Below are 61,413 nucleotides of genomic sequence, written 5' to 3'. Positions count from 1 at the left end.
CGCAAACTTTAAGTGTTGTTTTCACTTTTTCTGATGACGATTTTATAGTTATAAACATTAAAAAAAGAAGAAAACAATTTCAAGATTGTGATAGGACTATAATCGGAGAAACAGAAGAAGCTTCTAAACTAAAAAAGTTGCAAAACTATTGATAAAATTGAAAGCAAATTAAAATTAAACGTTGTATGTAAGAGTGAAGAACTATTGGGTCCGGCCAAACCTACAAGGTACGAAAAACATCAAATTGTTAAAAAATTGGTTCTTTAAATGCTTACGGCAGTTGTGGCCAGTTTAATATTTTTTTAAACTAACTTTTTCAAAATTGCTACGGTTCAATTGTTGTTATGCTTTAATTAGACTATATAAAATAGTAATTTTTAATTTCGTTTATGAAAAATAAATTTTTGAAGAGCCGAAGCCATAATCGGATCTTATGTATATGACTATTTTAAAGCAGATCGAGGTTTTTTACACAATTCTTGGTTAACAAAATTGCAGTTAACAACGGTTTCGGTATTAAATGTTTTAAGTAATAACGCTGCCAAAAACAACTATGCGGCTTAAGGAATACTTAAAGTATTGTAAATTAAGTTTTAAAAAAAGTAACATGTTTCTTCGCAGATAATTAAATGCTGTTTGCAATGATATGCAAACATTACCACTCTACAATTTAATTGTTGCATATTTTTTCAAATACCCATTATTTGTTCCATAGTATAAAAAAAACTTACCAAAAAAAATGCGTTTGATAAAAATTGTTTTATGCGCCACATTGCACATTAACTTCAGTTCAGAATAGGCTATTTGGCAATCATTAGGCTATTTCATGACATATTTTTTTATTTACGTTTTTGTTTAAACAAGCTTAAAAAATTTACTTGACACACACAGTGCAATAAGAAAAAAAAATGTTGATGCTAAATAGAAAAAACTATGAAGCTTAAAACATAAGTTCTTGGTTGGATAAGCCATCCGCTACCTTACTTATCATTTATAGATTTGTTTTTTTTATGTAATATTTATATATTCCATTTAATATATCATATATTTCTTGATATTAATAAAAAAATAATTAAAAGAATATGAAGAAGTTTTTTTTTTAGCAATTTCTTAAATGTAAATTAAAAGTGTTTTTATCATGCATTGTTTATGAGTGACATTATGGATAAATCTAACAGAGTCACTTTGCTATGGATTTAAATTATAAATTGAAAATATTTGCATAAAGTAAGTCATGCGGTTTGTTTTCAAGATTCCTGGGGTGAAGCTAGGAAAACAATAATGCAAAAATAAATATATAAAAAACAAACACAATAATATCAAATGAAATTATATTTTGGTACCAACTAGTGATACCTTTGATCAGTGATTGAAGCCCTAACTTTAATAATTAAGCTGATTATTCGTTTTCTATTGATATATTTTGAAATTTTTAAAGAGACTTAATAAATACTTTTATTTATTGTACAGTTTAAGCTTTATTTACATTTGTGGGTTTTAATAAAACATCTGTTTTTCTCTTCTACACATTATAGCATCTTTGGATATTTACAGAGATTGAGGGAAAATTTGAATCCAAGTTCTCAATAGTCTAAAAAAAAACTCGTCTTAATGACATGAGCTCATTAAAAATCTGTGGGCGATGATTGGAGAGCTTTTCTGCACCTCTTCTTACATTGTGACTGCAATGATATCAAAGCACCAAACAGAAATAAGGGAAAACTCCGTTGAACCTTTGTTTAAGATTTCAGAGATTTTGCTCATTAATATAAACATAAATCATCGTTTTCCTTTTATAAACATTTTTTCAATTAATGGTTTAAGTGAAGATAAATTCTTGTCTGGACAGCCATTAGTTTTAGATATACAGTTGATAGTTGTATTAAGACAACGACTAAAAAAATTGTTTTTATTTCTATATTTGCTTTAAAATAACAAGTTTTATTGTTAAAAATATAAGTACAAAAACTTACCAAGTTCTACATTCACTATTGATGAATGTTGCATTGTGCTTAATTGTAGTATTTTTATATTCGCAGTCTAAAATAAAATAAAATTTTTATATGCCTTGCAATCCTAAAGGTATTACATCATCTGTTAAACTAGTTCAAATTATGAATTTAAAAAAATATATTGAAAATTAATATTAAGTTAAAACCTTGCGAATTGTCGTACGTGTACACAGATGGTTTGTAAGCATTTGCTACTAAAGAGAGGTAAAAAATTTATTTTAATAACTATAAAAAAAAAACAATTTATTTTTTATTCTTTAATTTAATAGTTATTTATTGTCACTTCTTCTGACCATTCTTATTAGAGGCAAGCAAAGAGAAGGATGGGTGTAGGAAAGTAGCTTCTAGCCGCCGAATAAAAATACGCCATAATTTAATTATGGTTTTAAAGATCATTTATTCAAGTTTTTAGATCTTTAATGTCTTAGAATGGAATAAATCCTTGAAAAAAACCATTTATTATAAAAATTTACAGATAGAATAAAAATAGAGTAACACAAAAATTAGTATAGCTGAACGCAATTCTAATAAACGGTTTAGTCAGATTTGGAGTCTTTAACTTGTTAGATTTCCTCCGTGACTGCAAAATTGATAGTGCAAAAAAGCTTTACATTACTTACATATAAAACACTTTGCACTGTTAACAAACAGTCTAAGATTGGTTATAATTTTAAGTGGGTAGTTTAACCCTTTCATTCAATGCCACCAATTTTTCCTTCAAATTTAAAAGAAATTTTGTGATTTGCTTAAATTCTAATTTGGTGATGTGTTAAGCTAAAGTTCATTTTCAACAACTTTAACACATAAATTTCAAAAATATTTTTACACCATCAAGTAGGTTTTTGTATAATTAAACACATCGATACAAATCATATGCAGTAATTTGTATATCTTGTGTAATAGTAATAATAACCTTATGTTAGCATATTTTAGTATCTTGTATAACAATTCGTATCTTATGTAACCATTGCTACAAGTTTATTACCACATGAAATAATTGATATTTTATCTTGATTCATACGTGTAGTAGTGATTCGTATTATGTGTATATGATATGTATAAGCAATTATATGTGCTTTTTAGAAATGTTAAAAAAATAATATCATGTGAAAATATTACTGTTTTTATTCATATCACGTGTTGAGTTGGAACTATGATTGTTTGTATCTTGTTTTATCGTTGGTATCTTATGTATCTTGATTTGTAATATGTGATCTTTTGTAACGATTAGTATCATGTCATAGGTGGTCATTCGTCAATAGTTTTTCTACAATGATATAAAAATAGTTTTTAGTAAAAAAAGTTTTTTAATCTTTTTAAATTCCTTTTAGTATTCAAGATATTAATGAACTCTAAACAATAGTTTCGGTTGTATCTATTTTTTCCAATTATGTTTTAGATAGTGTTCTTTTTTTTTATTTCGTATTTTTTACTTATGTTAAAAATGCCGTTTGATCTTCCAATAAATAATAAAATGTCTTGTAGTTGTAAACAAATACCTTGAACATTTTTTACTTATTGAAAACATTGGATTTTAATTTAAAGATTTTATATTTTTTTAACCTGACTTCATGGCAAATATAGATAAGAATTATGTAAGCTCTTATTTCGCAACTTTTTGAATTTTTTTTTAGTTATACAAGAAAGTTCTATTTGAAACTTATAAAATATTAATTTAATTTTAATTTTAGTTCTTTAATATTATATTAATTTTACTTGAGCGGATGATGGAGAAAAAAGTATAAAATTAGTCAAAGGATATTAATTTATGCAAATACATTTGAAATACTCAACAAAATAATGATACTTTAAACAGATTAAGAGTGAACAAATAGTTAGTTAAAAAAGCACTAATATTATATATAGATCAATCAATTCTTACATATTTCATTTTCCGTTATTACAGGAGTGCATTTTTTAACACATCCGTCTGAACAACATTTTAAACCAATCAAACAATCCAGATCGTTTTTACAATTTGATATAGACGAGAAACACGGAACTTGCGAGTGAGTAGAATGAACTTCATTATCAATGTAGCTTGGACAAAGGCCACGGAGCTCTTTAAATATGTTCTAAAAAGAATGAAACTGAAGATTTTGATGTATGCACATATTTTTGAAGCAAATATTTACTCAAATATAATACGTAAAAATTGTAAACTACGATTTAGTGGATTTACGTTAACAGTTTTACATTTTATATTGTTTGTTTAGTCAATAAATACAATGGCTTTGAGTTGTTTTTGTTCACTGCTACTTTGATCTGTTCAATATCTGATATTAACAAACTGCATAATAATAAAATAAATTTTTATCTTTAAACCTTATGCTCTCTCATTTATTTAAAACATCTGAAATATCTATACTAATCTGTGCAGTGAAACTTAGGAGCCAGTATACAATTATTGCATAAGAGCTATTGTTCTTTTTGCAACTATCTCTCTCCACTAAAAATAAATAATCTGCCTTTTTTAAAAATCTCTTACGATGTTTTTTAAGTGATCTGTCTAAATAAAAATGGAATATTCAAAATGTTTAAAACTCGACAGGTTATAAAAACTAATTTCAAATATAAATAAAGTTCAAAGATAAAGAAAGTTGATAAATAATATCCATAAAATTTTTCCCATATAAAATTTTAAGAATATTTGTCAACGTGTCCTTCGTATTGGAATTTCTAATTTGATGTTATTTTGGCAAACAAGAAAACGTACCATGCATTGAGCGTATACGCAAATGAACAAAGAAATTTGCTGCCCGCTGTCATTTTTCCATTCAATTGACTTCAAAAATGAGGTTGAAGTATAAAATACTCTATCACAGTAAAAAAATAAAATAAATTGTTTTATTTTCACAAATTACTCATTATATACACTTGAGTTTAAAATCCTAATGAACAGTTTAATTTCCTCGAGGTGGTCGGAAAATAAAAACTTTTCTAATATTACTTTACTTTTTAAGCTATATTATAATTTAAAAATGATAAAAATTTAGATAATATGAATAAAAAATCTTTTAAAACGTTATTTATTTTATTTATTTGGCGGTGACTTGGTTCAAAAGCTTGATCAGTAATATAACTATTATTACTATTTTTTTTGATTTGCTGACAGGGTAGCTAAATTTTGTTCACATTTGTTTACTCAATTATTACATTTACTAATATATTTTTACCAAATACTTGAATAACAGGTTTTGCAATAATTTTAATTATTTTAAATAATATCATGCAATTATACCTTACTGGAACTTGGTATCCCCCGAGCGTCATTATTGCAAATTTCCAAAACAAGGACAATTACACATAAGCGGCAAAAATACATCATATCCATTTTAGTTAAGTCTTTAAAAAATAAAATTCTTTTCTTCAAATCCAAAAGTTTAGTTTTTATCGGTTTCATACGAAACAGTTGCTTTGCAGACTTTGGTTCTTTTTTTATGGAAGCTCTAACAAATCGCGTTTTAATTCACTGATAGATATTATTATTTGTTTTGCGTTGCTTTTTGGCATAAAGGCAACTCTCCTTCGATCAACTTTGTTAAAATTAGTGCCAAAGGAGGGTGGACGTTAAAAATATCCTAGCAAGTCAAGTAAAACAGCATGAAAACATAATTCAATTCAAAATGCGTATTTATTATACTTTCAGAAATGATGTTTTTTGTGGCAAAAGAGTTTCCAATGAGTTATATTGTTACTACAATACGAAGATATGACAGAGATTCGGTGAGTATCAATTTACATTTATGGTTGTTTTTAGGGTCGCATAAGGAACGCTATATTTATTTAAGTTTGATTTTGTTTGTTTAAATAATAGTCTTTTGTTTTATTAAAAAACTTTTATCTTGTTTTATTTAAAAGCTTTTATTTTCGCAAAATAAGTTGAGGTGTTATTTTAATAAGAAAATTCTTTTCCTCGATTTAAAAATAAAATTTATCAAATGAACGGGAAAAAATTTATTAACTAAAATTATTTTTTATACCTAATTGGTTTTAGTGTTTTACATCAAGCAGAATTACAATACAACATTTTTTGGCTTAGTAAACTGATAACCGTTGTTATGCCAATAAAAATTATGAACATCGACGTCATTCATCGAATTTTTGTTTTTTATTTTTCTTATTTTTCTTATGCGGAAAAGCTCCTCTTTTTAAAACAAACTCTTAAAATAACCGTTTTGAACAAAACTTTACATACAAACAAAATATTTTTAATGATGATAGTGATTTTAAAATTAAGTCCATTTAGCTCAGTGGTTGAGTTGGTCCTGCCAATTAAAATAGTAGGTATATTGGTGACAATAATAATAGTAAAACAATCTTTGACAGTAGACAACGTTGTTTTTGTAATAGCGGCACGCTTCAAGCGCATTTAGGTATTTAACAAACAACTAAAGCATTTAAATATGATAAACTTATTTTTTTCTGAATTAAACTATAGTGGTGTGTGTACACTTTTGATTGAGTTTTAAAATTAGATATCTTGAATTTATAAAAGAAGTTTTGAAAGTAGACCCTCCCACGCCTCATTAATATACTTTTAGTAAATATGCATTTATAAAACAAACTAAGTATATCGTATATCTATAATCAACAAGTTATAATTTATTTTATAACTATAAAGAAAAGTAATACTGATAATATAGTTCTCTATTAAGATAATGAAAGTTATTGTCCTATTAGTTTTAAAAAGCAATTACTTTTAAAAAGCAAGTACCGTTTATAAATTGATGTAGGATGAATTCGAGCTGAATATATCTAAAGGCGAAAGTAAGTTTACACAGCCCCTCTACCAACTCACTAAAAAAAAAAAAGAAAAAAAAAGAATCTAAATATCAACAAACATCAGATTCTAACGTAGTTTTATACGAACTAAATTTTTAGTTATTTTTATTTTTTATATGATAAAACATTTACGTTTTTTTAAAAATCGTTTTCACTTTTTGAAAAATTTGAGCCATTGATTAAAGTTGTTTTTTAAAATAGTTATTTCTTAAAACTCACAAAAGGTGAAGATAGACTAAGATAACGCTAAAATTGCGTTTTCGTCAGCATTTTTAATAAGAGAAACTTGTAAAAAATTTATGCCTTTTTATTTGGCCCAAGCCTAATTGTAGTCATGTTACCATTAAAAGTTAGTTATAAAAAAAATATTAGTATTAAAAAAATATAATAATAACTAATAATAACAAAAGAAGCAACAATAAATACCAGCCATTAGTGTTATTAGAAACCGCTTAAACTAAGAAGTAGTTGACTTGTTAGCAACACTTGCCGTGGTTAGGTATGGTTGTGCATTTTTTCTGCATATCAAGTCAAATAATGCAATAACAAAACAAGTTTTATAACAAGAATACAACTAAATTTTCATAAATACATCCAGTATTAGGTTTTCGTCAAATATTGTAAAAAAAAGCAAACAATTAGTTTATTAGCTTAAATTTTGCAGGAAAAACAAAAGTTTTATATGTCAACACTATGTTGCTAAGATTGTTGTTAGAGAAAAAAAAATAAAGCAACCTGCACTTCCTGAAATTGCATAGAAGTTAGACACATAACAAGTTTTTTTAAAATATTTTAAATAATCGACTTTTGAAATAAAAGTATTCCTTTTTTTTTAATTTAAAAGTCAAGGGATTTAAATATAAAAGTATCGGTCTTAAGCTTTTAAAAAATTAAAAAATAATTTATTTATTTTTTATTCGAATTTTATACTAGTTTTAGTTAATAATTCATTCAATTTTTTGTGTTTCTTGTATATAAATTCAAGCTAAATTTTTACTCATTATTCTTTTAAAGAATAGATAAAGCAATTATGATTTCAAAATTACCAGTAACTAAGTAGTTAATTTTTAAAATTTTTTCCTGATTTAAAAGGCTTACTTTCTACTAATTTATGTTAAGTTTAAAAAAAAAAAAAACAGTTCATATACAAATTACGTCATCATAAACTGTTACAATCTTTTATTATTGAAGCAATTTAAAAACAATAAAAATTTTTATCCTAAGGCTTTAAGTAACTAATCTAACTGGCTCTAAATAACCACTGATAAGATTGAAATTACTGAAAAAGTTGATGAATTTAGAGATGGCAAGTATAGAGGTTTTGTACATCTAAACTTTCCAGTGGCGGCTGGGAAGCCCCAGTAGCCACTGCGAGACAGTGTGGGGCTACTACCCAGAAGCACCCACCCTGCATACCAAAAAATTGACCTATATATAATATAATAATCTGCAATAAGAAAAAATTAAATTTCTCATGAAGTCTATTTAGCAGACTTTAGCAGATGCCTGTTCGGCGACAATGAACTTGTCATATTGATTTTTGAACTCGTTTTTTTTTTTTGACGCTTCTTGAATCGATAACTTGATTAGGCAACTTATTCCATAAGAATCCTGTTTGTAAAGAAGTAATATGTAGCTTGGTTTTTTGTAAATTGTCTTGTCAGTCTTAAGTTAGAGCCTCTAACATTACTTGCAGCCCTTGTGCTAAAAGGGAATGTGGTATGACATTGATATGAAACCAATTTACTTCGTTAAACCTCTTGAGTGCTTTAAAATATTGTATCATTTCCCCTCGTTGCCTTCTTTGTTCTAGAGTTTGTAGATTGAGATAAGTTAGATGGGCTTTGTAATCTAAATTTCTTATTGCTGGAACAAGTTTAGTTGCTCTTTTCTGGAGGGCTTCTAGAGCCCTTATGTCTTTTTTTTGAAAAGGATTCCAAACAGATGCACAGTATTCCAAATGAGGTCGAACAAAGGTTGTAAACAATCTAACAAAAATAGTCCCGTCCAAGATTTGAATGTTCGCTTAAGCATACCAAGGATTATATTTGCTTTATTTATTGCATGTCTGATGTGGTAATTTCATTTTAATTTATTGTTAAAATTACACCAAGATTTCGCTCAATTTTTGTTGTTTCAAGGTTAAAAACAGCTCCAATATCATCTTTCATAGTGAAGTAACAGTTATCTAGATTTTTGCTTGGTTTTTCACCAAATTTTATAACTTTACATTTCTCAATATTGAAGGTTATCTCCCATAGTTTAGATCAGTCTATGAAGGCGTCAAGGTCATTCTGATATGATATCCATATTGTTTTTGATCGTAGCAACGAACTGACGAAGCTCTTGACTATTTCTGGCATGTCATTTATATATATCAAAAACAGTAGTGGACCAATAACCAATCCTTGTGGTACGCCACTTGTTACCTTTGCTCAGTCGGAATACACCCCCCCCTAAGACTACTCGCTGTCGTCTACTTTTTAAAAAATCAGAAATCCAAGCAATTAATTTTACATCAAACCCATACCCATTAAGTCTTATTTTCAGTAGTTCGTGGCTTACTCTGTCAAAAGCTTTGGAAAAGTCTAGTAAGATTAGGACAGCCATAAAATTATGGTATAGTGCCTCTGTAATTATATCTAACACCTCTAAGCAGTTTGTGGCACAAAATTTACCACTAACAAACCCATGCTGGTGAATAGATAGTAGTTTGAGTTTAGCAAGGCAAAACAAAAAATTTTCATGACAATAACGGCTTTGACCAATCTTTTTGCACTACCACGTATCTTACATGCACTACTACGAAAAGCATTAACAACAAAAAAGTATGTGAAAAATGTAGAAAAATAAAGAAAAGTAAGTAAAGAATGAAAAAGAACTAAATGAAGCTTTAATTTTTTAAGTTACTTTTTTTCAATAATGTGCTGAAGCTAACAATTGAGGAGAGCAACTCAGTTAGAGATTTCAGCTAATACCTTTGGAGCTGAACTATTAAATGGCAAATGTGCAGTTACGTTGACGCAATAATTGCATCCTTGAATAAATGGCAAAAGTTCCAGTTGTTACTGAAACCAATATTGAGTTATAGAACTTATTTTTGCAGATAAAAGATATCAGTCAGAAAGTCAAAAAAAAAACTTTTATGTAATATTCTAAGTAATAAAAGTTCCAGCGATATCTGTTCTGTTCATGTTTATTGTCAGTACTATTTTGCTTCTCTAAGTAAAAACGCAGTAAGCAACAAAACTATTGTTATCAGAAAAAGTTTTTTTACATTTAATGTAAGTCCTGTCTGTATGTTACACTTCTTAAAAAAATTTTTTTTTTGATGTGCATTTTTTTTGAAATGATTTTTTCTTCGGATGTTTTTATCTGATAGGATACACTAAACAAAAAAAAATACAATATTAGTTATATCAAAATATTTCCTGCACTAAACAAAAAAAAAACAACAACAAAATACAATATTAAGACGTTTGATGCAATAATCTTAAGTTTTGAATTTTGCTTTTACTAAGAGGCGCAGTATTTATATTTATTTTTTATATCATTTATTACTTTCTGTTTCTAAAAATGTTATTTCTGTTATGTATGAACTTAAGAGTATAACAAGTATCGTACTGTTAATACAATACTTGTTGTCAGGGGCGCTGATAGGTGGGCAAACGGTGCATTTAGTTTTGGATGCTGCAGGCCCAGGAGTTTCTTATCAAAAAATACAGAAAAAAATACAATACAGCAAAATTTATGAAGACACCAGTAAAGTACTGGGAGGCGTAAAGCTTTCGGCTTCTCTGCTTGTTATACTATTGACTATCTAAACGGTGAATAAATGCACCACTGCCTTGAGTCTGTTTAAAATCTTTATCTAAATAGAATTGACATATAAAAGACGTCTTACAGACGTCACAAGTCTGTTGGACGTCCTACGAACGTCTGTGCCCACTGGGTATGTTGTGACGAAGAAAAAAAAGGTTTACAAAATATTAGATTATTTTTGTTTTTTCTGTATTCACATTGTTTTAAAGTATGTATATTCAAAATTTATGAGTTTATCTAGTATTTTGACAAAGAAACAGTTCGGAAATATCTTAAAATTAGTATCAACGATATTTTGTAAAATTTCTTTTAAGAGTTCTTTCTATTAGTATCTCGCACTTACACCCAATAATTTAAAAAATTTTCAGAGTATTTCTTAAACTAAGTAGTTAATTTGAAACAATGCATGTGTAATTTGTGTATTAATGGAGTTATTAATTAAAATTCTAATTGTTAATTGAACAATTTCCCCTTGATTAATAGATTAAATTTGCCATTTTTAAAATTGAAAATAATTGGCGTTTTATAACAACAGAGTTATACTTTTATCTAGTACTGCTAAAAATATAAACGAATATTACGTTTTTTAGTGGGTACTTATCAATATTCAAGTGCAAAAATTGTCGAATCTAAAGTGATACTTCTATCTTAGCACTAGCGAATAGTGTTTTTTTTAAACGAATAGTTATTCGCTTAACTTCGGTACCGAAGTTTAACGAAATTACTGTTCGTTAAACAAACAGTACTATTCGCTTATCGAATAGTACTATTCGCTTATCGAATAGTACTATTCGCTTATCGAATAGTACTATTCGCTTATCGAATAGTACTATTCGCTTATCGAATAGTACTATTCGCTTATCGAATAGTACTATTCGCTTATCGAATAGTACTATTCGCTTATCGAATAGTACTATTCGCTTATCGAATAGTACTATTCGCTTATCGAATAGTACTATTCGCTTATCGAATAGTACTATTCGCTTATCGAATAGTACTATTCGCTTATCGAATAGTACTATTCGCTTATCGAATAGTACTATTCGCTTATCGAATAGTACTATTCGCTTATCGAATAGTACTATTCGCTTATCGAATAGTACTATTCGCTTATCGAATAGTACTATTCGCTTATCGAATAGTACTATTCGCTTATCGAATAGTACTATTCGCTTATCGAATAGTACTATTCGCTTATCGAATAGTACTATTCGCTTATCGAATAGTACTATTCGCTTATCGAATAGTACTATTCGCTTATCGAATAGTACTATTCGCTTATCGAATAGTACTATTCGCTTATCGAATAGTACTATTCGCTTATCGAATAGTACTATTCGCTTATCGAATAGTACTATTCGCTTATCGAATAGTACTATTCGCTTATCGAATAGTACTATTCGCTTATCGAATAGTACTATTCGCTTATCGAATAGTACTATTCGCTTATCGAATAGTACTATTCGCTTATCGAATAGCACTATTCGCTTATTTACTCGTTAAGTGAGTATTACTATTGGTTAAACGAATAGTACTATACGCTTACAATTCGTTTATAAATGATACTACTTGTTAAGTGAATAGTACTATTCGTTAAACTTTGTAACTGAAGTTTAACAAATATTTGCTATTCGACTTCGTTTAACTTCTCCTACCGAAGTTAAACGAACTTCGCCGGTGCCTACACCTATCAACAACTAAATTTAAACAATTTTATTTAAACTTTTATTACATTGGTCTAGAATTAAAAAACAAAAACAAAAATTTGATTTTTGTAAGATTAAAAAAACAAAACTATTGCACATAAATAGTCCTTTTTTTAATCAGAAAAGTATTTTTTGAGGACTATTTTTCTGTCAAAAACAACGGTAGAATAAAAAGTATTTTGCGACATTTGAAACGATAACGACAGCAGTTTACAACATTTATAACAATAACGACAGAAATTTGATCACGAGGGTTGCATGCTAAATAGGCTACTAAAAATTTGCAAGAACAGCAAGACAGCAATTGGGTTCAGAAATTGCTAGCTACATTTTGTTAGCTTCAATGTAAAAAATGTAGATAAAAAGGGATATAAATTGAATAACGGTTACGCATTTTTAAACGTTGATGCTTTTACTGTTAAATTAAAATACAAAAGCAGTTGATATCATGACCCGTGAGAATATTTTAGGGAATGATAAGATTATTTTTGATGGTTACTAGTGTATAGGTCTGAAAACACTGATAAACAAATAAAATTTTATTGTGAAAATCTTGTTAACTAGGTGGTTTTTTAAAACAAATTAAATATGCTGATTTCAAATATGCAAACCATTTTTCACCATCACGTCAAGTTGTAAAGATATTTGGGTTCAAATCTTTAGTATTTAAGGTAAAGTCCCTAATATTGTCGAAAAAAAAGTTATTCAACAGTATGTCAACCTGGGTCTCAAAAGAAGCGTATTTTCATAGAGATTTGAGAAAAGATAAATATTTTTACTTAAAATTTATTTACAAAAAAAATTATGTGAAAAAATGATAAAGACTTTAAAAAAAATTTTAACAAAATGTTTCTCAGCAATAATACAAAAAGTACTTATTTTTATTACAAACAAATACCATTTTTAAAATCTCTATGAAAATACGCTTCTTTTGAGAACCAGGTTGACATACTTTTGAATAACTTTTTTTTCGACAATATTAGGGACTTTACCTTAAATACCAAAGATTTGAACCCAAATATCTTTACAACTTGACGTGATGGTGAAAAATGGTTTGCATATTTGAAATCAGCATATTTAATTTGTTTTAAAAAACCACCTAGTTAACAAGATTTGCACAATAAAATTTTATTTGTTTATCAGTGAAATCGGACTACAGAGTTCGCAGCAAAAAACCAGATTTTGCATTAAAATGCATTGAAAAAACTGATGTTTGCTTACACTTTTGGGTGTTTTATAATCTTTTTCTTTGATGATTGAAGTTTGATTTCTTGTGTAGTTCGTATGATATCTTAGTTTTTTCACGTATTTAGTTAAAGGTTATGTCATATTAAGTGACATAATTATGTAAACTGCATTATGTGCTCCACATGTGTCTTAATAATGTAAACTGTATTATGTGCTCCACTGATCATCAGATTATATATCAATCATAAACTACATTAGAATTTTACACTTTTATTTGACTTATAAACACTATGACCACATGTGGGCCACATATAACTTTCTTGTTGGGTAGTGCTGAAAAAACATTAATTTTTATCACTTTTACTTTTAAATAATGCATAATTAATGAGGCTTTTCAATAAAGGAAAAAAAATCTTTAGCTTAAAGTGAAAATCATAGCTTCATATTACCAGATCAGACCAGATAATAGGTGAAAAGTTGTTTTAAAGGCAGAAATTTTGAAATTAAATTTTGTTCAGCGATTCCAATCCAATATTTAGGAAGCTATAACCAATATTGACTCCAGTTACAATGTACTCATCTTTCTGATGACTAGATTGTAAAACATTGACCAAGTTCACATTGGAAGTACACTGGAAACAGATGTGCTTTGCCAACTGAAAAAAGTTAACAGTCAAAACTGAGTCTTTGTAAAAAAAAGTGGCTTTTAATAGTTAAGAAATTGAAAAGCATTGGCTGAATTATAAATTTTTTCTTTTGAGCTTCTTAAGAGTGGAACGGCAACAACTGCAAATGTCATTTGGGACTCTGTAATCACGACAAAAAGCAATAAATCTTTCTAATTTACTCATGGGATTTTAGTGTGATTTGGCATTATTTTAAATTTTTTCATCAAAAACCAAAATCATATTACAAAATAAGCAAATTTTATTTTTCTTAAAAAAGAAAAAAATAATCATACTTTTTTTTTAAATCAAAAAATTCAAAACAAATGAAAAACTCGTTTGATAATACTTCTATAAACAAATAACACCTTTTATAAATAAATATTTGATAGCGAAGGTAATTAAGGTTAATTCCAGATATTTGATGTGATTTTTAAAATCGGATTTTCTTATGCAGATGGTGTAACCAGGTTTTGAAACATATGATGATACTAGAATATTGAGATTCTTTAATTGTTAAAAAACAAAAAACAAATCCTAGAGCTTAACTAATTGTTAAAAACATTGATTTATAAAATTAAAATAATCTCATTACAAAAAAATTTAAACGAAAAGTTTTTGTTTTAAAATGCGCCGGCAAACAGCAAGTCTTCAATCAGTTTGGGTCAAAATTCTCATCTGATTGGAGTTTGTAGATGTAATACAGATCTATATTTTATACAAAAGTGAGGCTATTAATTAAGTTGTATATATAAGCGAGGCTATCAAAAAAGCTATAAAGTCTTCTTGGTTAAATAGCTCATTAGTTTAAAGTTAGGAAGAATGAAACTGGATGACAACTGTTCTTTTGCTTTTTCTGCCGAGAACAAGGTACTAGTAAAAGTTTTTTTGTCGATAACTTTAGATCTGCAATACTAGGGGCGAATGCAGCACTTTTTGGTGTTTGAGATAGCTAACTTCCAGGCATGAAGCAAACTCCAAACATTTATATATTTTTACTTATTTGCAAAAAACTGCAATGATTGGGAACAAAATAACCCGAAAATTTTCGCCTTCCTAGCCCCGAACGTGAGAGTAACAAGTTTATTAAACAATTTATTTTCAATTTACTACTAAATTTATGTTAATTGAATAATTTAAACTTCATAGAATAATATTTGAGGGTTCAAAAATTATGGCTATATATAGCTTAAAACCCCCTCAATTTGAGGGGGTTGATAGTTGTTCTACAAAATTAAAATTTACCGATGAATAAAAATTTAGTTAAGAATAGTAAAAAAATATTTTATCAACTTTAAATTTTGATACACTGATTTTAAAAGTTTGACTTCTTTAACCAGTGTGTCACAATTCCGCGGCGCTCTGTGACTAGACCAATAGGTCTTCCTGAAGTACCGCAAAAACCAGAAAATAAAAATGATTCTTCGAGTTAAAAAATATTACTGGAAAATCTTTTGTAGATATATCCAGAAATTTAATAATAAAAGAAGAAAGAAAATGCATCTCTTTTGTTTCGGCACTTGACTTTGCAGTATCATAGCATTGAGGAATAAAAGACTTTGAACTGATAAAACCTTATAAAAGTATTTTGTTTTTACAATAAAATCAAGTCAACGAGGTCAAGTTTACTGTTTTCTTAAGCGAATTAACAAAAGAAGAGACTAATAGTTAACTGTCTTATTTTAATAATTTAAATGAGTATAAATCAAATCCAAAATTATTAGATAATGCTTTAAAATACTTAAATAAAAATTAGGCTGCAAGATATATATGTAAAACAAAAATTAGATTGATGAAATAGCAGAAATGATCTCATAAACAAATTAGGCAATAGTCCAATTGGCAAAGACGTCCGCAAAATTCTATAGGACGTCGTTTAGACGTCACAAGTCTGTAGGATGTCAAGCGGACGTTCTGTGCTTGCTGGAAGAAAGACCTAAGAGACTAACGTGTAATTTGTCTCTTTAAAATATTTTGACTTTTATTAAACATTATTGGATAAACATATAACATTTTGTATCATGTATAAACATTTTATTTTATATATGCATAACATTTGTTGTTATATATGTATAACATAATGTATAAACATTTTACTTTATATATATGTGTAACATTTGTATCATGTATTTTATTAAACATATTAAACATTATTTTGATTTTTATTAAACATAGGTTTATTAAACAGGTTTAATAAACCTATGTTTAATAGGTTTATTAAAATAAATTAAATAGGTTTATTAAAATTGTTTAATAGGTTTAATAGGTTTAATAGGTTTGTTTAATAGGTTTATTAAAATTTATTAAATAGGTTTATTAAAATTTTTATTAAACATAGATTTTTATTAAACAGTTAAACTCTTTTAAAAAGGTTAAAAGATATATAATGCTAAGTTTTTACCATCTGCTGTAAAAGCAGAAAAAAATTTTAGTTGCCCTGATTTGTTTATTACAAAGTAAAGAACTAGTTTAAAAGACGATATTAAAAATAAGTTATGCTTTTGAAGATTGTATCTCATAAAAAAAACAACAACCTTAAAACATAGCAGTATACTTTCTGTAAATACCCAGCCATAAAAAGTTACGCAAGATTTCTGTTGCGACTTTAAAACCCCTAAAACAAAGAGAATAACACGTGTCAAAAATAGAGTTTCAATTCCGTGAAATTAACAAATAATAATAATTATACCCTAACTGGTGTTTCGTTAAATACTATTTACCGAAACACCAGTTAAGGTATTAAACTTTTTAATTAATGATTTCAACGTAACAGAAAGGTAGTATGATATTACACTATTAACTTGCGTAATGTAAAACCAATAATAAAAGCACGCGACGTTTAGTTTTGACTTTAAAACCTCATAAAACACGTGTTAAATTTCTCTTAGAAAACACTAATTCTCTGCTTATTGCATTTGCAATTTTGAATATTGTATCTCCGATTCTGACGTTAATTTACGATATTGTATGCTACAAACATCAACTGATTTATTTAGCTTTAGGCGCATCTGATTGAGGATTTGGTTTTAGACAGGTTTTCTAAAATGAAAAAATTTTTTCGCAGTCGGAATCGGAGTTTGATAAAAGAGCTTATCGTTAGTGAAGTATTTTTTTTTTGTTGCATTATCTTTAACAACAAAAATAAATTTAAATTCTTATAATTTTTTAACTTTCATCAAGGAAATTTTGTTAAAATCTAAAAGATATAAACTTCAATTTAATTCAATCTTTTTTCATGTTTTTATAAAATGGTATTATGTTAAAAAAACATATCATTAGTGCCCCAAATTTCATAAAAAATTTTCCGCTATGTATTTCTAAAAAAAAAAAGCTCCTTAAATTTGTGACAGTGCCCCTAAATTTGAAAATGGGCTCCCTAAACTAGATAGGCTTCCCCAAACCCACCAATTAGGGTGTGAGGGGTAGCTAAGCCACGGCTCTGTGTTTTTTTGTATTACAGTTATTCAAAAGATTACTTGTTATAACATTTGCACAAAAAAAAAAAAAAAATTTGGAATAAAAGTCGTTAAAAAATTGGTATTAAAACCGTTTTGTCTCTAAAATGAGACAAATATGCAAATAAAAAATGTATACAAAATTACAAAAATTATAAAAAAAAGGGGCGATGTTAAATAATTGCCAAAGATGGATTTTTAAAAAAAGTACGGAAAAGTACAAACGATAATAAAGATTTTCAGATGAGAAATAAGGAAAAAGTTAGTAATGGATAAAAGAAATTGCTATAAGGATGTCTTTCTAACCTCCTTGTTAGTACTTAAATGAATAAAAAAAAATCTTGTTATTACGTTATATATATATATATATATATATATATATATATATATATATATATATATATATATATATATATATATATATATATATATATATATATATATATATAAAATATATATATAAAATATGTATATAATATATATATATATAATTTAGCACACGTTGTTTAAAAACCAAAATGATTGGTTAATATTCAATGAAATTTGTAATATCTATAGAAAATGTACAAAACTAAGATCAGTATTTGATTGGGAATAAATTCCAGCTTTGTATGTAGTAAACAAACAGCATTCTTCAAACTTTTCATTGTAACATTTCTTCAGCAACAGATTTATAAAAGTAGTATAAACCACTAAGATTCTAAATGGATTAAAAAACTTTTTTGCAGTGGCAATAAAAATATTCAATACATACCAAGATATTGCATTTTAAAACCTTTTAGTGTGTAATCAGCTGTCATCATACAAAAATAAAGATTACAAACTCAATTCTTGACTCTCCACAACTAAACGCACTTTTCATTTATATGACCAAAATAATTTGAGCAAGTCTTTTATAAACAACAGCTCGCGCTTTTTTTAAATGCAAACTCATCAAAATATAAATTATGCCAATCAAATACAAACAAAATTTACGATTGGATAGCTTTAATATAAATAACAATTACTCACATTAGTTGTTTTGGTAACTCGCACAATTGCTATACTTTAAATGTCAATCATTTCAACTGGTAATTCCATTGGGATGTTTTTTGTTTATATGAAACCAAAATTTATTACGTATTTAATGAATAAGAAAATAAAAATAAATATCGAAATATTTTACAGAACGCTCTTTAAAAAAATCTTACTCTTAACGTTACCAGAACAGAATTTAAACTATTATTGCTTATACGCATTTGTATCTTATGTTTAAAACATTATAACTAAGCATTTTCCTATTAAATTGGAAACTACTATTTAAGACATAAATTCATTATAAGGTACTTACACTTAACTTCTGCAAAAACATCTTTTTATTAACTTAATGCGACTTGGTTAAACTAATAAGTGAAACGATATAAAATAATTTTAAACAACTTTAAAATAAAATAATTTTAAAAAAATCAACATTGAAATAAAATTTAGTTGTTTTTGTTAAATTAAAACAAAGTTTTGGAAAAATGTAAATAATAGTATTTCTATAATGATTTGACAAAAGTTCTTAATCTTAGTTATAAGAGTAACTTTAATGATTACAAGAGCTTAATTCTAACAAAAACAAAATGTTTGAAAAAATCAAAATGCACGATAATTCTGCCTAGACATGCCTAAAGCGTTTTATAAAAACATGTTTGTATTTTTTAGCATTTTAATTATCAATTGTAATTACTCTTTTGCTGCAATAAGTGGATTTTGGTCAGCACGCCCAAAAAATCTATTTATGCACTTTTTATTATTTTGCGTTTGGTCATTGAGATGAAAGTTTAAAAAAACTCCGAAAACCTTCGGAGTTTTTTTAAACTGATGTTGGAACATAAATTGTGTGATTTTGAATACATTTATTTCATAAATATCAAGTGCCCTCATACTTCTTAAAAGAAGTTTAGCGTTTGTGAAGCGATTTTGAAAGTAAATAATGCGTGCTGCATGATTTTGTTGTTTGAGGAGACATTTGAGTTTAGATTTGTTTGTACTACCCCAAACAATGTTACCATAAGATAAATAACTATGTACGAATGCAAAATATAGCTGAGTTAGGGTAGATTTGTCTAAGATTTGACGGGTTTTATATAAAATACTAATATTTCTTAAGATTTTATTGCTAATATATTTAATATGATCTCTCCAGGATAAGTTTTCATCTATTAAGACACCAAGTAATTTATTTGTGAAAGAGCGCTCAATTTCCATGTTATTTATATATAGCATTGGTAAGAATTTAGGAATATATTGAAACTTTCGTTTAGAATGGAATAAGGAAAACTTAGTTTTAACAGTGTTTAAAGATAGGCTGTTCGCGTTAAGCCAGATTGATACTTATTCTAGTTCATTGTTTGCAACTTGAAATAGAGAAATAATGTTATTGTGAGAATGAAATAAAGTAGTGTCATCTGCAAACATGATGGTAGACATAGTATTTGATGCTTTATATAAATCGTTGACGTATACTAGAAATAATAGAGGACCTAAGATGGAGCCCTATGGAACCCCACATAATATTTTAAGTTTGTTTGTCTGAAAACCGTCATTTAGAGATATAAACTGTTTTCTATCAGTTAAGTAACTGGTAAACCATTTATGGTATGTATGGCATATTCCATAATATTTTATTTTATCTAGTAAAGTTTGATGGCTAACGGTATCGAACGCTTTTGACAAATCTAGAAATATACCTAAAGTGAAATTGTTATGAGAAGATGCTCCACTGATAACTTCAACTAGTTGCATAAGTGCATGCTCCGTAGAGTAATTTGATCGAAAACCATATTGGTTACAATAAAGAAGATTGTTTTCGTCCAAAAAGGAAAATAGCCTATTATACATATAACGCTCGAGGATTTTAGAAAAAACTGGTAACACTGAAATAGGTCGATAATTTGAAACCAGACTTTCATCTCCTGTTTTAAAAATGGGTGTAATAATTTCAATTTTAAGTTTATCTGGAAAAACACCTGTATTGAGCGATTTGTCAAAAACATCTAATAAAACATCTTTAATAAATCCATGGCAATCTTTGATTATGCTTGCTGAAATAAAATCATAACCTGTTGGTTTATTAGTATTGAGTTTTATTTCATCGAATCCTCAAGTTCTTTACTAGTGAGTTTTTTAAATTCAAAGTTTTTATCAGACTTCGATAGATAATTCGAGAAATGAACAGGAGTGTGTTTAATTTTACTGGCTAAGTTTGGACCTATGTTTACAAAAAACTCATTAAATTTTGTTGCTACCGATTTACCATCAGAGATCTGAGTGTCCTCAACGGTAATCACGCTTGGTAAGACTTTATTGTGAATTTTTTGTTTACCGAGAATCTCTTTAATTGCATCCCATGTTTTTTTTCCGTTACCTTTTAGGCTCAATAGCTTGTTTTTGAAATATGTAGTTTGGGCTAATTTTTTGGTTCTTTCATATAAACGTTTGTGGTTTAAGTAATTATGCTTGTCGTGATCTTTCTTTGATTTAATAAAACGTATATATAGCTTTTGTTTTTGCTTCGAACACTTTAAAAGATTTTTTGAGAACCAAGGGTTGAGAAGTCTTTTAGTTTTAATTCGGTTAGTTTTGTTAGGAAAATGCTTGTCGTACAAATTAAGAAATTTATTTAAAAATAGGTTGTAGCTTTTGTTTGCGCATGTCTCGAGATATACAAAGTTCCAATTTATAGAAGACAACTCTAGTTTAAACATTTTTTTTGCTTGGGTGGTAAAGATTCTTTTTTTTAAGAATGAATTTTTCTTTTGTATATTTTTTGGTTTTTTGAAAATTGCAAAGACTGGAAAATGGTCACTTATGTCACTTCGACTAATGCCTGATTTAAATGTGGAATGGAAAAGAGTGTTTGTGAAAATATTGTCGATTGCAGAATAACAGTTTTGCATGATTCTTGTTGGTTTCTTTATAATAGGCACCATTCCAAACTCATTAAAGCGATTGATCACGACCTATGTACACATTTACATATTCTTCGATTTTTCTTAACTTAATTGATGCTTGTTTGTGTAAGAGGTGAATGTTTGCAATAGAGGTGGGTGTGGTGGTTGTGTAAAAGTTTGTGTAAGAGGTGTATGTTAGCAATAGAGGTGGGTGTGGTGGTGATGATTTGATACATCCTAGTATTAAAAACGACTTGATTTTGTAAATATTTATATCTTTACTAAAATGATTAAAATAGTATACAATATAAAATAATGTTATACAAGATTTTACGAATACAATTGTTGTTTATATTACGGGAGGGCTTATTTTTTAGGTTGGGCTTTACCTAATCTAAAAAAACAACAACGATAAAACAATGCAATTACTGTTTTCAAAATTTAAATAATGAATTTTAAAAATTTTATAAAATTGAAAAAAAAATTCATACCAGAAATCTACCAAACACTATAATATCAAAAAATGCTTCAATTTTGAAATATCTAATTGTTTATTTAAAGTACAACAACAAAGAAGCATAACATGTTTTACTAGATTAAAAGATACATTGTGGTGCATCCATGGCGTTTGCCCCTCTCCCCACACTACCCCAAACTAAATAAGTGTAACGAATTTTCATTTGAAAGAAACATTTTTGATTAATTGGAGAATAAGTTATTAAAACATTCTCCTACTACTGAGAAACTTCTATTATTAGTCAATAGTGGTAAAAAAAAAAAAAGGTAATCAAAACAAGGTATTTACATACCTTTATAAATCTTTCAATCTTTCATATAGTGCTTGATAGAAGTTTGGTTTCAAAAGCTGTTCCAAACTAAAAAACGAATAAAATGTTTTTAACAAAATAGTTTGATCATTTTAATGTTTTACTTTATATAGTTTTTTCTTGTCTTTTAGTAAATGATTGCAATGATAAATTCCATTAATGAAATCATTTAGTAAACATTTTTAACAATAGACACCACGTGAAGGTAAGCCAAAGCCGTCTATCAAAAATTTTAAGTCACAGCGCTTGCTATGAGTTTTTGCAAGTCACAGCACTTACTATGAGTTTTTGCAATTTTTAAATAATTATATTAGATTACAACTATCAATAAACTATGTGATTGGACAACAACCTCCTCATCAATAATAAATAACTACAATAAATACCAAGTGCAAGCAACTATGTAATAAAATAATTAATCATATAACAAGAATTTAACTGAGTTATATTTATCCTTTCTCTATCAACTCTATCAAAATATATATATATATATATATATATATATATATATATATATATATATATATATATCCGTAAGATACTAACAATATTTGTTGAAAGCAGAGGCAAGTTACAACAAACATTGAACAAACATTGAAATATTCTTCATTTAGGATTGAGAAAACATAAATTGACTTATTAAAGCAAATTTCAAGCTATAAAAAACAAAGCAAAAAAACAAAACAACAAGAAAAATAAAAAAACAAAGACAAATATTTATATACTTCATAAATAATCAAAAAGCCACACAATCTTACTATCTCAAAAAGGCTTTGCAGTATATCGTTCATTAATAACACAGGTCTGCAAAAAAATGTTTTTAAAAAGTTGTTTGAAATTTGATAACTGTTTTTTATGTATTTCTCAGCGCTGATTTCGAAAATGCAATCCATTTTTTTCAGGTCAGGTTTTCTCACAAAAAGGGATTATTTTTGGGTAAAATAATAAAGTTTAACCGATTCTTCACATTTTTCAAACGTTATAGAATTTTATTTTATGTATAAATCATCTTCTAAACTATATTTCAAGAACACTTACATTTCTCCTTCAGCTTATAAGTCCTTTTAAGAACGTTTTTGCTTTCTGTCGAAGCTTCTTTTATTGCTTTTCCGGCTGTAAACTCTTTCAGGATCATCTCTCTTCAACATCCAACAATTTCCCGCTATCATGTTGACGTTCCATCTTCCCTAATATCTTCTTTCCATTTCCTTGATGTCTTGGTTAAATCTTTTGCCTTACTCTTCACTTACACAACCAAGGTTTGCAGGGAAGTAATCAAAATGTGAATGGAGAAAATGAACTTTAATGCTCATGCTACAGCCCAACTTCTTAAAGTTGTCGAGCATGTCTGTGACAATTGGATCTTTGTTGTAGTACTGCTTTCTGTCTCGACTGTCCCATTCACAGAGAAAACAAGGGAACTTTGTATAGCCACTTTGTTGACCAAACAGCATTGAAATACCAGGTCACCTTTTTGAGAGAAGATAGATACAAGTTTATTTTCCCTTGATTGATACCAAGAAAAGGATGTACCCGGAGCTAACATATTTTTATCTTTCAATCTAGATCTTAAAACTTCTGCCTAGTCTTTAGGAAGACCTAGGTCTCTAACTAAATTGTTCAGTTTTGATTGTGAGAATGGAATGGGATTGGTTGTGCCAGGATTGTGGCAATCACTGTCTTCTTCACTATCACCTTGCTAAGCCAATGTTTTGTAATCATCTAAAATATCATCCAAAGAACCTGAAATAGAGGTTATTGGTACTCCAGGTTCATGAGGAATAGGGAAAATGGCTGGTTGAATGTTAGGGTAAGAAATATCCTTTTTGTTTTTCAAATTGAAGCCTTGTACGTTGTAAGAACAAAAATAACTGTCATCACTATGATTTTTGGGCTCCCTTTAAATCATTGGTATTCCATAACGTAAGGTCTGCTTTTTACCTTGAAACCATTGCCTCAGTTCTTCAACACATATTGAACAAACTGTGAGTGAAGCCCAAGACTTATCTTGATTGATTAACTTTATACCAAAATAGGCAAAATATACCTTTTCAATAAAATCTGAGATGTTTCTTTGTCGCTTTTTAATGGTATAGTTACCACAAATGTAGCAGAAGCAATCTGGTGAGTTTATACATCCTCTAGTAACCATTGTCCATAAAACAACTTGTACTTTAGGCTAAATAACAGTTTGTGGAGATCTTAAAAACCAAAATTCAAACTTACTAGAGTACTGAAGTACTTATAAAAAATATCGAAAAAGCTAAAACTAGACAAGCAGTTTGTGAAATAACTGTCTGTGATGGAATTTTTTCACTATTTTTCCCAAAATCAGCGTTGAAAATACTATAAAAATCACTTATTAAATCTGAAACAATTATTATATTGCAGACCTGTGTAATTGCAATTGTTTTTTTCCATACACTTGGTGCTCTCATTGAGGTTAAAAATTTAATTGCCAAAAATTAACTTTTGGGCTGCATATAGGTGTTATTTGAATATCTGGTTAAATATTTATTCTAATTTCTTTTGAATAATTGAATTTTAAAAAATAAAAATGATGAATATTTATTTGGTAAATGTTTAGTATATTACGTTAAACAAATTTACTGAATAACGGTTGGGAACGTGTAAAACGGTTTACATTAGATATAATACTGATTGGGTATTTTTTCATATTAAAGAATTTGTTTGTATTAGTAACCATGAGCGAGACTAGGTTTTTTCAAACCGAGACGAGACCGAGACAAGAAGTTAGTACTTCTCGTGAGACCGAGAACGAGACGAGACGAGAAATTTAACAATTTTTGAAAACAAATTTATTAAAATCATAGTAAAAAAAAAAATGTAAAATTGGTTTTGACAAATAGACGCAAATGACATTTATCAAATGTAAACAACTTTTTCAAATATTAATTCAAAATTTTTTTGCCAAACTTTTCCAACAAGACAATGTTTTCTCTGATTAAGATGATTTGTTCTACTTTTTCTGGGTGTAAGTTATGTCTGGATGATCAGACGACATTTCCACCTGAGCTAAAAACTCTCTCTGATTTAGTTGAACTTTCTGGAATAGCTAAAATTTGTCTAGCTAATGAAGAGAGTTCTGGCAATGTATTTGAATGCAATTTCCACCAATAAAGAATTGGAAAGTCTTTTTTGGCATCAGGGAGATATTCATACTGGCACATTTCGCTCAAAATAGGATTCAGTTCAGATGTTGGCTCTTGTGTTTCAAGTCTGACGTTTAACTTGCGCTTCAGTTTTGAATTAGGGGACAAATCTGCTGAAAGGACTCTGGCAACAGGTTGGCACTCAACATTATCCTTAACCTGTGAGGCTAACCATTCTTTTGTTGTTTGAAATTTTTTGAAGAGCTTCAAGTGAAGTCCCTTTAAAGCAGGATTTAAGTAGTTTGCTGCAGCACTCAATAAGTTTCCAGTGTGACAAAGAGGAAATCTTTTCTCAATGCAGCTTTTCAAGTTTTTTGCATACAAGACACCGTAGCTTTTTTTTCCATCCGTCTCAATAAATTGATCAATTTTGTCATGGATTAAATAAAGAGAATCGGCGACAGTGTTAATTGTTTGAATAGACTCAGCCGACCACGTTTCTGTAGCTTCTTTAAGTGGTGCCAAAATTTCTACTGCTCCCTCGAATGATTTCCACTGTGATACACTGATGGTCTTTGAAGAAAAAATTTCTTCATCTGCACATTTGCTAATAATTGCACTCTTTAGATGTAGGACAGAAGCCATACAATTCAGTTCAATATTCCATCTTGTGTCAACAGATTGGCGTAACTGTCAAAAATTGATTCCTTGACCGTCTGATTCTGATTCAAGCAACTCAGCTGCAACTGTTGACTGGTGAGTTAAAGAAGCCAAATCTTTGCATGTTTGCAACGCATCATCCATTTCAGCAGTCATTCCAAATGAGTCTCGAACTGCACATTGCAAAATATGATTGTTGCACAAGTATTGGTCAAGGCGCTTTGACAATTTGACTGCAAGTTTCATGTTTCTTGCCTGGTCGTTCACGCAGTACATTGGCAAATCAGCAGGCAAATTTAGTTCTTCTAAGAAAAAATCCAGCTTTCCTTCAATTAAGATACCTGTGTGTCGGTCTGAGAACTGTTGGACATGGGGTGTCCAGTGATGTAGTCTCGAATTTTCGTCAATAGCATGAAAATTCCAAGAGATGTAGCTGTCCTGAGCTCTAGAAGTCCAAAGGTCAAAAGTAAATGCAGCACTTTTTAGATTTGGCGTAATCACCATTATTATGCTCTTCATTCCAGCTTGAACCTTTTTCTTCGACTGCTGAAAAGGATGCCAGATCAGTGCAAAAGTAATCCAGCATTGCAGAGTCAAACTATTTTTAAATGGAATTGTCTTTGTCATATTTGGACTTTGTTTCAAGCATTTCGACCATGGTTCGTTGTTTCTTCTTAGCAGGAGGAAGAATAGAGTCATCAGTTTTTTCAGAATACTCAACGTAATCTTGGCTGTGTTTTTTTTCGAGGTGACGATGAAGTCCGCTTGTGTTTCCATCTTTTGTTTTCAAAGACTTTTTGCACGCCTTGCATTCAGCACCGTCACTTGTTTTTTGAAAATATCTCCAGATTTTGTTTTTTCTTGGTGACATTTTTGATCGTTGAAATGAGGCAAGAATATTTCTTTTCAATATGAACAATATGTGTAAGTTGAATTCCACTGGTAAACTAATGAAATTAAGTTAGAAGTGCACCATTTTATACAAAAAGTTTTTGTATTTAAAATCTAATTAAAATTATTTAAAATCTAATTAAAATTTTTTAATTAGATTTTTTTTAAAAATCAAATTAAAAAATCTAATTAAAAAAACAAGTTAAATTTTTAATTAGATTTATTAAAATCACTGAGTCAAAATATTAATTAATTAAAAAACAAATTATTAAGCATTTTCTAAATTATAATAATTTTTAATTTGGAAAATAATATAATATTTAAGTCTCGTTCTACTTCTCGCGAGAATTTTCTATTTCTCGTTTCTCACGAGAAGTCCCATTTCTCACGAGAAACGAGAACGAGACGAGATCTCGCTAATGGTTATGTATTAGTATTGCACCAAGTAATGTTAGTTTAATTACGATCACAATGGGAAAAGAAAAAATATAAGAGTTTTAAAAAAAGTTTTACCCAATAAATCAGACCAAAACTATTTAAGATTTTACCTTTGTAATATAGAGAGATCATACTTTGTATGATCTCGCCATATTACATATTTGTCAGAGTACGCTGAATTTGGTTAGGCTTTTTTATATCAAAGTCCTCATTAGTTTTGGAACTTTTAAAGGAAAAAATTAAATTTTGTTTCGTTCATGATAGTATACTAACAATTGTTACTAGTATAGTTGCAAAAATTTTGTCAGTAACTTTAATTAAAACATAATATAATTTTTTTAATCATAATTAAAAAAAGTATATTATATTTTAGTTGAAGTTACTGACAACTTGTTTTCTCTAGACCATTCAGCAAGACGTAGGATTTCTTTGTTTTTGATTTAAATAACATTTTTATATCAGTATGAGAATAAAATAATAGATTTTTATCATCAGCAAACATAATTGTGACTAATATATTTTTATATAGTATGGAGATTTGTAATTTGAAACACAGGTATCATTATCAGATTTGTTCAAATCATTAGTATATAATATAAGTAAAAGTGATTGTAGTTAGACCCTTGCAGATCTTCACAAGGTATTCATATTGTTAGCTTTCCTACATTTATAAATATTATATTCTGTCTATTTGACAAGTAGCTCTTGAACCATTTAAAACATGTATACTTAATACCGTAGTTTTCTGGTTTGGTTAACTAAATATAATGATTGACCGAGTAAAAAGCCTTGCTAAAATCAATAAAAACACCAAAAGTATAAAAATTTTCATTAAATGATTTAATAATATAGTAACCAAGATAAACTATGACCTGATCAATAGACTACCATATTTTAAATCCAGAGAGTTTATTATAAAGGATGAGGTTTTTATCTAAAAGTGATAAAATAAAGATTGTATTATCTTTATATATACATTATATGTTCTACTAATTTTGAAAAGTAGAGTAATATGGAGATAGGTCTGCCATTACAGGTCGCGTTTCCTGATTTTAGGACTGGTATCACCCTGCAAGTTTATTAGTAAAGATTCCTTGTTCTCAAGAAAGACTAAATATATGAAATAGCAGAGTTTTAAATAGGGCTGTACCGGATTTCGGCCCCGGTTTTGGCCGAAATCCGTCCGTTTTTACAAATCCGGCCCAAATCCGGCTCCGGCAAAAAGTTAGCCAATCTGGCAAAATTTTAGTCGGATTTTTGAATTTTGGTCAGACATTTATTACATTTTTTTGCCCGTGATTACATGTCTATTTAATATTTTATTTATACAAACCAATGTTCTTTGTGATTCTATATTCTATTAACTCTCTGTTTGTAATGGTACATGTATTTACATTTCTTTACAATTTAATTAGCTGAGCCTAATTTCAAATAATAACTCAACAATAAATTTTGAAGGGAATCACACGATATTCTTAAGTGAAAAAACACGATAGAGTCTGAAGTGAAGACACAAATGTGGTTAAATATACATTCAATAAAGTTACAGTACAGAGGGTATCAATGCAAGATGGAAGTCAATCTGAGCATGCTGAGCAGTAGATTGACAAAATTTAAGAAAACCCAGCAAAACATGCCCGGCTGGGTAATTCTTCTACATCATCATTATTACTCTGACAATGTATTGTTGATAAAATTGTTCAAACAACGTCCTCTGGAGGCACAGCACATAAAGAACAATTACCAACATGCATCAACACTCAGCTAAGTCAGCATCTGGTAGAACCAGAAATATAGAGACACACTGAGCTCTAACGATAGTGGCTTGCATTTATTTGGGTGGTGCCCCACCGACAAGTATACCATCAGAACGTTTGTTCAGTGTTGCTGGGGAGATCCTCAATGATCATCATAGTTCACTCCCGACATATAATGCAGCTCGCTTAATTCTCTAAAGTGCAATTCAAAACTGATCAAAGATATTTTAGAAAAGTAACTGAAACTGAAGTTACTTTACTTCACTTTCAAATTGAAAGTTTCAATAGTTTATCAATTATTTTGTTATTTTATGATAAGTTATGTAAAATTGTGCCCTTCTATTTTAATAATGACAATGAAGTTTAACAGAAAATAGTTGTCACTTGGTATTGAGAATGGTAAACATAGTTGACCATTGTTAATATCAAGTAGGGATGTACAGGATTTTGGCTACTGTAATTTTGTTTTGATATTCAGCTTCGGCCGAATTTGTCAATAGAAATCCGGCAAACCCGGCTCCGGCCGGATTTGAAAAAATTAAATCCAGTACAGCTTTAGTTTTAAAACAAAATATTGATTTAATTACTATATTACAGTTTAGATCATCAACTTTATGACTTTTATTTGGTTTTGTTAAATTTACTACAATTAAATAGCTCTTTTTTAGCTAGCTTACTATTGTCTATTATATTAATGTTGTAGTATGTTAGACATGATAGGAAGTTAGTTTTACTGATTTTTAATTTCGATCCCAAAGTTGGGCTTGCATTAACAAATGCATCAACAAATAAATGGAAAATTAAAGACTCATTAGAAGTTTTACAGTTATCTATAAAAGAGTTTACTTATACTTTTTTCCTATAACCTCCTTCATTTTGTGATTTTTGATCATTATTTTTATATTTAAGTAATTGGTTCGAATAATATAATTCTTTAGTAGACTAAAAATACAATATTTAACAATAATAAACAAAGTACAAAATTTATAAACGTCTTCTTGAGACAGTCTCAAGAAGATGTTTTAAAATTTTGTATTTTGTTTTGAGTCCAGTCACAAATGGCTATTATCATTCGTGTCTAAATTACGAAATATAACTATCATTCGTGAATCAGTCACAATTTAATTCGTGACTCAATCGCTGTTTCAATAAACTTGCACGAGTAATATCAGCCCTAAATTAACTAGTTGATGTTCTTATTTTATTTCTTTTAATCAAGTTCTCATTTTGAATTAAAAAAGGAAACTAATTTGTTATTTAAACTATCTGCAATTGTAGAAATATTAAATTTACCTCGTTCTCGTTTATTCTACAGTTGCTCTCAAAGCTTCTTACAAGTGTAGCTTCTTGTCAATGTAGATATTTCCTTTTTTAAACATTTGCATGTTTAAAATATCTACTTTATCGTTATAATTTAATTTTTTAACGACGATGATTTTAACGACGACTGTTCGGATTTATTTTAACCCATCGATTCTCAAGTTTTTCCTTCTTGATCAGTTTCCAATTTCCTAACCTTAATTATTGTCTTGCATTTTTCTGCTTGTTTCTTCCTTTTATTTAACTACTTTAAATTTATGAATTCCTCATTAGCTTGAATAGTTTTAAGAAAATTGCTGCAATTGGCTGCAAAGGACATAACTTTTTTACTCGTGGTATCTAGTGCAATAGAATAGAAAACCTTTTCACGATCCTTTAAAAGCTTTTTATGTTTCTTAGTATCATTTTTTTGTAGCATTTTGAAAATCATCTTTAAATCCATTTCAAATTTTTAACACAAATAATTAATACAATTTTATAAAGCAAATATAGAAAAGAATATATTATCTACAAAGGCACATATTTTGAATAAGCTCTTTTAGTGAAAATCTAATATTTTGGATAATTGTAAATAAGCAAAATATTGAAATTTTAAAAATGATATTCAGAAAAGTTTTACAAATGGAAATAAGCAGAAGCAAATCTTTGGATCTCATAATTTTAAAACTTGGCTTTAAAAATTTTATACCTGAAGTTCAATTTTTGCTCTGGTTATGTACTTAACTTTGTTAAAAAGTGTCGTAAACCACCTAAAATGCTTTTTCGTCATACTCTGCTAAAAGGCACCTTGAAGACGTCCTAAGTCCGTAGGATGTCTTTAAGACGCTCAACGAACGTTCTGTGCTCCATGGTTTACACCAAATTAATTGCATATTCTCAATAGCTCACCTGCAAATGATCTTTGATTACTTATACAGGGCAACTTAGTCCGTTTAACCGAGTAACATATGGTTTCTCCTGTTTTTTAGTTAGTCAGTTCAGATTGTTTAGTAGCCTAATAAATAAGTGATACTTTCATTTGAAATTAAAGTCTTTTTTTTTATGAAAAAAGAAATTTGAAAAAAAAAACTACTAGGAAAAATAAAAAGTTAACAAAAAACAAAGTTACCTAAAAACTACTAAAAGCTATTTTAAACGTGTACTTCTTTATATTTATATAAGATTAAAAAAGGAGCTGTGATCTTAGGGCTGTGTCGTGCCGTGGAATTTGGGAGAAAAATCTTTACAGTAATTATATACCAAAACACATCAAACTATCTGTTAAAAATTTAATAAGTAATTTTAATATTCATTTTAAAATCATTTAAACAAAAATTGATTTTTGGTGGAATGCAAGAAATGAACTTGAAATTTGAAGCCATACTTCAAAAATGAAACTCGACTTAAGTGTATCCAAAGAGCAAACTTAAACTCAAGCTATTCTTAAAAACCGACTTCAACTTGAACTGAACTTGTACTTGTACCTAAAAAACGAGTTTTCAGGTCGTTTTTTAAAGTTTGGTACAGACCAGACTTGAAAGCAAACTTGAAAAAAAAAAACGAATTGACATTATGTTTTTGTAAATATGCTATAAAGAGTGTTATAAAGAACTTTCTACTTTAAAAATATGCTTGTCAATTTACTCATTTTTTAGGTAAAATGCTGATGGAGCAATATATATATATATATATATATATATATATATATATATATATATATATATATATATATATATATATATATATATATATATATATATATATATACAGTATACGTACATTTTACCAGTACATCAAATGTCAATTGCATAACCGTTTTATGCTACTGGTTCATTTCAGGTGAGAAAGTATTAAGGTAAAAGTATAAGTATATATTATCACTATTATTATATTTTCATAACTCATAAAGTTACACCAGATTGCCAATTGTGCCTGCAAATAATTCAAGAATAATTTTCAGCAGAGCGAGTAATGAAATAATTTAAATATAGTAAATATATATTCTGGCAGTGACTTGGTAGTGTGAGAAAAACAGTTTTAATTGTGTATTATAATATTTATTTATTTTTATAAAGTATTTTCCGGCAGTGGTTAAAAAACGAAGACATTTGAATAATCTCAAAATTATTTGCCGGCAAATTATCTATTGCGATATAATACCTCTATAGTAATATATATATATAATTATATATATCATCTATACAGGGGTGGACTGAGGCTTGAAATCGGCCCGGGAATTTTACATTTGTCCGGCCCAATTAAAGAAAATGAAAGAATAGAAACGGGTTAAAAATTGATCAAACCTGATAAAATATTCGAATTCTAATTAGTAAAATTTTGAGGAAAAAAATTGGATAGCCAAATTATTTGAAAAAAAAAACTAAACCCAAAGTTGATTAAATGCTCCACCTGGAAAAAAAAAACAAATAGAAAAACGCGGCTAATAAAAGTGAATTTTATTTTAAGAATGTGATTAAAAAGATACCAATACTATTTTAAAATCAAGCAATTAACAGTTTTTTAAGCACTTGTTAAAGCTAGCTCGTCAGTTATTTTGTCTGCATCTATGTGCATCGAAATTTCTTTTCTGTGTTCATCATCATGAATGATTCTATCTTGAGTCATGGTGCTCCGCAAACGATTGTTAATGAATTTTAAAATGGAAAAAGTTCTTTTGCGTGCAACTTGCGTAAATGAAAGCGACAAAATTTACTTATACGCTAAACCAATTCTTGCATATGCTTCATTTACTAAATTATATTAAATCAAAACCAGGTAACAGAAAATGGTGCAATTTTTTCAGGCAACACATGACTGATGAAAATTATGTCTAAGTTCTTAAACATTTTCTAAATTTTCTATCTCTATATCATACGTACTCAAAACGGAGTCTTTAATGCTATCCCTGTTCCAAATGAAACTGGTAAGCTCTGTACGTAAATTTTCTGTTGTTGCTTGTTCATCAAATGGCAATAGATGTTTACTCAACTTTTCACAAGCGGTAGTTAGTACATTTTGAATTTTAAACTGTTCAAAGTTTTTAGGGCTTAAAAGAGAGAAATCAGCATAAAACTTTTGGCTTCTTTGAAAACGCTTGTTCATGCTTTCTATGATGGTTTTATTTATTACGTCATGAACTTTTACTTTATAAGAAGTGAGAATATCAAGAGGAGCTTCAGGTTGGATTTTACCATCTTCATCAGGAAATAGTTTTTTCTTTCAGATTCTCTTTTCTGGCAGAGTACTTTCTGCTTCCAAATCATGTAAATCAAGTTTTTCATTAACATTACTGACAAAATTATTCGTACAGCCAATACAGTATCAAACTCTATTGAATAAGTTTTTAGTTTTTCTGTAGTTTTTGTTACAATGTTATAAGCAATCAAAATGTCTATATTAACGGTTTGCAAATATTTCGACAGTGGTGTTGTTGACTGAAAAATACGTAAATATATCTGTGCAGTTAAAATTTTTTCAAATATCAGGAATACATCTTTGAAGCCTTTCGTCTTTACACGAACATCAGGTATAAAGCTTAAATTGTTTTTGATCTGAAACAATGTAACTATTAGTTTATCTTATAAAACAGAATCTGGATTTGCAAATTCGCCAAATATTTTTGTAAGTGCAGCATCATTTGACCGCCAACGTGTTTCACCAATAGTTGAAATCCTACGATGGTGTTCGTCATTTTGATTTTTCGCCAAAAAAATGTCCATTCTCTGATATGATCCACGAATAAAAACTGCTACGTCGTTCAATAAATTAAAGTGTTAACACTAATTTAAATTAAACTTGTTAATTAGATAAAAAAAAAATTAAATTAAAAAAATTAAATTAAAAAAAAAAAAGTAAGTAAATTAAAGTGTTAATACATAGTGAAATACTAGAAAGCACGGTACTACAAACATCTGACATAACCAAATTAAGAACATGAGCATAACACCAAACATCTATTTGGTTTGGATTTTCTTTGAACATCCATGCTGCGAGTCATTTGTATTCTCCATTCATGCTAGTAGCTCCGTCTGTTACATTACCAACGCACTTTAATACATCAATGTTCAATGTACGCACAGTTTGCGACATTATACTTGATAAATATTTCCCAGTAGAAGATTTGCATGCAACCATTGTCAATAACATTTCATAAATTCGGTCAGTTACATATCTAACGACAATTAAGTATTGATCCTTAGTCGTTATACCTTGTGTTGTATCTATTTGCAGCGAAAACATACCAGCAGCTTTAACTTCTTTGGCAATGGTTTTCTGTATCAAGCGACACATAACTTGAATTAGTTTGTGATTGTGTTCTTGGAGAGAAAATTTACCATGGAACCTCTTCCAGTACTTCCTGTTTCTTTTCGTTTTGCACTTTTCTCACTGCAAGTATTTATATGCTCTTTTAGGCAGACGTTGTATTTACTTACAAGCAACACCATTTCTAAAAAGTTGCCATAATCAAGTGATTTATCTAACAATGTGTATGCCGCTTCAAACTCCTGTCTTCTGTAACTCAGACCACGTTTACCAACCAGCTTTATGATTTCTATCACTTGTAACAACACCTGATGTCGCTTTTGAACTTGTTCTCGTCGTACTTCTAATTGTGTGGAAAACAGTATGTTTTGAACATTAGATTTTGAAAAATATTGGAAATATGCTTCTGTTGATTTGTTATGGCATGTTGATTTCATCATGTTCTTCTACTCTTTGATGAATATGTTTTCTATCTGTCATTCCTTTTAAAAAAAAAGTTTAATACGTCAATCGAAGAAAACGCTAAGCATATTTCTGTAAACATATTGAACAATATAATGCATTATCGTCCTGAGAATAAGATAACCATTTACGGTTCGGACCATTATGTTGCTCAAAAGATTTCATAATAATCGGATCTGCAACAGTTTGGACTGAATGAACTTCAAAAAAATTTTTAAGAAGGGTAGATGGTGGATAAGAAGGGTTAATGGTGGATGGTGGATGAGAAAACCAGATGTTCTTCTGCTTGATCAACAACAATATCAACAATATGTTCGCTTACGGTTTCTATGCAGTTAGTGTTTGGATCAATTTGTCTCTGAGTGTGAGTCTCATTTTGAATATATGTTGACAAACTTTCAACTGCTACCTCTGTTGTACTTAATACTTCATCAACTACTATAGTACAACATGCACTGTTTCTGTGAGTGTTGGTATGTGATTAATATTCGAGGTGACCAGAGCCTGTTCAGCGTTTTCTATATTTTCATGAGCTATGCTTGTACTGGAATCTCTTTTAGAAATGCAATCACTTATTTTGAGACATTTATTAGCTGCTGATTAAATCAGCTTTGTTTTTTATTGCGTAATTTTTCAGCTCCTCTTAATAGACCTAATTTAGGCCGGCTCACTGGCCCAAATTCATACCGGTTCACCGGGAATTCTACCGATACTCCCTGGGACCAGTCCACCACTGCCTCTATATAATATATATATATATATATATATATATATATATATATATATATATATATATATATATATATGTAAAATTATAATGATAAAAATAGTTTTGAAGCACCTAAAAGATATTTTTTTGGGAAAACAAAAAGAAATCGAAATAGAGACTCAATTTTTTTTATAAATATTTTACCTATAAAAAAATATAACGTAAATAATCAAAAAATATCAAATAAGAAAACCTTTTTTATTAATAAAGTCAATTATGAACTCAATCAGAAAAAAATCTTGTGAAATAAAAATTCTAAAACATAGAATAAAACAAAATATAGCTAAAATAAAATAATCCTTAAAAATTGTTTTTTAATGGTTTTTCTAACACATAACTTAGTCGATTTTTTTAAAAAAAATTTACTATAAAGTCATGTTCTTTTTGATATTTGTTTAACTTTTTTGGTATTTCTGGTACTTGTTTTCTAATAATTTTAAAAAAACCTTACTTCAAGTATGACCTTCAGTGACTCGTTTGGTATAACTATATAATAATATTTATAATGTAAATTGCTACATGGAAAGAAAGCTAAGTTTGCTTTGAACCAATAGTTTTATCCTAAAAAAATATAATTATAGGAAAACCTTAATAAAAGTTTTTGAAAAATTTATAATATGGCATTATCCCCATAAAATGCTAAAATAAAACTAAATGATTTTTGTGGAAATATTTGCAGAATGTTTTCAATCTCCTATCATGGTATTAGAGTTTGATTAAGCCAGTTTTGCTTCTTCTTTTTGCTTCTTTTGCTCTCTTTTATTATTTATTTATTTTTTTTATTATTTTTTTTATTTTGCCGTTAAATAATATATACAGTTTCGAAGCACATAAATAAAAATAAATATTGGCGGGGCAAGAAGAAGACTAATTTAGCGTTATCACCAAGCCCTATTCTCACGTATTTACAAAAACCGTAATATTTAAATATCTATAGTTAAAAAACTTTTTATTAAAAAAAAAATAATAATAATAATAATAAAAATGACAAAGTAAAATAGATAACAATTCCTTGTCTTTTAAAGAAAAACTTAAAGAATAAAAATTTAAAGAAAGAGTAAGATCAAGTGAATAAGAAAAAATAAATAAGATATTATCATTTGCTTAAATCTTAAAAATTTAAAGTAAGATTTAAAAATAAAAAGTAAATAAATTAATATTCACCATAGAAATAACATAAATAAATTAGTCTACTTCTTAGACATAACGTAAATAAATTAGCAAACGTCATATAGGTAATACCATAATTAAGATAATAAAATTTTTAAACTGCTCTATACTAGTTTTACGTGTATTTACAATTTCGGGAAACATTTTCCTCAAGTAGGATCCACGATAAAGAACTGAATATGAAGTTGGTTTTGAATTATATTTTGGGACAACAAAGTTGTTACATGAAAATTTTGTTGCATATTTATGAACTATTTTGTCAAAATAGGATTGAAATATTTTAGGAGATAATCCTATATTTGTTTTATACATGAACATTAAAACTTGGTGTAAGTTGATTTTATATATATTTAATGCTCCAAGTATACGCAGAAGAGCTTCACAAGGTAGAGTTCTATTAGCTCCAAAAATTATTCTGCACGAGTGTTTTTGTTTACAGTACAATTTTTTTAATTTTGTATGGTTTGTACTTGCCCATGCAATATTGCAATAAGTTAAATAAAAATAAATAAAAGAGAAATATAAACTTTTTAAAGAACTGCTGTTTAAAAATGGTTTAGCCCTATATATCATTGCTAAATTTTTTGATATTTTATTTTCAATACTTTTTATATGTAAACTATAACGTAAATGTTCATCTAAGATCACGCCTAAAAGTTTACTGAGTTTTCTCTTTTAATGTTAGTGTTATTGATTTTTTGATTTATTAACTTTATAGAACAAAATAAATTTGGTTTTATCCACATTTAGAGAAAGTTTATTACTTTTGAACCACTCATTAACTTTCAATAATTGTTCGTTTATTGTTTCAAATAGTGTATTAATATCACTGTGGGAATAAAAAAGATTGGAGTCATCTGCAAAAAGAATACAATTTAATAGGTCTATTGCTAAATTTAAATTATTATTATACACTAGGAACAACAGTGGTCCTAAAATAGAGCCCTGGGGAACCCCACAAGTTACGGCAGTCGGAAATGTTTGTTTTTGTTCATAAACTATAAATTGTTTTCTATCGGTCAAATAACTTTTGAACCAAAGTAAATTGTTATTTTTACACCATAGTGTTCAAGTTTTTTTATTAGTATATTATGATTAACGGTATCGAAAGCTTTTGACAGATCAATGAAAACTCCTAAGGTAAAGTAGTTACTACTGAATGCACTTGATATTTGAACTACTAGTTCAATCATCGCATGCTTCGTTGAATTTTATTTTTTCAAACCAAAATGTTTTGAATACAGCATGTCGTTTTCTGATAAGTGATTAAAAAGTCTATTGTACATTATTCTCTCAAGTAATTTTGAAAAACAAGGTAAAATAGATATTGGCCTATAATTAGAGATATTTGAGTCATCTCCGGACTTAAATATCGGCGTGATTCGTGCAATTTTTAGCTTTTCAGGGACGATACCTGTTTCAAGTGAAAGATTAAATATATGAAATAACGAGGGTTCTATTATATTATATACTGATTTTACAACATTAACGTTAATTTTATCAAATCCAGCACTTTTGTTAGTTTAAAGGTAAAAAGAGGCGGTTTGCAAATCAATTAGTTTTAAATTAGGTTCATCCATAACTTTATCGTAATTTTTTAAATAAGATTCAAATGGTGTTAAATTCATAGGAATTTTTTATGCCACTTTCGGACCAGTATTAGTAAAGAAGTTGTTTAGTTTTTCAGCAAAAATTGATTTATCATAAATTGTGTTTTTATCAATTGTTATTTTTTTTGGCAGAATGTTTCTCGCATAATTATTTTTTCCTATTATTTCTTTAATTACACTCCATGTTTTTTTAGTGTTTCCGGTGGCTTTACATAATAGCTTTGCATAATAAAGCTTTTTTGCGTTCCTTTTTGTTTTTTCAATTATATTTTTATAATTTTTATATATCATTTCGTTTTAATAAGTTTTTTTTTCAAGTACTTATCATATAACTTTTGTTTTCTTTTTGAAGCTTTTAGTAACCCGTTAGACATCCATGGAGTTAAAACATTTTGGTTTTTACAATAATTTTTTTTTCAGGAAATGCTTGATCATATTGCTTACAGAATTGATTTAAAAATAGATCATATGTGTTGTTAACGTCATGTGACTGCAATACCAAACTTCAATCAACGTTGTCTTTTAAAAGATTTTGAAACTTTTTTACCGAGTTTTCATTGATCTGTCGCCTAAATATAATGGATTGAGAAGGAATACTGTCAAGTAATATATTGTTAGTACCTAGAAATGTTGGGAAATGATCCGATAAGTCAGTTTTGATTATGCCTGTGTAAAGACGGTTATTAAGTTGGTAATTAGTTATTATATTATCAAGAAGTGTAGAAGAGTTGTCAGTCACTCTCGTTGGCTTGTTTATTGACATAATTAAATTATTTTGAAGAAGAGTATTTATAAAATTGTTAACATTATAATTGGAAGCATGGTTTATTAGATCTATGTTAAAATCCCTAACTAAGTATTTCTAAGACTTCGGTTTTTATTTATATTTGTTAAGAATGGTTTAAGATGAGTTTGAAATTTTTTTAAGCTTGTAGATGGAGGTCTATATGTGGCATTTATAATTATTTTTTTTTGTGGTTTTATTTACTAATTCAATGCATAATGACTCACAATCTTTTTCATTTACACAGAGATTGTGACGTAAATTATAACTAATTGAGTTGTGAACAAAAATACATACACCCCCACCAACACCAAAACCACGTGGTTGATGAACTGATGAATAATTAATTAGTTCAAATTGGGCATTTGTTTCACCACGCTTACACCAAGTTTCCTTTAGACAAATAATTTTAAAATTGTGTTTTAATTCATCCAACAAATACCTAAGATTTTCAAAAATTTTATTTTAACTTCGAATATTAATGTTTAAAATTGAAAAACTATTTTTATTTTTTTGAAGATATTGAGAAGATTCAATAACTGTATAGTATTGGCTTCCAAATATTTTTTGATTAAAGTTGTTAGAGTCATCGACGTCATTGAGTGCGACATTTTCATCTAGAAATTTAATTATAAAGTTTTCCTCCATTTTAAAGTAACACATATAATTAAACGCAAAAATAGTTAATAAAATTGTTAGGAATAGTTAAAAGAAAAGTAATAAACCAAACTCTTACTGACACGGATTCGGGATTTCTTTCGTTTTCTTTGACACCCACTCGCGTACAATCAGCTTATCATATGATATGTATGCAAATTTACCCAGCTGCCGCTCAATTTTTATTTTTTCTCTAAGATCTTTTCTTATTAAGTTCGTTTCGAAGCAAAAATCTTCGTTTATGTAGATATTTTCACCCTTTAATTTAGAAGAATTTTTTAAAATTTCTATCTTATCTTTTTTGTCTAATAGCTTAATAATAATTGTGCGTGGTGTTTTTGCATCTCAGCGTCCACTACGATGCGCTCGTTCAATTTATACATTTTCCACCCCTACAGTCTCCTCAAAAAGTTTAATCACTTTTATTTCACTTTCAGACCATGTTTCATTTTCATTTTCTTTGATGCCATCAATCTTAAGGTTATTTCTTCGTGACCAATCCTCAATTTCCCTAAGTTTTTTTTTAAAGTCAATAAACTCGTCGTTTCTATGTGCTTCGGTTTTACAAAATCTTTTTTTTTCAATAGACTCAATATTATCTTTGACTTTATTTTCGATGAGTTCCTCGTGAAAATTTAAACTTTCGTTTATATCAAATACATCCTTTTCCAATCGTTTAATTTTTTCCCCTGCTGTCATCAATGTTTGTTTCAGCTTTTTGTTGTCGGTCGCTCGTTATTTTTGCGTTCGCACTGATGAGTTTAAGAATATTTTCTTCTTGTTGTTTTATTAGTAATACTATATCTTTTTTGTACTCTGCAAACATTTCCTTGAACATTGTTCAAATTTCACTAATGGTTACTGCCATATTTAATAATTAATAACAACTTGTATATTTACTTTTAAATTTGTATTATAAAAAAAAAAAAAAAAAAATTCTTCGATCAATAAAAACACGTCTGTTCACCGTAAAAGTAAATGCGGAATTAAAATTCAAAAAATAGGTAAGTTTATTCAGTTGGAAATAATTGTTTACATTATTAACCAAATAAATGCGAAGAACTTTTTCTCTTAATCATCTCTTGAATCAAATGGTCACACTTATCACCTTAATGATACAAGTCAATCCACTGTTAAACATCAAAACCACTTGCTGACCACTCACTCTCATTTATAGTCTTCTACAGCTTGTTGTCCGGACAACATTCTTGTCGCAGTTTTACAGATGTGTTCTCCGGAAAGTTCTTCATTGGTCACTATACTATTTAACAAGTGTTTAAATAAATCTAGTTTTCATGTCTTGCAAGAAACGTTTGTTTACTAGAAACTTTTACTATTGCTTGTGTTCGCCACAATCAATTTTTTTTTAAATATTTCTTTTTCTTTTTTGATATAGATTTATTTATATAGATTTATTTATTAAAGTTTAAATTATTGTTAAAGGATCAAAGTCTTATATACACTTTTTTCTTCACTTTAGTTATAAATTAAACTTCACTTTACTTATAATTTAATAAAACAACAGCTGGAACATTGAATCGTCACTTTGAAATTTTTCTTATCTGAATAAAGTGCTGCTTTGAACTTTCTTCTTTTGTTTGCATTGACAAATTACGATTTGAATCGGGCTAAGCATACACCACTTTTTTTTTTACTGGGGTTTAAACTTCTTCAACATCTCAGTTGCCAAGCATATGTTCATTCTCTAAATTTTTGCTTGCTCTTGCTGTTTCTTTTTCTCTTTTACTTCCGTCAGAATAGGTACAACTTGATCTGACGTCACAATAGATGCTGATTGAAGTTCTTACGCTAAAGTGCAAACTTTATAAAAGAAAAGTATAGATTAATACAATAAAGAAAGCATATTTGAAAGACCATATTACTAAGTTTATAATATCGGATAAATAGTAAGATAAAATTAAAAAAATGACCATGACTAGCCTACATCTTTTTTGGTCGAAGAAAACCATTTATGGCTAATCATGACAAGACGAATATTGGACCTTTTTAGTTTGAAAGCTACCATTGGCAAAGGAGACATCATTTTTGTTGTTGAATTATCAGAAGAAGAAGAATGGCAATTAACTCCACTAATATAGGTTTTGGGAGAACTTGGATTTATGGATGTACTGGTTTGTGTCTCCATATGCCTATTTCGTACAAACGTTTTTTTTTAGGTGGCGATTACTAGCAAGGGGGTTATTTTGCTTCCAGTGATCGCTACCACCACCCTACCCCCACACTATCAAATTAAGCAACTTGTTCTATGTTTATAAGGTAATCCTGCATCCGAATAACAACCCGGGAAAGAAAAAAAAGCAATTGATGATAAATAATATGTTCTTTGTGTGATTATCCAAAAGCTTATCTATAACTTGTCATAAAACATTAGGGATTTAAAGGCAAAATTTTTTTACCAATAAATCTCGCACCTTTATTTTTAAATCTAACATCGTCAAACTTTTGTCAGTTATTAGGAAAACATCAGAGTTTATTTAGATACAATTTAAAAATTTTCCAAAAATTAGTTTTTGCTCTGCATTTTTTTTAGTGACCAAGTGGCGAAGACTAGATCGCATGGCGAAAACTGGGTGTTTTACCCTTAACAAACCAGGTTGTTCGAACGTTTGTCTTTTAAAGTTGATAAACATGCATTACAAGGTATGTCTTTGAATAAATCTTACACAAATAAGGTTTTATTTCTACATTTATTTTTTATGTATATGATGTTGTGATGTGTTATTTACTATGTGTTTATATGTGTTAAGGTTATATGGGTTAATATTTTGTAAGTGTTAATGTGTCATAATTGTGTAAATATCTTTTATATATGAAGTGTTTCTATGTTTGTTATCTGTAATAATATTACGTCTTTATAGTTTGTAAGTGGTTATTATGTTGTTTCCATGCTTTCAAAGTGTTGTGACTTGGCATTGTTGAAAGTAATAGTGTTTTCCTAGCCAGCTAAGCAGTGTACTGTAGCGTGTCCCAAAAAAAAAAATACCTCTCAAGCTTTTCCCATTCTCTAAGGTCTAAATGGGCTAAAAATACCACACAAAATTTTTTTGTCCCAGTAAAAGTGATATCTGTAAAATATCATTTTTTTTTTAAAATACAATTTTTTAGAAAAAAATCATGTATTTTAGAAATACTTTTGAAAATATATATTTCCAGTTTAAAAAATTAAATATTTTTGAGTTGTTTCTTTGTTAGGTCCTTCTTTAGCTTTTTGCTGTTGTCTCTGGCAACCAGCATGAGATTCTGTTTCATGTTGTCCAACCTGTAGCCTCCAACAAAGTCCTGGATTAGTCGGATATTCCTTTCAGCGCAGTCATTGACACATTTAATAGACTTCAAAAACCTTTTAAATATATCAAATGTCTTACTGGCATCTCCGCTGATCCACTTCTCCACCTCTTCAAAAGGGATCTCACATACCTTAAACGAAATCTAGCTCTGGGAACCTACCAGCTCAGTAAGCTCTGTTGACCTGCTAATAACCGGTAGCTTTGGTTTCCCCATATGAAACTGGTCAGGGACATTACACTTGACGAACTTCTCCAACATTTTCTTCTTCACCTCGTCATCGATATCACCGTCAGCTAGGGACAAAATAACTAAATCTTCTGTTAAATACCAAGCATGTCGCTGCATGCTGGAAAGAAGGGCCTATTTTGGGTAGTGGTCCTTTATGTCAAACGATGACTTAAAGGCAGCCAAGTTAACTTGTCCACCATACAGGATTTTAAGAACTAGGGCCCATAACATACAGAAACAAAGAATGCCGCTGTCTTTACCATCTTCTTCTCTTCCTCATTCATCACCTGAGCTACCTTCTCAGTTATCCTCACGGTCAGCAGCTATAAAACATCCACCATGAACCTTTAGAATAAAGTATTATTATTATTAAATATGTAAGAAAAACTTGAAAATGTACTGTCCCCTAAACACAAAAATTATTAATAAAATACTATAAATTATTGATATTGATACTATACCTGGCTTCATAGCAGGCTCCAGGTTGATAAAAATGAAATCCTGACACATTTCTTCCCAAATAGAAGACAACTAGCTTACAAAGTTTCTTGTAGTCCTCTCTGTTAAATGTCTCTATGGTCAGTGCTCTCTTGCCAAACTCCAGGGCCTCCCTTGCAATATTGTACAAGGATGATCCAACCTGTAGCTCATTCCAATTAAACCTAATGATCTCCTCCATCTTGTATACCTCCTCCTTGATGTCAAGCCAGGTTTTCTGCAGTCTTACATAGAGTGCTCTCCTTGGCCCCTTTGTTTTCTCACCAGTAAGAGCCTCCATAAAATGAGAGATGTGTAACTCCAGCATGTGTCGCCCGCATAGAAACCAGAGTAAAGGAATGTTGTGGATGTTTGTGAGGATGGTAATAGACCCAACAAATACTCCAGTGTTGGTAGCAGTGGTGTCACAGCGTATGGCAAAGATCTGATCAACAATATCGTAATATTCTAGGAGATTTAAGATTACATCTGCCTGGTCATTTCCCTTGGAACTTTCAGCTTGAACTACTCCTAGGAGAATGCCATTTGTGTCATCGATATTAGGAGATGTAACACTGATTTCAATCCTTTCAACAGTAACGGTAATGTTCAGGTTCTCCTCCATCTCTTTGATCTGTTTGCTGTCAAAGTGCAGGACAAGCCTCTTTCCCTTCAAGGTTTCCATTATATCTTGTCTTATCTGGTCTCCTAGTAATTAAAATAACTTTATCAACTATATAATTCAATCTTTATTTATCCTAGTTTTACTTGATCTTTATTATTTTCAATAATTTTATATCCTACTATTTATTCTTACCTAGATCATCAATCTTCTTGAATCTCTTTGGATGAATGGAGCTTCTGGAGATAAGCACATCCTCAAGATTTACACCTGCTTTTTTACAGATTGCTGCAATGATTGCGGTTTGAGGTCAAATCCCGACCCTGTATCGAGCAGATACTTCAGAAGTACAATCCACCAGATCCTGAGCACTGATTCTTATTATTATCTACATAATAAACAGTTATGATATTTCTAATCTAATTGAATTCAGTTTGATTAAGTTTACTCAAAATTAGCACAACCAACTTTACATTTTAATACAATCTTTTATTTACCTTGCCTTTTACTATAGAATCAGAGTATTGGAGTAATTCATCGACATAAACTTCATCTGTAAAAATTACAGCTTCTGACTCGGATGCAGAAGAACCAGCATCAGATTCAAAGGAAGCCTCAAGTTCACTTAAAAATAGTTCCCAACTTTTTTGTCCTTTTTTCACTTCTGTAATCTTCATATACTTCATTCTCTGCCACCGATCCTGTCTGTTTTTAACAGATTTTTCAAATTCTTTGTCTACCTCTGTAGTAATATAAATTTTTTTATCTTCCTTTTGATCTAAAAAAAACTGAATATCTTCTGCCTTGACCATTTGGGAACGAAGTTGATCTGATTGGATCTTCTCCTCAAATTTCTTTACAGATATGTCGAGGAGCTTGCTGCTCTCCTTAATGAACTCTTCCTGTATCTTAGTGAACCTACCAATGCTCAAATCCCAGTTTAGATCTGTAAGTTGGATTAGTTTGCAATACTTAATGTGGAGCTTCAGAATCTTATCCCTGATTATACATAAAAGAAGTTTGTTAATTACATAAATATTGGTTATTTTTTGTTTATTTATATTGGTAATTAATTATTTATTTACTTATTTGTTTTTGATTTACTTATTTTTTTTATTTACATAATTAAAAATTACTTTATTTTCTACCTGACAGCAGCTCCAGAAATGAGATTTTCGCCAAAACCAGCCTTGTTCCACACATCCATTGCAAGAGAAGTAACACATTTATAGTTGGGATCTTTACAGGATCCACCCTTGCAGATAAGATCTTTGCCTGGAAAACGTTGAGGACAACAGGTTTTGTAGATTTAAATCTTAAAGTGTTGAAAGATTTGATAAGTTGTATATATCTGAGCACATTTCCAATGCTGGGGAGCTGGTTCTTGGGCAGCTGTTTGATAGGATACTTGAGAAGAAACAGTAGCCTTCTTGGATTAGTCTGTATCTTCCTCCTTTCTCTTTTATTCTTGTCTTTCTTACAATGACGGTCCATTTTAGAAATTACTATTAAATATTAAATTATATAACATACTTCAGTTTATCTATTCATTCAATTATTCATTAAACAATCATATTATTCATTGAATCATTTTTTAATTTTTAGCTATGTGTAAAATGCATTATGTAGCATAACAATAGAAGTAAACATGTATGTAGTACAAATCTCAAAAACGTGTGATATGATCAAATCGAGCGTAATTAAATTTACCTTTTTAATTGACCACAGACGACTTAAATTGGCATTTTATCACGCTAATAGTATTTTTAAACTATCATCACTAAGTTTATTAAAAACAAAATAAAATATAGCATCAGAAAAATTTCAAATTTATCAAACATTGACAAAATGGACATTTATTTTCAAAAAATCTTTTAAATTTTACAGATATCACTTTTTGACAACGGTTTTTTTTTTTCGTTTATTTTTAGCCTCAAGGGACATCAGAGAATGGGAAAAGCTTGAGAGGTATCCTCAAAAAAAAAAAGTGTGTTTCTGGGACACCCTAGTGTACTGTCATAATGAAACACATAATTAAGTCTGTTTGTTGTTATTGTAATCATAAAATGTGTAATGGCAAATAATTTATGCAATAAATTGTGCACTTGCAAGATTGTTATTAGTTAAAAAAATGTACAATAAACTCTGGATAACTTAATAACCCATAATAACTCGAACTAATTTTAAATTCTAGTTGAGCCTTTATTTATGGATTATACTCCCAATAACTCTTATATTCTCTAACAATCAAATTTCTTGGTCACTTGAAGGTTTGAGTTATTGAGAGTTAACTGTAATATGCTATTTGTTAATCTTAGTGATGTTATAGTTGTGACATTTTGTGTGGATAGACGACTTGGCTTACTTTCACATCGGTGTCTATTGTTAAAAATGATTATTGGGTAGTTTTATTACTGAAACTGACTACATCTGATCTTTCACAAAAAGCCAAGGGTTCAGTTTTATCTTAAAAGTTTATCTTATTGTGTTTTTATTTATCTTTAGCTTTGATTTTTTTATAAAGAATTAATTCAAACTTGCAACATTATTCTTGAAACTTTCACAAAAACGCACACAAAATAAAAAAAAACATTAGTCACATTTTTGAGTTTTTAAACAAGTTAACTGAGTACATAACACTTCAAGCTGCAAAAAGTGTTTTCGATAAGAATGTTGTTTCATTTTTTAGGTCAAATTCCTTCTCGTAATGTTGATCGTTTTCTGAAAGCTAAGCAAAAATAACAAAGGCTACATAATAATGAAACAATATTTCATATTGTTTTTATAAAGTACTTGTGACTTTTTTTATTATTATTTTTATTACTTTATTATTTACTTTATTATTATTATTTTTATGTTAAAAATAAAAAATTAATGTAATTTCGATATTTTTATTTTATCTCATTAAAAAAAATGGTTTTTGTTCTTACAAAAATTCTATACTTTTTCTCTTTGGAATTATTTTTTATGGGTATATTGGCTATTTTTTTTTTTTTTCTGTTATATTTTTATATGTGAATGGAAATGATTACAATCTAGATGGTTTCGATTTGATGTAAGTATAGCTTTTGCGCCGATTTTTGGCGTAAACAACTGCTTTAAAAATGTATTGATTCGCCAAAACCGGTATTAAAAACAGCTTAATTGAAAGAATTTGTTTAGAATTGCAGAAAAGTTTCTATAAGAAATTTCAAATATCTTGCAGACCAGATATTGTCGCAAAATATCTGGTTTGCAAGATAATCAATTAAATTGTTTATAGGGAAAACACTAAAAATCTTACTTTGGACTATAGAGACAATCTTTTAAAATTTTGTCTAAATATGTTTTTTTTACTCAAAGTTATGTTCTTTTCGGATTAAAACATGCTGTAAAATTTTTAGATCTTTTAATCTATATTCATGTCTAAATTGAGGACGTTTTTTAAATTAGCAAAATCCTAAAGTATATTAAAAGTAGTTATAAAAATTGTTTAAATTCTATTAAAACAAAAAAATATCTTACAAGCAAAAGTAGTTTGATTAAATAAAAATTTTTAATTAATTTAATTCAATTTAAAATCAAAGTTACGGATTGTCGAAGATAAGCTTTTTTCAAAAAATTACGATTTAAGTTTTACTAATTCTCCTTGACTACGCTGAGTAATAAGAATGTTAAAATTTTGTTATAGCCTTTGGGTTCGTCCATATATCATGTCACATTAAGGAGGAAAGAAATTTCTTGATCGATTTAATGTTTTTGTAACTCGCAATGGATGGAGTTGATATTTTTAATTTTTCCAAATGTTGTAACTATTGATTAAATTTCTCTTTTCTCTTTCTTCTTTATATTTCTTCTTTATATTTTCTCTTTTCTCTTTCTTCTTTATATTTGTTGTAGACAAGTTTGTATTGTGTATATCGTAGTGCTTTTTTAAACTCTTAGCAAATTAATCGATCAAAGTAGGCTCGTATAACTTAAACTTGTGCTAGTTACTGCAGCTCTTTTATTAGGTTGTAATTGTTCGATATAACCTTATTGTATCTTAGCGCTTGGCTATATAGTAAGATGCTTTTTTGATGGGTAGGGGGGGGGGGATGGAATGTAATACTGCTGTTGTATTAGTTGCCCTTTTGTATATTGTTGTTTCTAACTGTCTATCTAGCTTTTTGATAGTTGTTAGGTCCATGAAATTAATAGAATTGGTAGAATTATTAAAAGTAAATATGATCGTGGGGTGGATTGCATTCATAAATTCGAAAACTTGCGTTAGTTTCTCTGGAGGCCCATGAAAAATAAAAAATATATCATCTGTAAATTGTTTATAAAAAGAAATACAAATGGAAAATTGGTCAATTATTTTCTCATCAATTTTTCCCATAAATGAATTAGCATAGGGCGGGGACATACGTGTTCCCATGGTTGTTTCTGTTAGTTGTAAAAAGTGATCAGTCGAAAATTGAATGTTACTGTGGGTTAGGATGGTTTCTAATATAATGTCAATAAAAGCAATAGGTCGCCGTATTATGGGTCCGTAATATGGCGGTGCGTGCTCTCTTAAAATAAAATTTTACGGTGTCAATACCTTTGCGGTGAGGAATGTTTGTATACAAAGATATCACATCATCCGTGAAAAGGATGTAATTGTTGGTTTCTAGTATATAGGATTGAAGGAGTTTTGCTGGTTATTGTTCAGCAACAGGTTATATAAATTCTGTGATAAAGAACAATAAGTTTTCGATTGATCTGTCACAACCAGAAACATTTGGTCTTATGGCAATTCCTATCCTATGAGTTTTAGGAAGGCCATAAAACAAGAGTGTACGAAGGGGTGTTTTTGGACGTATGAACTCTGATGTTTTTTAATCAATCATATGATGAAAAGCCATATAGTTGAATAAGATTAACATCTCTCGCTACTTTTATATTTTTTGTTGGATCTTCTAGGAGTAGTTTGCATGTGTTTTTATCTGATAAAAGTTGAGAGATCTCCTCTTCATAGTCAGTTTTGTCTAAAATACAAATAGCCCCCTCTTTTGTTGGCCTTTTTTTATGGTAATTGTGGTATTAAACAATAGGAAGTTTAGTGCGGAAATAAGTTTAGGAGTTAAATGTTTTCATTTTTTGGTAATTGTGAGAAAACACGTGCGGTTATATCACATTCTACCAAGTTAAGATAACATATAATAGTCATCATAGGGGGACACCAGTTTAATTTTTTATGAAATGGGTGCCTCGCTATCTCTTCGGTCCCAAAATAGTTGTTGGAGAAGGATTATTTGAATCTTATAAAAGCCGTTATGTGAATATTAAGAGACGTCTTTGTAATTGAAGGAACAAAATTTAATCCCAAACTTAAAAGCTCTTGTTCACCATCTGTTAGGACGTGTTTTGATATGTTGGTTACTAATTTATTGTTGAATTGATGTAAAAAATTTGACTTAGCTTGAATAATTTCTTTTTTATATTGGCTCATATTTTTTATATAGCATTATTTTTCAATCGATCGCTAGAATTGGGAACTCTACCAGAACTTTGGCTCGAAGCAAACATTACACCGTTGTTTAAAAAAGGAGATCGCCTAAAGGCTGATAATTACAGACCCATCTCTTTAACCTCAATAGTATGCAAGCTAATGGAAAGTTTTGTCAGAGATACAATAATGAAACACCTTGTTGATAACAATTTAATAACCAAAGATCAACATGGTTTTATTAAAACAAAAAGCTGCATTACAAACTTGCTAGAAACATTAGATAAGCTTACTGATCTTAAAGAAAAAGGTATCTGTGCTGATATTGCCTTTTTAGATTTTGCAAAAGTTTTTGACTCACATAGAAGATTACCTCTCAAATTGGAGTCAATTGGTATAAAGGGGTTATTACTTAATTGGTGTGTGTCGTTTTTGAATAACAGAAAACAAAGAGTAATTCTAGGGAAATATGTATCAAAATGGGAAACTGTAAAAAGTGGAGTACCGCAAGGATCAGTTCTTGGTTCTTTACTTTTTGTAATTTTCATCAATGACTTAACACAGGGTTTAAATGACAAAGCTAAATTATTTTCAGATGACACAAAAGTGATACCAAAAATAGATAAAAAAGATAAAAATTCGCATAATAATTCCCTTCAAGATGACTTGGATTATCTCTTCGAATGGTCGACTTAATGGCTATTAAGCTTTAATAGTGATAAATGCAAAAATACTATGAAACTATTATACATATCACTCGTGCGACCTCACTTAGAGTATGCATTTCAAATATGGAACCCATACTATGCTTAAAAATGTTATTATATATTACTTAAAATAAATTAAATATATTATATATTACTTAAAGAAAGAGTCCAAAAACGAGCAACTAAAATTTGTTCCCAAAAGATGTTAATTATGAACATAGGTTACAAAATATGGAACTTTCAAAATTGGTTGATAGAAGGTTGCGAGGTGATTTAATTCAGATGTTTAGATTTCAAAACAATGTTGATAAAATAAACTGGCATAACGAGCCTGAAAGAATAACTAATACCGAGAGGGCGTGATCAGAAATTAAAAAGAAAATATGTAAGAAACTCACTTTCTAGGCATAATTTCTTCACTAACCGTTTTGTAGAATTGTTGGAATATCCTAGATCAAGATGTTATTATTGCAACTTCTGTAAATGATTTTAAAGACAAACTAAAACGTTTTAATGAAAAACGGCTGTTATAGTCTAACATCTACTGTCGTTAGACTCATTTTTCTAGGTAAAACAAGAAAACAGCATTTGATTTATATCATATTTATATTTGTATGATTATGTGGTGTTGTCGAAAACAATTTAATCAGAGTAAATGGTACAAAGCGTCATTTTTCGTTCAATTTTTTTTTTGTTAATCCTAGAGAAATATATTTTATCAAAGATGCCGCTGTTCAACAAAGCCGCTGCTAAACAAAAATAAAGACTACACTTTAAGTTTCCAAAAACGCCGGGAGAAATGTCACGCAACTGTTATTTATGTTAACGATACTTTTTATGTAAAAACGTTGAAGCTAATAAGTAAAGACATGATTGCTGTTGAATAGATTTACCAAGATCTATTTTACGGGTCCGGACAGCTAGTATAATTAAGTAACAAAAAAGAACAAACAAAATTATTATTTATAAAACAAAAGTGTGTTTATTACTATTTTAAATGACTTTTTTTTTTCTATTAGCTGCAATTACCACCAGGCTAGACTAGAGCAATGACCACTGGGGTAAAATGTAATAGCACTTTAGATGACTAAAATTCTACTAATACAGCACCATGCTGGTCCTATCGATTCGTCTTTTTATTTAGCGTCTTCATTCAAACAATGTAATTCTGCATTTATTGGTGGGGCTGAAAATAATCAAATTACAATGAAACTTTGTAATTTAAATTGGTATGGAAGCTGTGAATTCTACAAGTAAAATCATCACAGTATGTAAAATTATTTAAAAAGATTCATTACCAGCATTGGGACATTGGGATATTTTTGACGCATCAGGTAACTGACGTAATGAATAAACACCGAATATTGAAATGCAATTGGTTTCCTGACCCAAACTACAAATATCTATATTCTGTGCATTGAAAGAAGGATATAAATGTTAATTGCTTTTTTGTCCGAGAAACATAAATTTTCATAGATTTCAGAATGTCTTTATGGAATTCTGAAATTTTTCTGTAAGTATTGCTTTCTTTTTTCAAAAGTTGAGGAATACACAGTCAAGTACCATTATTCAACCAAGCTACTTTACATCTGAAAAGCTCAAAGCTTTTGGGTAAAGATAGAGATTTACAGTAACATGATTACCATGCGTATCACAAAGTTGCTATGTTGGCAGCATCAGATTTCATCCGCACATATGAATGTCCGTCCACAGATGTGCGCAATTTAGTTAACGAAGGATAGCTTAAACTGGCTAAAGAAAATCTAGACAGATTAGAGTCTATAAGTGAATCTATAATGTTTCTTGGTCAAAAGAACATTGCTCTGCAAAATCATTGAAATGATGGGCCGATCATTAAAATAATTAAAAACTCTTCAGGAATTACTGATGGCAATTTTTGTGAGTTGCTTTGATTTTGATTTTGAGTAAGCGCTGGGGATAATATTTAAAAAAACCACTTGTTTCGTTGTCCGCTGTAGTTATAAAGCACAGACATAAGTAAAAGTATTCAAAATGAATATTATTGAACTATTTGCTGAACATATTCAGGACTTAATTAAAACAAGAGTTTTTGATGAAACAACGGATACCAGTCATAGTTCTCAAATAACAGTCATACTTAGATAAATTGATGTTAGTAGCTTTTAAATCTGAAAAGATTTTATTGTTTTTGTAAACTGTCATTCTGAAAATTACTTTGATTTTACTTATGAAACTGTATTAACTGGAAAATTTCTATCAAACACAGTTACAACACATTAGGTTAGCCTTATGTTAAGTGAATACAACCGAGCAGTCACGGAATTACAGAAGATCCTAATAAAATGGACAAAAGTCCATTTTATAATCATACTTATCAATTTCTAAATTTTCGTCTTACAAGTTGTAAGATATACAGTTGGCACAATCAAAGAAGTAGTATGAAGCAAAGTAACGTGTTTAAATATATAGATAGGGGAATGCTTATAACCTTATGTGAAACAAGATAGATTGAGCAACATGATTCAGTGTTAAGTTTTAAACCTTGTTTGATAAGTATAGTAGAAACTCTTGATGTGTTATTTCTGTGGAAAGAACGGGTTTCTTCAACAAAAGCCGCATTATTAAAAAATGAAATATCTGAGTCCTCATATGTAATAACACTTAGTTCATTACCCAATGTGTTAAATACCACAGTCTCTTTAAGTGAGGCTCTTCAAAAAAATATATTAGAAAAGGAACATGTAAAAACTTTTCTTAAATGTTTACAAAGCAAGCGCTCTAACCACTGCTCCACGGCCGCACAAAGATTTAAGATTAGAAATCATGGTCGGGCGATTTACAGAAAAACAGACTAATTACCCAAACCTAAACACCGATGATTCTCAAATTTACTATAGATTGAATGTTTGTTTATCGTTGCTTGATATTATTCCTCTAGGTTTACAGTTCAGATTTTCTGATCAAAACTTGAACTCTTTTGAGCTAAATGTAGCAATACCTAGGAATTTATTAAATAAAACGAAAGCAGAGTTAACAGGATTAATAACTTTTAGTTAACAGGATTAATAACTTGAGTTTTATGAAAGGGGTGCGCAACGTAATTACTATAATGAGAATGTTCAAATGATAAAAAATTTTCAGAATTTCAATTTTGGGAGCTGAAATGGAAAGACGCAGTCAAAAAGTAACAAGACCTACCTGGCTGTGCGCTTGAAGCATATAAGCAGTGATAGTAATGTCTTTCTTTTAATTAAATGTAATGCAAAGAAATTTAATAAAGTGATTTTCTCCCTTCTAGTTAGCGTTGCTTCAAGAGAACGGAGATTCTTGTTTTTAAAAGGAGTTAAAACTTGGTTAATATCGACAATTGGACAAAAATGATTAAATAGCTTAGCTGTGATGCATATCCATAGAGGTTGCATCATAATTGTCGAAAAGGTTATTGATAGATTTGTGTCTTCAAAAACTAAAAAGCATGTTAAACGTTTTACTGCTACCTTGTTAAAAGAGGTTCTATTAACAAGTTAGCGTTTGGTTCTGTCACGTATTAGATGAAATATAACTTGTGTTACCCATTTTCTTACTACTGAATATTTTTCTCTACCACTAAATACAGCTTATTCATACTTGTTTGGAATGCTGTTATCTTATTTGCTCATATTTTTTTAATGATATTGCTTTTCTTGCAGCCATGGTCCAAAGACGCATTATAAGTATTGTTGGACCTACTCTGCCAAACATGAGCCTCTGTTCAATTGTTAAAAATTAAATCTCTTTCTCTTTTCTACTATGTTTACTACTCTTGAAAGCATTTGTCATTTGTTTCATCATTTTAAAACTCTAGCGCGACTGGTCATTGAAATATGTTGCATTTTTTTACTGTAACTGTTCCTTTATGTTTAAAAAACTTTTATTTTGTCTAGCTTTTTTCCTTGAACATCTGCACTTTAGAATTATATTTCGTTTTCATGTTTCTATTATAGCTTACAAATTTTTAAGTCTTCTGTCAACCGCTTTCTTGGTCTTTATTTATCTTTTTTTATTTTCTGAAACCTTCAAACATAACTTGTGGTTGCTTGCAATCTTGTAGGATTTGAGCTTTTTTTTAATATTAATAATTTCAATAACTGTATAATAATAATCTTTTGTCTTAATATTATGCTTTACTGATAACCGCATTGCATATGTAATAAATTATCAATATCATTTCCATTTAAGAAACTGTGACGTATTAGCTACAGCATTGAAAAAGTTAAAAGGTAACGCCAGTGAGTTCGTCTAAATCCAGTTCGTTTAAACCCAAAGTGTTTTTAGCGAACTTACTTATTTTAATAGCAAAAAAATACAAACGTCGAAGTTGCTATTTTTGTAATATCTTTTATTATACTTTTATAAATTAGTATTTCAAAGCATAAAGCGTATTTAAAATATCGTCAGCCAAGCACGGTGATTCAAGCTTAGGATTTTATTGTGAGCATGCGCATTAATTTAGCTTTTTAAAAAAATGGAGAAGCAGTTTTCCGTCAAAATAAAAACATTAGTGGTTGGTTTCCTTTTTAATTATGTAATTAGTCTTCGCAATCAAAAAAAGAAAAAAAGTTTTTAAATTAAATAATTGATAAGCTATTCATTAAAAAAAAATAAAAATAAAACTTTAGTCGTAAAGAAAGAAAATTTTTTTCTTTGAAATAATTAGATTTTTAGGTAAAATAAATTACAGCATAAGGGATTGCGGTAATGAGAAAAGTCGGTATTATATTCTGGCCGGTATTAATAACCAGTCACTACCGAAGTTATGATATTGAAATTGAAAGTAATTTTTTTAAATATTAACACTTTCAAAAGTTCGGTATTGAACGGTATCTTTTGAAAGTGTTTGATAGTGTAAACTTAAATTATCGCCACTATCTAAAGAACCAAACACCTCTTTTGGTTAGCCCGCCTACAAGACAAAATATACTATCTTAAATGATTGTTCATATTTTTTACAACACTCCACCGTTTTGAAATTTTTCAAAAAAAAATTAACATCTTTTTTTTAATTAATATTTTTATTTTGGTATAAGATGGGTAACTTGCTCCTTGAATATGTGGAAGGTGCTTTAAGATTAACTTCAGGCATTGTGAAACCCATAAAATCTTTGAACCCATCAGAAACAACGTGCGTAAATGGTAAACTTGACACGCACAAATATTTCATGATTTCTAAGTCTGCTATGAGCTGTCGCTTATCATTTGAGGAAAATTTTGTTTTTGCTTTGCAATAAAAAGAAATGTCCATTTTCATTTTTTTACCTCCTTATTTTTGATGGGCACTGTTTGCATTGGGCAACATCTTTGCCGTGAAAATCTTTTTGAAAGAATTCCCAATAAGGACTTGCTCTTGGCATTATCAACTCTTAAGATGTCACTTTCTTCAAAACAATAAAACAATGTCATTCTCACAATTAATTTTTTAGACAGACCTGTAAAGTATAACCATTGCAAAAAAAAGTTAAACCATAAAAATAATTGAAAGTTAATTATTTTATGAAATTTACTTAATACAGAAGAATCTCTCTAACTCGAATTTTATGGGGAAAAATAAAAGTTCGAATTAGAGAGATTTTCGAATTATAAAAAGTTGATTTTTCTTAAACGCATTTCACGGTGACTTTGCATTTATTCGAATTACGGAGGTTTTTGAATTAAGGAGATTCGAATTAGAGAAATTGTACTGTATAATTGAATTTTAATAAAAACTTTAGTAAAGAATTATTTTAAACTATATTTACATAATTTAATTTTAATAAAATGTCGAATGTTCAGGTAAAGTTATTATGCTCTGAAGTTTTTTAATTTAGGACAAATTATTTTTAATTAAATTTATTTCAAAAAATTCGTATTATTATTACTAATTTTTTTTTTTTTTTAATATTGAGTTCGGTAGTGGCAAAAGGGACTTCGGTAGTGATGGGAACAATTTTCATTATTGGAAAAAATATTTTCACTTTCAAACACTTGATATTGAAATTGAGTTTTTTGATATCGCACTTTCAATACCATTACTAGCGATTGTTCGGTGTTTTTTGATACTTCAATAGTTCGGTAGTGTCGGTAGTAGTATCGCAATACCCTAGTACAGCATCACCTCAATTATTTAAAGACTATTTTGCGAATAAATTTTTTTTGTATAAAAAGTAATATACATTCTTACTCTGGTTATTGTAAGGAAAAATTACAAGTTATTCATTTTTACCTGTCATTTTTTTAAATCGAGATAGGGTAGAGCGGGCATATCGGAACAGTGGGGCATAACGGTACAATTATGCCTCAAGTTTTGTATCTAAACTTAAAATTATTTTTTTCGAAAAAAATTTTTTGATGAAATATTTGAAATTACTGTGCTTTATTACTGTGAAAAAAAAAATTAATTTTAGAAATACTAAAATACATTAAAAGTCTTAAAACGCATCAATAAGTTTGCGAAAAATATAATTTGCGTCTTTTCTTAAGCGATACAACGACAAAAGATCTTGAACTATTGCTGATTTGCTTTATTTATAAAAAGTTTCAGGATATTTTTTGTGCGATTCATATGATTCATAATATTTTTGTTTAATTTTGAACATAGTAGTAGTTACCAATTTAATAGTATATAGGTTAGAGCACAGCGGAGGTATTTTATAAAAAAACACAATTTTTTCTCAACATTTAGCTTTAGCAACATTTTAAGCTTAGTTAGTAACAGTTTAAAACTTAAAATACCAAAAAAGACAAAAAAAATCTAAGTTCTAGCAATTATTATCTCAATCATACATAAATTAAATTTTGATTTTGAATTAAAAGGCCATACTCCTAATAAGTTATATAAATATATATTTATCTTTTAAGTTAAAAAGACATTTTAATTCAATGTTAAAAAGTCCCCTCATATTAACTTTTAAATTTACATTGCTCAAGGGTTAAAATCAAAAAGGTCTTAAATTGAAAGTTAAAAAAGAAACTAAAAATTTTGTTTATCATTTATATTTTTAAAAATTTATAATAAATCTTTTACAAAATCTTTATTTAAATCTTAATTTATAAAAATTCTTTTACAAAAAATACTTCGTAAAAAATTTCTATAAATTTATTTTTATGATTTTTTTACATTAAGCCTTATACCTTTAGCTTTAGGGTCATTTTATATAAAATATTCTTTAATAATGCTCTCAAGCTGACTACAACCCATATGCCAGAATAATCTAACCCTTTCGTGACGAGTGACCAGTATGGCGGTTCATAAAATTTGTTTCTAAATGACGAGTGACCCGCATGGCGGTACATAAATAATTTTAAATATTTCAAAACATTTATAGCTATTGGAAAAAACTTAAACTTATCCTTGAAATGTGAATAATTTCTTAAGTTAATGCTTCAAACAGTTTGTTAATTGCATTTAAAGATCGCTCAAAAACCAATTTTAAAAAATGACAAAAATAGATTAAAATAAACTGTCATAAATGAGATCCTTGATATTTTTTTCAATGATATTGGTGGAGAATTTTTTTGTTTCATCACCACTATAAATCCCTCATTTATTTAATATCAAAAACTATATCTTTATGTATTTCTTCTTTATTTGTTTAAAGTTACATAAAGAAACTATATATTTTTCTTAATTTCAACATGATATATCTTGATCTCGTTACTAAGATAATAAAAATTTTTTTAATTTTTTAAATATTTTGAAAGCCAATTCTTTGACATAAAAAACAAGGTCTTATTTGTAAAATTATGAATAGTAGTTTTTATTTTATACTATTTTAATTGATCATGATTCTAGTTCGTTATTTTACGCGCAGTCATAAAGCTGCTTTTTTTAACTCAGTCGCGAAAGGGTTAAACTGATATACGTGATTTTTAAGTAAATGTATTTTTTTTGTTACAGAAGCATCTGGTCATGTGAATCTATAAAATTTGATAAAATGGTTGATTTTTTACCAATTTGTTTGATTTTTTTACCAGATATTTACCAAGTTGCTGAATCTCATTATCTTAGCATGTACTATTTATGATATTAATAATTATAATATTATGACACTGACAATGATATGAAAAAAACTTTTTAAATTAGATAGTAAGTAAACACTAGTATCTATAAATTCAAGGTCTATAACTAGCTTAGAAATCGAATTGAATAATTCAAGCAATGATTAATGCTATAAATAGATAAAAAAATTTCAATATAAGTCAAATCAATTCATAAATTCAGGCATTATAAAAATTAGGTTTCAAATATAATATTATAATTTAACATAATAACATAATAATGATAAAATTTTTGTCATATAATTGATTAAACACTTTGTTGTATATATATACACACACACACACACACACACACACACACACACACACACACACACACACACACACACATACACACATACATACGTATATATAAAATTATTCATAACTTAAAAAAAAAAAAACTTCATTCTCTTTATTAAACTTTATCATCTTATTTTGTACAAAATTTAAAAACAAGTTTTATGTATTAATTTTAATTATAAAAACTTCATTCTTTTTATTAAACTTTATCATCCTATTTTGTACAAAATTTAAAAGCAAGTTTTATCTATTAATTTTAATTACGAGTAAATTTAATGAATAATGTTTTTATTTCAATACAATACCTATATAGAGCAATTTTTTTCAAGATAGTCTGTAATAATGCCATTCAAAAAATATGATTGGACATGGAAATGCATTTGCTAAATTCTGCTTTAACAATGGCTTTTTTTTTTTTTTTAAAACATCTTCGCTTCCTACAAGGCTGCAAGCAGCCACTAATTAAAGTTGGAAGTTACTGAAAGAAAAAAGATGAAGATTGTAGAGCAAGATAACGATTGACGGACGACTTAAAGAATTACAAATTATATGAATCAGGAAAGTAAGATGAAGAGAGCGAATTTCAAAGAGCAGATGTTCGAGGAAAAAAACTAGACGAATAAGCGTTTTTGGAGCACTTAGGAACAGTCACAGAAAAAGGATGAGACTTAAGATGAAGAGTAGATGACTCATTGAGTACATCACCGTTCATAAATATAGGAAGATCTAAATTATTGCGATAACGATTGGCTGAAAAAAATTGAGTTTTATCTGTATTGAAGTTCATCAGCCACTGTGAGCCCCATGCTGTAGTAGAAGTGAGATCCTTATTAAGTTCAAATGCCCCCTCCAAGCAATCAGAGGGTGTTGGTTTCTTATAACGAGATGAATAAATGGTAGTATCATCAGTAAACAATGCCACCTTAGATGTGAGAATATCTGGAAGATCGTTAATGTAAATTAAAAAGAGTATAGGGCCGAGGATAGAACTTTGAGGAACCCCTGAAGTTACAGAATAAGAAGAAGAGTGCTGTCCATCGAGGACAACTTTTATACTACAATTGGAAAGGAAGGATTTAATAATCTTAAAGATGTTGCCAGATACACCATAAGAAGAAAGCTTATGGAGAAGACCAGCATGCCAAACTTTATTAAAAGCATTTGAAATGTCAAGAGCGATGGCCTTAACCTCTCCACCTTTATCTAGTGCACGATAAAACCTATCAGTTATTACTGTTAGCAAATCAGCTGTAAAACGAGAAGTTCGAATTCCATCGTGATGATCAGAAAGTAAGTTATTAGATTCAAGATGAGAAATTAAGTGTTTGCTAATTAAAGATTCAAAAACCTTGCTTATGATAGGAAGAAGACTTATGGGACGGTAGTTAGACGAATAAGATTGCTCTCCAGAATTTTTGAAGATAAGGATAACAGATGCCGCTTTCCAGCAGGCTGGAAAACAAGACTCTGATAAGCACTTGTAAAATAGTTTTGAGAGTATAGATGACATCTTCGGAGAACACTTCTGCAAGACAATAACAGGTATGTTGTCCGGGCCACAAGCTGTAGAAGAGTCTAGGCAGGAAATCACTTTAGATACAGAAGCTGGAGTGATATGAATGTCAAGCAATGGATCAACCTGTTTGATGGCAATATCAGGTAGAACGCAACTAGTGGAATTAAGAGATGATATTGATGAAAAGTTTTTAGCAAACAATTCAGCTTTGTCTTTAGGTGAGGTGACAAAGTCTTAACCATACAAGAGAGGTGGAATTAAAGATTTGCCCTTATTATTGATTTTATTAAAGACTCTCCAGAAGTCAGGGGAGCCTAATTTTTGAGATGAGATACGAGATTTCATGACCTGAGAATAGCGGGCTTTGGCGTTAGACGAAACCTTTTTACAATTGTTTCTAATAGTAATAAACAGACGTCTGTTTTCTGGAGAATTGTTTTGCTGATAAATATGGAAGTAACGGTTTCTATTGGCAATCGCAGCAGCACAGTGTGAGGAAAATTATGGAGGAGAGT

The 61,413-nt window shown here is 28.9% G+C and overlaps 1 protein-coding gene across 5 annotated transcripts; it reads right to left on the bottom strand.

Moving 5' to 3' along the window:
- Positions 1-1,442: 1,442 nt before the first annotated feature.
- On the bottom strand, positions 1,443-18,546 carry LOC100211405 (uncharacterized). 5 transcript variants are annotated; one of them, XM_065799743.1, is made up of 7 exons: positions 18,388-18,546; positions 16,713-16,792; positions 10,075-10,185; positions 3,895-4,087; positions 2,159-2,206; positions 1,974-2,040; positions 1,443-1,894 (listed from the first exon to the last, which is right to left on the bottom strand). In XM_065799743.1, exons 1-7 carry the CDS (start codon positions 18,434-18,436, stop codon positions 1,780-1,782), a joined length of 663 nt encoding a protein of 220 aa, XP_065655815.1. In that variant the 5' UTR covers positions 18,437-18,546; the 3' UTR covers positions 1,443-1,779. The 5 variants fall into 5 exon arrangements, with proteins under 5 accessions (XP_065655815.1, XP_065655816.1, XP_065655817.1 ...); XM_065799744.1 differs by having other exon boundaries at positions 2,159-2,203; XM_065799745.1 differs by lacking the exon at positions 10,075-10,185 and having other exon boundaries at positions 18,388-18,545.
- Between the last annotated feature and the right edge of the window lie 42,867 nt (positions 18,547-61,413).

Source organism: Hydra vulgaris, chromosome 06 (assembly GCF_038396675.1).
Source record: "Hydra vulgaris chromosome 06, alternate assembly HydraT2T_AEP".
NCBI lineage: Eukaryota > Metazoa > Cnidaria > Hydrozoa > Anthoathecata > Hydridae > Hydra > Hydra vulgaris.
The sequence above is the reverse complement of the archived record's forward strand: the minus strand, read 5'-3'. Positions and strand labels throughout refer to the sequence as shown.

Excerpts from the sequence above, each read along its gene's own strand:
- LOC100211405 (XM_065799743.1), bottom strand. The coding sequence starts at position 18,436 with ATGATGACAGCTGATTACACACTAAAAGGTTTTAAAATGCAATATCTT. Across the intron at positions 4,088-10,074 it reads AGACAGGACTTACATTAAAT|AACATATTTAAAGAGCTCCG; the intron begins GTAAAAAAACTT and ends CATTCTTTTTAG. Across the intron at positions 2,041-2,158 it reads CACGTACGACAATTCGCAAG|ACTGCGAATATAAAAATACT; the intron begins GTTTTAACTTAA and ends ATTTTATTTTAG.